General features: G+C 50.9%; 2 protein-coding genes across 2 annotated transcripts; both read left to right on the top strand.

Moving 5' to 3' along the window:
- Positions 1–22765: 22765 nt before the first annotated feature.
- Positions 22766–37207, top strand: LOC114709884 (poliovirus receptor homolog). The gene is made up of 8 exons (XM_028893879.2): positions 22766–22969; positions 24156–24512; positions 25402–25698; positions 27790–27907; positions 31836–31990; positions 33186–33311; positions 35632–35669; positions 36641–37207. Exons 1-8 carry the CDS (start codon positions 22891–22893, stop codon positions 36701–36703), a joined length of 1233 nt encoding a protein of 410 aa, XP_028749712.1. The 5' UTR covers positions 22766–22890; the 3' UTR covers positions 36704–37207.
- Positions 37208–49261: 12054 nt separating this feature from the next.
- On the top strand, positions 49262–58980 carry Ceacam19 (CEA cell adhesion molecule 19). The gene is made up of 7 exons (XM_037201657.1): positions 49262–49498; positions 50281–50649; positions 54342–54492; positions 54656–54702; positions 55370–55455; positions 57224–57277; positions 57944–58980. The coding sequence occupies exons 1-7, from the start codon at positions 49444–49446 to the stop codon at positions 57995–57997; spliced, it is 816 nt and encodes a 271-aa protein (XP_037057552.1). The 5' UTR covers positions 49262–49443; the 3' UTR covers positions 57998–58980.
- Positions 58981–70656: the final 11676 nt, after the last annotated feature.

Consider the following 70656-nt stretch of genomic DNA (forward strand, 5'->3'; position numbering starts at 1 on the left):
GCTGTTAAGAGCACTTACTGTTCTTGAAGAGGACCAGAGTTCACTTCCCACCACCCACATCTAGCAGCTCACAACCCCGTAACTCCAGTGTCAGGGAATTCCACTCCCTTTGCTCAGGTCTGTTGCAGGGATATTTGATCACACTGTGACACTCTGAGAGTCTTAATAAAGTTAACCTTGAATCAGGGGCCAGAGTCAGCGACTAGCAGACAGGAATTAGCTATAGAGATTTTGGAGGACCAGGAAGGAGGAGCAAGGGGCTTAGAAAGATTCACAGGCTCTCCCATCTGGGAAGCATGGCGAGAGGGTCCGCTGTTCATTCCTCCGCTGCTTTCTTGATCTATCAGGTTTTTAGCCCAATATCTGACTCTCAAGTTTTTATTGATAATAAAACAATTTAGATAAATGCATGACAGATCCGCAGACACCCACATATGTGGCATATACTCAGACACATAAGTAAAAAACTGAAAAATAAAAACAAACCTCTAATTAAGTAAATTTGAGTACACACACAAAAACAAACAAACAAACAACTTAAACCATTCAAAAGTAACATGCAGGAAAAGGTGGGTGTAGCCAGTTTCTGCCTCCTCACAGCTCAGTAAGTTCTGAGTAGCTCAGAAGAGGACAGTGACATAGAGAGTTCCAGACCACCCAGGGCTACCTAGTGAGACCCTGTCTCTAAATAAATAAAAGCAAACACAGCCGGGTAGTGGTGGTGCACACCCTTAACCCCAGAGGCAGGCAGAGCTCTGTGAGTTCCAGGACAGCCGCTACATAGAGAGGCCCTGTCCCCAAAATAAATTAATTAGTATTTATTTAAATCCCGACACAATCGGCACTTCCCTGGCCTGCAGTCCTCATTTGTACCCACCTCAAGACCCCTTCTTCCATATCTCTCAAAAGCACTGTTCTTTGAGTGACAGCTCCATGATGTCCATCCTGTCTAGTTGCTTCTGAGTCCCCAGGACAGAAGTGGGGAGATCTGAATGGGAGGCGGTCTGGAGGGAGGACTCTTAGGACAAAGGGAAGTGAAACATAGGATGTTCTCAGGGAGATGAGACCGTCCATCCTGCGGGAAAACCTGACTGAGCAAGCTAGGGAAGTGAGCAAAGGCTTTGGGAATCCCCCAAAACTGGCGGTTACGTGAGGCCTCTCCTCCCTGGGAGAATATAGGCATTCAGGACCCGAGAGTCACTCTCAGACCCGCTGGGCCTGGGATAGGACACTCCCCACCCTGCTGAACCACCAGCAGGCTGTGCCCGGTGTGGCAGGTTCCCAGCTCTGCGAGCTGTCACTCATGCTGGGGTGGACTTTAGTGATGAGCTGCCTTTGAGTCATTTCTGCTGCTGTAAGTGACCCCTCACCAGGACTCCCATAACTAACCCCAATAAAGCCCATTGGTTCACCAAGTTGGACTCCATGGCGTGGTCGTTTGAATGTACCTGACGCCCATAATCTCATAGGGAGTGGCACTATTAGGAGGTGTGGCTTTGTTGGAGGAAGTGTGTCGCTGTGGGGGCGGGATTTGAGGTTTCCTATGCTCAGGATACAGCCCAGTGTGTCAGTCGACTTCCTGTTCCCTGCAAGATGTAGCACTTCAACACCAGCACCACCTCTGCCCGCACACTGCCATGCTCCCCAGCATGATGGTAATGGACTGAACCTCTGAAACTATAAGCAAGCCACGACAATTAAATGCTTTCTTTATAAGAGTTGCTGTGGAGCCGGGCATGGCGGCGCACGCTTTTAATCCCAGCACTCAGGAGGCAGAAGCAGGAGGATCTCTGTTCGAGGCCAGCCTGGTCTACAGAGGGAGTTCCAGGAAAGGCGCAAAGCTACACAGAGAAACCCTGTCTCGGGGGAGAGGATTGCTGTGGTCATGATGTCTCTTCACAGCAATAAAACCCCTAAGACAGATGGTATCCTTACTTTTTTCTGTCATTGGTTCCCTAACGGGTGAGTAGACGTTTGTTTATGTCTCCATGGGAAACAGGTCTCACAGCAGAGGTCTGAGAGATGAGAGAATGCAGGAGCCAAGTCTGCCAGGCCAGTCCTGCTGTAACTCTGGCCCACAGTCTCTCTCTTCAATCTTATTTTTCATATCTACTTTGTGCTAGGCGAGACAGATATATTTTTAAAAGTTTTGTTGTTGTTGTTGTTGTTGGTTTTGAGACAGAGTTTCTCTGAGTAGCCCTGGCTTTCCTGGAACTCACTCTGTAGACCAGGCTGGCCTTGAACTCACAGAGATCCTCCTGCCTCTGCTTACTAGTTGCTGGGATTAAAGGCATGCTCCACCACTACCTGGCTGATTTATTTTATTTTTAATTTGTGTGTGTGTCGGATCCCTTGCAGCTGGAGTTACTGGCAGTTGTGAGCCATGTGATAGGGTACTGGGAAACAAACTTGAGTCCTCTGTAAGAGCAGCACATTCTCTCACCAGCCCCCCATCCGTCTCTCCAACCCCCAGCTACGGTTTTTAATAGACCTGTCGCAACTGCTTAAGAGTACTTAATATATTAAGTATTCTGGGAACTCATCTATGTGTCCTGGGAGTGCTGGCATCAGGAAGTGTGAGATCTGCCAATGTGAATGCCAAAAAGGAGTGATTGCGTTGACTACTGATGTCTGCCACTGTGACCACCAAAGGAGCACTTGTATTGATTAATGATGTCTGCTGGAAGCTCCAGCTAGAAGGTGGGGGCTCCATAACTCTGCCTGTGTTTCCTAATCTGCACCAGTGGCAAAGGTGGTGGAGCACAGGTTGAGTGGCAGAGCCAGTCGTTGTTAGGATTCTGCGGCTCCTCCAGCTGCGGCTCCTCCAGCTGTGTGACCGCGCTTGCGCAGTTCAGTAGCTAAGCAAGGGGCCTTATGTCATCCCTGCACTGGTGGTCACGCAATCTGCACATGCACACCATAGCTCTGCAAGCCCACATGCGCATGTGCAGGGGAATCCTTAAAAAGCCGGTCACAGGCTCCTCCCCTCTCTTCTGCTCTCTCCTCCTCCCCACCCCATGTCTTTCACAGGCCTGGTCACTCTCTTCTGCCCCCCACCTCATACTGGGTTTTCTCGTGTCTCCTGACCTTTCCTCACAGAGTAAAAGTGCCGCATTTAAAACCAACATTTGGTGCCATGCAAAGCAGACTTTCCTAGCACTCTGTGTCCGGGACCCTGTACCGAGGTTTCTTGGATCTCCAACTGTAGATGTATCCAACCGTCTTATTAAATAAGAAACACAGAACCAATGTAAAAGAGAAAGCCGAGGGGTCAGAGCTCAGAGCTAAAATCTCACCCTTCCTCCTGCGGTGGTCCTAGCTCTCTGAAAGAGACCTACTTCCTGTGTGTATGTCTTTAAATAGTCTTTCTGTTCTGCCTTCTCATTGGTTGTAAACCCAAACACGTGACTGCCTCGTCATTGTCTGTATGTACAGCCCTCTAGGTCTTAAAGGCGTATGTCTCCAATGCTGGCTGTATCCCTGAACACACAGAGATCTATGGGATTAAAGGCATGCGCCACCACCACCACACTCTGTCTATGGCTCTAATAGCTCTGACCCCCGGGCAACTTTATTAATTAACATACAATTAAAATCACATTTCAGTACAATTAGAATACCACCACATCCAACTGCCCACTTTTTTCATTTGTCCAGCTGCCGGGACTGCTACGCATAACATACCAGCTGCCCAGATTGGTGAGTTTTCCCTTTCCAATCCCTCACCATTTCCCACGACTGGAGCCTGAGATATATTTCTCGAGTCAGTCCCCAGGGGGGTCCTTGGGCTGAGTATCACAACTTGTTCTCTCTTCCCGAAGCATTGAATGCTGTTGGACTCCTGGGGGGTCCTCTGGTTCGTGTGCTCCCAGCCCTTGCCCCTCCCTTGATGAAGGGTGGGGTACCTGGTGCTGATAATTTATGCCGGTCCACAGATTACCTACTCTCGGGGACACCGGAGATGGGAGTCTTGGATCCCGTTTGTTATTTTAATTTTTTTTCTCTTGGCTACAGTCATGAGGACCTAAGGTTCCTCCTCTTAGTCCGGCTCCCCCTCTGAGAAACGCCTTAAATATCCCTATTTTATGTAAATATGGCCAGGTTACGGCTGCTTGTGCAGGGGAATCCTTAAAAAGCTGGTCACAGGCTCCCCTTGCACCCCAATATTTCACGAGAATTATCTAACCTGCCAGCAAACAGGCAAATGAAAAGATTCACCTTTCCCCCCACGCTTTTACCTAAGCTCTGAACCCTCCCTTTCTGATTCTCTCTCCCCTGCCCACGTGCATTCCTGAACCTGAGGAATCTCTGACTCCAAAGAACCTCCGCCTATCTGACCTCTGCTCTGCTCCTACCCAACTCTGGCTCCCACTTTTGCTCTTACTGTCACCTGTCACCCGTTCTCAGCCGCCCTCAGAAGCACAGACAGGTCTGGAAGCAGCTAGGGTGAATGTAAATAAGTTTATGATCAGGACCCACACTGGGATGATAATAATCCAGATGGTTCTCTAGCCAGAGATTAGTTTACAGCCTGCCTCCTGGCAGGTCTTCCTAAAGCTGCCCTCACACCAGTAAACTATCAAAAAAAAAAAAATTAATTCAAGATACAGAATAAAATTCGTCTCTTGTCTCCCAGAGCTCCCCGACATCAGAGCTACTTAAGCATCTGGAGAGAGGGCCCCCTGACCCCACAGATGCAAGTTTCAGCTGTGGCATTTAAGGTCCCATGGGAGAGATGAGAAAGCCATGAACAGAACTGCCAAATGCTGGCACACAGCATCCAAGCGGCTTCCAGGTCCCTGTTTTAAATGTGTGCCAGAAAAAGCCATTCAGGCTAGTGCACACCCTGCCCCTCGGGCCATCAATTGAGCCTTGTTCAAAGTGCCACCCAGAGCAATAACTGGTCAGCTGACTGCCCTTGTGCACCTTGTGGCATGGGGACATCAAACAAAGACCTCCAGCAGACCTCCGAGGCTTGGCCACGGGCTCAGAGGGAACCCGGGATGCAGCATGGAGCGATCCACTTCCTCCTGTTAGACACCGAGCCTCTTACTCAGTCCTGAGGGAGTTTTGGGGTCCCACCTCTCCTTGTTTCTCCTCCTCATACACAGTGACACAGACAGGGCCCTGCTCTCTCTTGAGTCCCAGAGGACACCAGGATCCACTGCCCTGTCACCAATTCCAGAAGAATGAGGTCTCACCCCACAAGCTTTTCCCTTCCTGGTTCCCTCTTCTAATCAACTACTCAGCTAATTGTTACAGGATCACCACAGAGCTGGAGTCCAAGGACCATCAGATATACCTAGGTGGTAAGGAACAGTAACAGTCCAAAGGTATTTACACCCCCTGACCAAAAGGGTCTGGGCTCTGCAAAAACAGACTTTAATATAACCATCTATTACTGTTAAATGCTCTCAGCAATTGATCACCTGTGTCTCCTGAATGCTAAACTAATAAAGGAAACAGGTTCCTTAAAATAATCTGTCTGATAAAGCTCAGGAAAAATTAAAAACATGTTCCAATCTCTCTCTCTCTCTCTCTCTCTCTCTCTCTCTCTCTCTCTCTCTCTCTCTCTCTCTCATTAACACTAACCAATATAAGCAGGGTACCAAACGCTACAATGGTCACCAGCCCAAGACTTTAATTTTCTCATGGCTGCTTCTTAATATGTTTAAATATTTTCTAAGCTCCAGAAACCAGCTTGAATCCATCTGGACAGGTTGGATCTGCTTCAGATAAGTGCAACCCAAACTTTCCTGGTCCCAGGACCCCCTCCTTGACCCTGGGACCCCCCCCAAGGAAAAAATTAAAATAATAATAGCTCTTTTTGCTAAGCTTTTCTCTGTCCCACCAACACCCTCTCAGACTCAAGCAGCCAGAGTCCCAGGCCGAGAGGGGTGATGGACAGGTCCAAGGCAACAGATGACAATCCACCATCCCAGGATGCCTAACTACCTCAGAAGCCCCCTTCCCTACCCCACCCCAAGAGTTAGCCAGCACCCACCAAGTCAGCTGGAAGCAGTTTTTCAGGAGAAACATCGCCCCTATTTCTGTTCACCTGCCTTTTTTTTTTATAATAAGCAAAAAGTCTGAAATGTTAGAATTCTGCCACTCCGCCAGGTGGTGGTGGCACACGCCTTTAATCTCAGCACTCGGGAGGCAGAGGCAGCCCGGTCTCCAAAGTGAGTTCCAGGAAAGGCGCAAAGCTACACAGAGAAACCCTGTCTCGAAAAACCAAAAAAAAAAAAAAAAAAAATTCTGTCACTCCAGCTGTATGACCACACATGCGCAGTTCAGTAGCCAAGCAAGGGGTCTTATGTCTTACATCATTTCGTGCACTGTGTGCTCAAGCGATCTGCGCATGCATGGCACAGCTCTGCAAGCCCATATGCGCATGTTCAAGGTAATCCTTAAAAAGCTGGTCAGAGGCTCCTCCCTCTCTCTGCTCTCTCCTCTTCCCTGTCTCTCCCCCTCTCCCTGCACATGTCTTTCACAGGCCTGGTCTCCCTCTTCTGTCGTCCCCCCGCCCCCAATAATGCTCTGATACTGGGTTTTCTCATGCCTCCTGACCTTTCCTCAGAGTAAAAGCGCCGCATTTAAAACCAACAGTAGTGAAGCAGGGCACCTAAGTGAGTGTGGGATCAGAGCTGGGAGCCCGATCCCCCCAAACCCCACCACACACCGCCCCACCTCCCACCCCCATGCTCCAGCTTGCCCCGGGCTGGTGTTTGACATGGGCCCCCAGCTCCATGTCCAGACTGCCACTTTACCATTCTCTGGTGAGGCTGAGATTCCAGCCTCCGCCCCCCACCTCCCCAGGCTAGAGCCGGCCGGCCAGTCAGAAAAGGGCAGATCCGGCAAGCCCTGACATGTCCAAAGGTGCCAAGGCCAACCCAGTGTAAACTGATGTCACCGTCGCTTGTTCAGCCAATCGTGTTTGCTGGAGACGACCCAACTGTCCCGGAGTTCCTCTGGCAGTGTATAAAAGGAGCCTGCGGGCTTCTCTCAGGGTGGCTGCCACTTTGTTGTGTGCTGGAATTCGCTCTTGCAGATTGCATGTGTGAGCGGCGGTCTTTGCGGCGTGATCTGATGACCCTACCATCCCCCGAGGGAGATCAGAACTCTGTGACAAGTTCAGGGCCTGCTGGGATGGGAGGACACAGAAGGAATTCCGGCCCGATTTCACAATCTGGATTCATTCCAGCAGTGACTCACTGGGTGCCCAGGTGCCGGGATCCGTGGTCCACATCAGTTACTGAGACGGGCATGGCCTCTGCCCACACAAGGTTTTCACACAGGACTCTCGGAGCCCAGCCCTGTCCTAGGGTGGTGGTTCTCCCAGCCCCTCCCCTACCTACACTCTCCGCCTACCTTCTCACCAACCAACCTCTCTTCCTCAAGTGTCTCCCCACCCCCCCCCCCGCCTCTCTCTCCATCATGAGAACATTTTCTTTAAATTCTAGTCTTTAAAAAAATTTTCAGCCAGGCAGTGGTGGCACACGCCTTTAATCCCAGCACTTGGGAGGCAGAGGCAGGCAGATCTCTGTGTGTTCGAGTTAGCCTGGTCTACAGAGAGAGTGCCAGGACCAGGGCTACACAGAGAAACCCTGTCTCAAAAAACCAAAACAAAAGAAAATTAAATCTTATTTTAAATTATGTGGTGGATGTGTGTCTGCATGGGTATGTGCACTCGAGTGCCTTGTCTCAGGCTGAAGTTGGGGTTACAGGGGGCTGTGAGTCACCTGACCTGGGTGCTGGGAACTGAACTCATGACCTTTGGAAGAGGGGAGTGCTGTGACATGAGTCACTGCCTCTTTTGGGGGGATGGAAAGGAGGGCTTCCTGCAGGCTAGGCAAGCGCTCTACAGCAGAGCCACATCCTCAGCCTCTGCGTGGAACTATTTATAGCTCCCTTCTGCTCTGAAGGTGCCTCAGATGGAATTACAGTCCATTAAGGTAAACACAGAGTCACTCGGGTGTCCAAAGGTTTACCATAACGGAGTTTCCTGTAAATGGAGTTTCTGGAGAGATCCTGAGAACCTCACAGGTGTCCTTTGGCCCCTCAACCTTTCTGCCTTTCCAGGAAGAGCTGGAACGAGGAAGCCCAGCAGCTGTTGATTCCACAGCCAAGGGTCTCGGAGGGCTTCCCAGAGGAAGAGCTGCGACCACCACAACCAATGCCTACCGAGCCAGAGCAGAAGGGGAGATTCCCAGCAGCCACACAGGAGCACCAGCAAAAGGGGGTGGGGTGGGGTGGGGCTGTCGTCCCCTCACAGTCAGTAAGAAGGAAGGGGGACAGCCAGCAGCTGGGAGCCCCCACCCCTCCCGGAAGTCATCAAGGGCAAAGTCCCTAGAGTTTCATTTCCCTCTTGCCTTTCAAAGGAAGGCATTATAAAGGTCACTGGAAAGGAACGTGGAGGGAGTTCCTGGGCTCTTCGGAGCTGGCCTCTTTTGGGGAGGATGGGCAGAAGGAGCTGTGGGTTTGAACTCTAGAACTTTTCTCCTCAGCTGCAGAAAAGAAAACAAAAGCTTTCACCCGGTTCTCCACCTACCCTCTCAAGGACGACAGTGCCGAGGAGAGGGGCCGGGCATTGTTACAGCTGTGTCTACACTGGAGACAATGAGAGTTGGCAGCAAGAAGGTGCCTTGCGTTGGCTGGATCTCGCCTTCCTTCCTTCCTTCCTTCCTTCATTTTATTTTGTGACTGGTTCTCCTGTAGGCCAGACCAAAAATAGCCTGGAACTCCTGATTCCCCTGCCTCCACTTCCCAAGCGCTGGATTTCCTCACCAAATGCAGGAGGTGCTGGGGATGGAGCCCCGGGCTTTGGCCACACTTGGCAAGTACTCTGCAATGGAGCCACCTCCCTGGCCTCCTCGGAACTCTCTGTAGAGCCTACCAGAGCTGATCCTAACCAGGAGTGTCCAGCGAGGTGAGACAGGGTGAGGGCCAGTGGGCAGGACACAGGCTTTACCCTGCTAACAACCCAGCCTGAGGAGTTCCGTCAGACTTCCACTAAAGAGGAGCCAGGAGTTGGTTTATTTTGTTTTGGGTTTTTTTTTTTCCATTTGTTTTTTGTTTTTTTGAGACAGGTCTGGTGTAGCCCAGGCTAGCCTTAACTCCCTTGGTAGCCTGTGTGACCACACCCAAGTACTAGAGCTGGATTTATTTATTTATTTATTTATTTATTTATTTATTTATTTATTTATATTTTCTTTTCTTTTCTTTTTTTATTTTTTGAGACAGGGTTTCTCTGTGTAGCCCTAGCTGTCCTGGAACTCACTCTGTAGACCAGGTGAGTCTCGAACTCAGAGATCCACCTGCCTCTGCCTCCCAAGTGAGCGCTGGGATTAAAAAAGCGTGTGTCTCCACTGCCCAGCTGATCTTTTTTTATGCATGTGGAGGTTCATCGTTGACACTGAGAGTCTTCCATGCTCTCCCCCCATCTTTGTGTTTCGAGCAAGGTCTCTCACTTGAACTCTGAACTCAGCAGCCCTGCTGGACTCTATAGCTGGCTTTCTCCAGGTTTGTTTCTCTCAAGCCCTCTGCACGCTGAGATTCCAGGCCAGCTCCCTCGGGTAGGTTCTGGGGCTCCAAACTCCCCGTGCTATCTTGCTGGCTCTAGAAAAGATTCCTAACAGATTGAACATGGGCATTGAGAGAGCCACTTAGGGAAAAGATAGAACACACCCTGCTCACACTCTGAGCAGGCTCAAAGATAGAAGGTTGAGGTCTCAACCATGATTTATACAACTTCTAAAACACTTTTATTTTTATCATGTGTTTGTGCACATGTGTGCCGGTGCCTGGAGAGGCCAGAGGTGTCAGATCCTCTGGAGCTGGAGGTACAGGCAGTTGGGGGTCACCTGACATGGGTGCTGGGGGCCCAACTGGGGTCCCGTGGAAGAACAGGAGGTTGTTAACTCCTGGGCCATTGTGCCAGCCCCCAAATACATGGTGAAGGTGGCTTCTGAAATTACAGGGTTTAAAAGGCATTTGGAAGCCGAGTGGTGGTGGCACACGCCTTTAATCCCAGCACTCAGGAGGCAGAGGCAGGCGGATCTCTGTGAGTTCGAGGCCAGCCTGGGCTACCAAGTGAGTTCCAGGAAAGGCGCAAAGCTACACAGAGAAACCCTGTCTCGAAAAACCAAAAAAAAAAAAAAAAGGCATTTGGTTTGGGTTTTTTCAATTATAGTGTGTGTGTGAGTGTGTGTGTGTGTGTGTGTGTGTGTGTGTACATGTGGAGGTCAGAGGACAGTTTGTTTTTTTTTTTTGGTTTTTCGAGACAGGGTTTCTCTGTGTAGCTTTGCGCCTTTTCCTGGAGCTCACTTGGTAGCCCAGGCTGGCCTCGAACTCACAGAGATCCGCCTGCCTCTGCCTCCCAAGTGCTGGGATTAAAGGCGTGCGCCACCACCGCCCGGCCCAGAGGACAGTTTTTAAGGGTCATTCCTCTCCTTCCATCAGGTGGGCCTCGGGGATCAAGCTCAGACTGTCAGCCTTGGCGACAATGCCCTCACCCACTTAGTTATCTCACTGGCCTTGATTCTGGCTTTTGAGTGGAGGCCTCATGTAGGTCAGGCTGGCTTAGAACTGACTGAGAGGGCGGGGGTGAGTGAGAATGCCTCCCATAGATGGGCTCCTCCTACGTTTGAATGCTTGGCTCCCAGCTGATGAACTGCTTGGGAAGTGGTGTGGACCACGTGTCCACCACTGCATTTCAACATTGAGATCGCAACCCTCCACCCACCTTTTAACTTTCATTTTTAATGCTTCTCACTGGGTGTTGTGGGGAGTTCCCTTACGCCTTTTCCACTGGGAAATCGGTGCAAGCTTTGGTGAGGGATGAAAATGGACACCATGGCAGTCTCTTTAAACAAAATGATTCTTTAGAAAAAAAATCCCGCCACTATGGAACTACACAGCATGATAACTCTGCCTGCTCCCCACACAGGACTCCCCATTACACCAGGAACAGAGAAATTAAAATTTTCCCAACCGGGGCTGGAGAGATGGCTCAGTGGCTAAGAGCACTGGCTGCTCTACCAGAGGACTCGGGTTCAATTCCCAGCACCCACACAGCAGCTCATAACTGTCTCTAACTCCAGGACCTGACATCCTCACCCAGGCATACATGCAGGCAAAATACCAGTGCAAATTAAATTAAAGTAAATAAATTATTTAAAAAAGAAATATTTACTAACTGGGCATGCCTGGTCCCAGGAATGAAAAGCACACACAATCCAGAGAAATAATGGGCCAGAACCATAGGCTGAGGCCCTAGAGAGCAAGAGTTCAGTTAGTAAGTGTAGAATAGAGCCCTGGATTGGTGGCTTACTGGATGAATGATAAGATCTGGTCTTTGGCCGGGCGGTGGTGGCGCATGCCTTTAATCCCAGCACTCAGGAGGCAGAGCCAGGTGGATTTCTGTGAGTTCGAGGCCAGCCTGGGCTACCAAGTGAGCTCCAGGAAAGGCGCAAAGCTACACAGAGAAACCCTGTCTCGAAAAAACAAACAAAAAAAAAAGATCTGGTCTGCCCCACAGCGAGCAGATTCCGTTAAGAGTTAGATCCCCTCTGCCATGTACAGGAGCAAACAACTGAAGGAATCGGAATGGAAAGAGTAAGTCGGGACCTTCCCCTTGGGGGGCAAGTAAGGAGAACGGGCCCATATTATAGACTAAGGCGCAAAGGAATGCAGTTTGGAAAGCACAAAGCTGGTGTTACTCGGTACAAACCGTGCGTCACGCCCCTTGAAGGAGGAAAATGGCTCTTATGGTTTGTTTCTCAGGAGTCACATCTGACACCTCCTGAGCACAAAGGCTAAGATCGTGCGGGAGGAAGTGTAGGCGGGCACCCGACGGGGTGACTGAACCGCAGAGGACAAGAGGCATTTAGAACCTTGCTAAACTTTGTTTTTGCTTCAAGAAAACTGCTGTTAATGACATTGATGACCACTTTCACCCCAGAATCATTAAGTCCGCTTTCACTATTGCTTGTGGTTCAACAATGATGCAGTTATAGAGTATATGAAGTGTAGCCTATTTTCAATAAATGGACAGGCATCCTGATTCAACCTCGGATGGTATCAGTCTCCTTTCCTCGGCACCGACTCCACACCTCCTCTTTGGGACCCGAACCCCTCTGGAGCTGGACTCCTGGCAGGGAAGGACTAGGAGGTGTGACCTTGTTGGAGGAGGTGTGTCACTCAGGGTGGGCTTTGAGGTTTCAAAAGGCCAGGCCAGGCCCAGCCCCCTGCCTGCTGCCTGAGGATCAAGAGGTGAGGCTCTCAGCTCCTGCTCTAGCACCGTGCCTGCCCTCTCCCACGATGATTGTGGACTAACCCTCTAAAAACTGCAAGCAAGCGGGCCTCGAACTCACAGAGATCCACCTGTCTCGCCTCCCAAGTACCCCAGCTCTTAGCTTGCTGTTTTAACATTCTTGTTTGAAATATGGGCAAGTCCTTTCTTTACTCAGGAATTCCGCACCATTTATTGTTTTAGTTCAGTCAAAGATTTCAACTCTCAGGTGTTCAGACTTCAACCACACTCTGGGGTGAGGGGCTCCTTTCCCGTCACAGCCTTCACATCTCTGTCCTTCCTGCCCCAGGAAACCATCAGCGCTCAGTATTACTGCTTGGTAAGCAACTATGTAAAGGAAACTTTTTACACATTAAAGTGTGTCTGTGTGAGTTTGTGTGTCTGCGTGTGTGAGTGTGTTCCTGTGTGTATGTGTAGGAGAGTATATGTGTGTGTGTATTTCTATGTGTATGTGTGTGTGAGAGTGTACATGTGTGTCTGTGTGTGAAAGTGTGTGTTTCTGTGTGTGTGTGTATGTGTGAGTGTATTGTGTCTGTGTGTATGACTGTATGTTTATATGATGTGTTTGTGAGTGTATGTATGTGTGAGTGTATGTATGTGTGTGTAAGTATGTGTGGGTGTGTGGGTGTCTGTGTGTCTGTCTGTCTATCTGTCTCTGTGTGTATAGAGATCACTTGAGGCAGTCTCCTGTTTGTGTTTGCTCTCTATTCCAACCTTGCTGATTCACGAGCCCCTGAGGTCTACCCTGTCTCCACCATCTCCCCTCAGTAGTGCTGGGACCACAGACGCACACACCCATGTCCAGTGAATACTTTACCCCCTGAGCCACCTCCCCAGCCTTCCTTTTCTAAATAACATCAGCACAGGACGTGACCATCCTCTAGTTTATGGATGGAGGTGGGTGGTAAGAAATCCGGGTTGCTTAGGACTGGCGGCCATTAAAGGGTGGAGGCAGAATTGGAACAGAGAGAATCACACCCTATTTCTCTTCCTCCCCCTCCTTCTTCCTCTCTCCTCTCTCCCTCCCTCCCTCCCTGGAAAAAGGTTCCGCTGACCCTGTAGCCCAGGAATGTCAATGTTCTGAGAAACAGAGTCACTCCAGATTGTAATCCAGGCTCTGAAGCAGCTGAGAGGTTCAGTCTCAATGAACTCGAATGGCCAGCCGGGCAGAAGTGTATTTATTGATTGTTGCACAAAAGTTGTTTGTTTTGTTTTTGGTACAAGTTCCTCATACCAAAACTCTAAACTAACCATTGTCTACAAGAAAACATCACACACACACACACACACACACACACACACACACACACACACACACGCAGCCTCAATCTTTAGTGTGCACTGTTTACAGTACTCAGTAACACAAGACATTCCAGTGTGTGCCAGGACCGTCTTGTGACTGAAGCCATGCCAAGGCAGCTCCTTCGGAAAAACAGCTCTATAAATCACAGAGAACAATCAGCGTTTTCCACCATGATTTCTTCAAGGTCTAGGTACTTCTAGAAAACAACTGTTTTATTCTAATGTTTATCCTAGACTCAATGACTCTACTGGAATTCCCACTGCACAGGAATCTCCTGGCTCAGACCGAGTGCTAGGATCACAGCAATGAGTCATCTCTCATAGCTTCTCTCGTTCTTTTCTCCTGTCTTTCCCCCTCCCTCTCTCCCACCCTCCTTTTCTCCCCATGCCTTCCTCTGTTTCCCTTTCCTGTGTCCCTAGACCCCTGCACCTTTCTGGGAAAAGATCAGCATCTGAAACCTTAAAAATAAAATTTTTTTAAAAATTGACATTTATTATTTACTTTATGATGTGTGTGTGTGTGTGTGTGTGTGTGTGTGTGTGTGTGTGTGTGTGCGCATGTGGCGGTCAGAGGACAACTTGCAGGAATCTGTCCTTCCCTTCTCCTATGTGGGTCCCCAGGTATCAAACTCAGGTTGTCAGGCCTGACTCAGACACCTTGACCTGCTGGGCCGACTCGCTGGCCCGGGCATCTGAATTTTGTGCCAGCTCTGAGCACCTGAGTAGAAACCAGGGCCTCACCTGTGGCTTTGCCGACACAGGCTGCTCCTGTCAGCAATTCGGCAACATCTTCTAAAACCACAAACTCGCATGCCCTTTCACCCACTCAGGAAGCCACGGGGCGGACACCATCACATCGGTAGGAGACAGGCATACTGTCTCTCAGGCCAGCAGACTTTACCGCTCTGCTTGGTTTTTATCTGGGTGCTGGGGAGCAAACCCGGGCCCTCATGTCTGCACACACAGCAACCACGTTACCGTCTGAATCATGTCCCTAGCCCCAAACACAGAGTCTCGAGGAGGCACAGAAGCAAGCATGCATACCTGTACGGGCCAGCATTAAAGGACTGTAACAAAATACCCGAGGCCACTCACCCACCGTGCATCACACACAGAAAAGGTTTCTGTGCTTCACAGTGTAGTGATTTTTTTGTTTTGAGACAGGGTCTCTCTACCTAGCTCTGGCTGTCCTGGAACTCACTCTGCAAACCAGGCTGGCCTCAAACACCTAGAGATCCTCCCACCTCTGCCTCCCGAGTGCTGGAATTAAAGATGCGCACCGCCACACCCAGCCTTGTACTTGTTTTTCAAATCCAAGTTCAAGACAGGGGAACCCCCTTGTTGGGCCGGTCGGTGGTGAGAGTGGTCGATGGGGCGTGACATGAGTGACATTCTCACTGTGTGGAAGAGCTCATGTCACAGAAGAGCCAGCCACAGTCCCCAGGGAGGCACAGAACTCTTGGACAGGAACGGCTCAGTGCACCCAGGGGCTTGCCTCTAACCTGCGGACCCGAGGGTGATGCCTAGAGCCCACGTGGCCAAAGGCGAGGACTGTCTCCCACAGATCGTCCTCTGACCCTCACGTGTGCTCCATCGCTCAGGCTCACTGATGAATACTAACACTTTTTGTTATGACAGGTATGGGACAGGGAACGTGAGTCTGTGGAGAGTGCTTAACCAGCGTGCAGGAAGTCCTGGGTTCCAACCCCCAGCAGAGTAGAAACCAGGTCTGATCATGACGCCTGCCTGCTGTCTCAGCACTGAGGAGGAGGTATCAAAGGTTCAAGGTTATCCTCAGCTACATAAGGAGTCTAGGACCAGTCTGGGAGACAAAAGAATAAAACCAAAAACATTCTTCTCCATCTTCTGAAATGGACATTGAGAGCCAGCCACCAAATCATATATATGGCTACCGTGGAGACATTCAAACACGGCTCCTTGGGAACCCACATCCAAACTCCCAGGAATACTTTATTCTTACCCCTAGCATTGCCCCTACACACACACACACACACACACACACACACACACACACACACACACACACAAAACAATTTTAAGGGCAAGAGAGATGGCTCAGAGGTTAAGAGCTCTGGTTGCTCTTCCTGGGAACCCAGGTTCAATCCCCAGCACCCACATGGCAGCTCACAATCATCTGTAACTCCAGTTCCAGGGGAACTCGCTTTGGAGTCCAGGCTGGCCTTGAACTCACAGAGATCTGCTGGCCTCTGCCTCCCAAGTACTGAGATTAAAGGCGTGTGCTACCACCGCCTTCCCATCATTTTTAATAAACATGGACTCTGCTCCACACTGGCTGGTCCTGAAAGTGTTTTCTTCAGGGAAGTCACGGTGAAGGGACTTCCTCGAGCTGGTGGCGTCAGTCCTGTGCTGTGTCTGTGCCGTACCACCACCGACAAGCCCACATCAAAGTCACAGGAGTGCCACAAACCCCATCTGTTCCTCCCGAAATTGCTCTGGGGACTGAAGTTCCCCAACACTAAAAAGCCACACCCGTGTAAAGATTCTACAATTATGACTAATTTCATGATTGAGAGTTAGAATGTTGCAGATCCAGTGCCAAATCACCACAAGCTACCGTTAGCCCCTTAATAGCCGCCATTCCTTGTCCAAGTCTGTGTCAGATCTAATTTCCTTTTGACCATCACACGGAACCTCTGGGAACACATCATCTTTACAAATCACCCGTTCCCACCTGAGAGCTATGGAGGAGCGACCCCTGTTTTTCCGTCCTTGTTGGTTTCATGTTGCTGGGATGGTAAACACCATGGTTGAAAGCAGCCAATCAGCCTGGGAAGAAAAGGGTTTATTTCAGCTTACCGGTGACAGTCCATTATCGAGGGAAACCAAGGCAGGAACTCAAGACAAGAGCTTGAAGCTGAAACCATGGAGAAATGCTGCTTACTGGCTTATTCCCTGGCTCATGTTCCTGCCTGGGGATAGTACCGCCCACAGGGGACTGGGTCCTCCTACACCCATTAGTGCTGTGGGATGTTCTGTATGTTAAATGTGTTGCTCTGATTGGTTAATAAATAAAACACTGATTGGCCAGTAGTCAGGCAGGAAGGATAGGTGGGACAAGCAGAGAAGACAATGCTGGGAACAGGAAGGCTGAGGCAGAGAGACACTGCCAGCCGCCACCATGACAAGCAAGATGTAAGGTACTGGCAAGTCACAAGCCACATAGCAACTTATAGATTAATAGAAATGGGTTAATTTAAGATATAAGAACAAGCCGGGCAGTGGTGGCACATGCCTTTAATCCCAGCACTCAGGAGGCAGAGGCAGGCAGATCTCTGTGAGTTCAAGGACAGCCTGATCTACAGAGCGAGTTCCAGGAAAGGCGCAAAGCTACACAGAGAAACCCTGTCTCGAAAAAACCAAAACAAACAAACAAACAAAAAAAAAAAGATATAAGAACAGTTAGCAAGAAGCCTGCCACAGCCATACAGTTTGTAAGCAATATAAGTGTCTGCGTTTACTTGGTTGGGTCTGAGCGGCTGCGGGACTGGCCGGTGAGAGAGATTTGTCCTGACTGTGGGCAAGGCAGGAAAGCTCTAGCTACACATTAGCAATCAAGATCATGCCTCCTAGACATGGCTCTAGGCCAATCTAATGTTTTCCACTATCATGTAGCCCTGGTTAGCCTGGAATTCACTACTTAGACCAGGCTGGCCTGGAACTCACAGGGATCCTTCTGCCTCTGCCACCCAAGTGCTGGGATTAAAGGCGTGCGCCGCCATGCCTGGCATGAAACCCATTTGCTGGATCCATGTTTCCCAAGCCAAAGTCACTCATATTTGACTTCAGAACCAACTCTCAGGGCTGGAGAGATGGCTCAGTGGTTAAGAGCACTGGCTGCTCTTCCAAAGGTTCTGAGTTCAATTCCCAGCAACCACATGGTGGCTCCCAACCATCTGTAATGAGGTCTGATGCCCTCTTCTGGTCTGCAGGCAGACATGCAGGCAGAACACTGTATACATAATTTAAAAAAAAAAAAAAAAAACTCTCTCCATTCTCTATGAGGTGAGAGCTCTGTTTATTTTTTTTGCAGATGGCATTGATGCCCAATGTCAGGGCCCTAGAATGATCCATTTTCAGTGAAGGAATCCCGGGAGCTGGTGCCGGTACCAGCTTGTGCCCCTTGTGCCCCAGAAAACTCAAAATTGTCTTCGTGGGTGATATACTTCTGAGGACCAGACCCACCTTGGTTCGGTGGACAGTCCTTCTATGCTCTAAGCTATTTGCCTGTTCTTTCTTTTTTTTTTATCTTTAATTTATGTCTGTATATCTGTGTGTATGGCTGCAGGTAGTGTACATGTGCCCGAGAAGGTATTGAATCCCCAAGAACTGGAGTTATAAGAAGGTTTTTTTGTTTGTTTGTTTGTTTGTTTGTTTTGGGGGAGGTGGTTTTTGGTTTGGAGACAGGGTTTCTCTGTGTAACAGCTCTGGCTGTCCTGGAATTCACTTTATAGACTCACGCTGGCCTCTGCGTCCCATGGGCTGGGATTAAATACCTTTAGTTATAAGCAGTTTTGAGCTGGCCAGTGTGAACGCTGGGATCTGGAGTCCTCTGGGAAAGCAAGAGGCTCTCTTTACCACCTCGTCACCTCTTCAGCCCCGGGCTTCCTAGTTCGTTCAAAAATACTTACATACTCGCTACTATGTGGCCTTTTCCTCCTCCGGGATCTAACTCTGTTTCTCCTCCACCTCCCCTGTTTATTGAGACCTCCATTCCAGCCACAGAGGCATTTTCTGGCTGGAGAGATGACTGGCGGAGGGGGGGGGCGGTGTAAAGACGCTTACAACCAAACTTGATGACCTGGGTTCAATCCCCAGAACCCACATGAGGAAGGAAAGGACCAACTCTGGCAAATTAACTGTCAGTCCAAAGAAATTCCCTTTCCCAAATTCTGTCAGACAAAAGCCGGCATTCCCTCGGGGACTTGGAAAGCCGGGTTCCCACTTGTCAATAGGAGTCATCCTCCCTATCTCTAGAAAAAGGGGCATATGGCTCTTCTATTACACCTGTGGTGAGTATCGGCACACACACGGAGGCTCATGCTAGTAGCCTCCAGGCTCTCTCAGTCCCTACTCACAAGTGCTTGTTATACACTTCGAAGCTCCTGCTCCAGCCCCCAGGCTCCCTTCCTCCCAGGTACCCACTCCCTTAGAACCCAGGAGAATCCCCCCCTCAAACCCCCCACTCCCCTCCACCCCCACCCTTTCACCTCTCTCTGCCCCCCCCCCCACAGCTTTGGCGGTTTGGACAAACCCCCCACTCCCCTCCACCCCCACCCTTTCACTTCTCTCTTCCCCCCCAGCTTTGGTGGTTTGGACAAACCCCCACTCCCCTCCACCCCCACCCTTTCACCTCTCTCTGCCCCCCCCCACAGCTTTGGCGGTTTGGACAAACCCCCCACTCCCCTCCACCCCCACCCTTTCACTTCTCTCTGCCCCTCCCCAAGACAGCTTTGGCGGTTTGGACAAACCCCCCACTCCCCTCCACCCCCACCCTTTCACTTCTCTCTGCCCCCCCCAGCTTTGGCGGTTTGGACAAACCCCCCACTCCCCTCCACCCCCACCCTTTCACCTCTCTCTGCCCCCCCCAGCTTTGGCGGTTTGGAATAAACTTTTCCCTTTTCACCCACGGAGCGACTGTTTTGGTTTCTTTTGCTGCTATTCACGTTCATTGACCTCTGACCTCCAGTCATTCATCATATCCACACTCAAATCGGACATACACACAATAGATAAAATGCAATATATATTTAATTAATTTATTTATTTTCGAGAAGCACTTTCATCCACCCCAGCAGGTGGATGAGCAGGTATTCTCAGGGAGAATACCGTGTGACTGGCAATAGGCTTCTAAGGAAGTTCCAGAAATAAGGTTGGATGGACCTGATTAGCTCAGCTGGGAAAACACAGGGAAACTGGTCCCTCACCCTCCTGATGTCTCTCACACACTGGGAAAAGCCAACCTCCGAGTGACAACAGCCCAGATCAGTGGCAGACACCTAACCAAAGCCCAGACTCTCACTAGCTTAGGAAGAAAGGCTGGCAAGAAGGGCGACTGAAGAAACTATAGATTCACCAGAGGAAGTGGGAGGGAAAAAAAATCATTTGTTACTTCAGACCGTTGTAGGTTTCGCAGTGACATTAATTTGATTTAGAAGTATTTGAGGAAAACGGAGAAATCAAAGATACCCTGGCTTTGTGTTAATCTCCCTGGAAAACAGCGAACATTGCCAAGTTGGTTTTATTCATTCATATGTGCATTAGCGGGTACGCCCCGACCCTGGGACCTGCTCCCACCCCCAATTCTGCCAGCTCGCTTGGCCAAACCCACCCAGACCTCGGCAGGCAACCGAAAAGATACCGGCACTGGAGGTGTCCAATGGAAGGGTAGTGCAGGAAGGAAATGGTGGAGTTAGTCATTTAGAAAATAACAATAGGAATTAGGGAACCAGCGGCATTGTGGCGCCCCAGGCACTTCCCTCACAAGCTTCATGACTGGATTCTCAGAGCCCACAGCGAGGAGGGGGGAACGGACTAAGGCGTGTCCTCAGACCTTCATACATGTACCAAGGCATGCATGTGTGCCTGTGCATATGCGCACGCACGCACGCATGCACTCACGCACACATACACACACACACACACACGCACACACGTACGAGTGTGTGCACAAACACACACAAGCACTCTACACATACATACTCACACACACTCCATGCACGCATACACACTGTTAGGTCCAAGGGCACAAAAAAAAATCAGGGATAGACTACCAAAGTCTATGAAACCAGAAGCAAACTTTATTCCAGAAAAAAAAATCACTGCAGGGGCACAAAATCCTTATCAGCTAGCCGAGTGAACAACCAGAGTTCAGGATTCTGAAACGTGGTAAATTGGGGAGGGTTTAAAGCCCCCCTTTTATAGTAAGAAGTAAGCATGAGGCGGGAACAAACGAATTTTTACAATTTCAAAGTTAAACTTTTAGAGACATACTGCATTTGAGGATTCACAGTTTTGCTAACAAGGTTTTGGAGGGTGCCAGCTAATTAATGTTTGTAAAAGTCCGTTGTCTTCCCTGACACAGCTAAGTGATGTTTACCCCAAACCTGCAACTTTTCCCATCGCTGAGTTCCCATAGCAGGGGGAATACGAAACAATGTAACTCATCAAAGGTTACCTTTGGTCTACTCAGTTGTCAGTGGCAGAGAGAATAGCTAACCCCAGGCTGCAAAGAGCGGTCGTTAAAACAAACAAACAAACAACAAACAAAACCCTAACGTTTGGATTGCTGACAGATGCCCATCATAAAACAAAGAAAGGCCCCGTTAAAGGTTAATCCCTATTTGCTGGCAGATGATGGCTGGCAGCTTCCATCTCTTAAGCTTATAAATTTTACTCCTATATCTTTATCTTATTTTTATATTCCTATCTTTTTCCTATATTACTATCTTATGTGTACATTCCTGTCTTCCTATTTCTGGACCCTTCACACACACTCACACTTCATTCATATATACTACTCATACATACGCACTCACACAAGACATACATACATACACACACTCATGCACACTTACACACTTCATTCATACACACTATACCTATATACACACACTACATACATAAACACACACTAAGGAACACACACACAGTGCATACTTCTTTGAAAAGCAGTTTTAGAATCTATCAAACTTGGAAACAGATGCTAACAAACAGCAACAAATAGGAGGAGGAGGAGGAAGAAGAAGAAGAAAAATGTAAAGGTTGGTGTGAGCTTCCCCAGGAATCTGACTTTTCTCTTTTCTTTCAACTTCAGTAAGCTCAAAAAGCTGTGTGTGAGGTTGGCCAGAAAGAAAGACGCAGGGCCAGAGACGCAATCACAGAGCAGCCTTTGTGTGGGAAAGGACCAGATGCTGATGTCTACGTCTACTTACGGGATGGGGTAGTGGGGAACTGACAGAACTTTTTCCTTTGGAGGGGGCGGTTTCTAGCCAGGGTTTCTTTGTGTAGCCCTGGCTGTCCTGGAACTCACTAGGTAGACCAAGCTGGCCTCCAGCTCACTAAGATCTGCGGTCTCTGCCACAGCAATGGGGAGACCCAAGGGAAGGGAAACCCCCATGTTCGGAGGAGGAACACAGTGGCCACAGGCTCTCAGTGTGGAAATGCCACAGAAAAAATCCAGAGATTTCCAGGAGACCTGCCCCTCTGATCCCATTCAGAAAAAAACGTGGGCTGACCTTGTGGGCACATATCTATCATTCCTGCACTTGCGGGTGATGGCAGGAAGATCCAAGGTTCAAGGTTAGCCTAGACCAGCGGTGGGTTCTCAATCTGTGGGTTGCGACCCCTTGGGGGTCACCTATCAGATATTTATATTATGATTCATAACAGTGGCAAAATTACAGTTATGAAGTAGCAACACAAATAATTTTATGGCTGGGGGTCAGCACAACATTAAGGGAGTCGCAGCATTAGGAAGGTTGAGAACTACTGGCCTAGAATGCAGTTTGAGGCCAGCCTGCGCTATATGACACCCTACATATTCTTTTTGACACCAAGTTTCACAATGTAGTCCTGGCTGGCCTGGAACCCTATGTGAACCAGGCTGACAGATCTACCTGCCCCTGCCTCCAGAGCTCTGGGATTTTAGAGGCTTTTTTCACCCATTAATCTATTTTTATTTAAATTTATTTTATTACTTTTTTAAATAAAATTAATTTATCCTATTTAATTTTTTAAAAAATCCAGGATGATCTCATATGGCTCAGGCTGGTCTCAAACTCGCTGTGTAGTTCAAAATGACTCTGAACTTCTCATCCTCCTGCCTCCGGTCTCGCAAGCGCTGAGATTTATAATACACTAGGTTTAACTAGTCTGACACAGGCTTGTCCCGAGCCCTGGCTTCCTTTTGGTTTCCCCCGCCCTCCCCGCCGCCGCTCTTTCTTCTGTTTTTGTTTTGTTTTGTTTTTATTGATGGTTGAAACAAGGTCTCACTTTAGCCCAGACCCACCAGAGACCCTCCAGTGGCCGCTTGCTGGGCGCTGGAATTCCAGACCCGCCTCCCGGCTCCACCCCGGAGCGGGGCGGGGACCCGGATGCGCCTGCGCGCCCGCGGCCCTAACTGGGCAGTGCCAGTCGCCGCTCGCGTCCTCTAGCTTCAGCGCGGCTACGTGGGGGTCCCAGGGCCTCCGCGGTCCGTGTGAACCGAGGAGGAGCTGAATCGGCTCCCGAACCGCATGGATCGCCGCACTCTTCCCGCAGGGTTGTGCCTACTGCGGCTGCTGCTGCTGCTGTGCTGCGCGCTCGGGAGAGCCGGTGAGTAATCCCACCCGTGAGCACCGGGGGGACCCCACCCCACCCCGGGCCATCTGATCCCTTCTTCCTGGCCCAGAGTCCGATGTCTGGATTCCGGGACACAGATTCCAGAAAAATCGGGCACGCTGGCCATCCTAGTACCGGGGAGGATGAGGCAGAAGGCTTACCGGGAGTTTCAGGCGAGCCTAGGCGCCAGAATAAAAACCTTGATGTCCCTCTCCATCCCCAACAGGAGAAATCAGTGACTCATGTCCGCTAAATTTTCTGGTGCCACACCCGGCACCGTGAGGAATAGCCTCTCCCCCTCACCCCCGGCCCCTGTGACTCATTCATTCCTTGTGCTGGATTGGACACCGAAACCAGCCCCTCACTCGGGAATTCTGGTGCCGGGCTCTACCACTGAGCAAGTCCAGGCGCTGCCCACGAGCAAGCAGGAGCTCTGGCCCCATTGTTTGAGAGGGTGGCACCTCAGGGAGCTCGGGGTGAGGCGAACTGCTGGCCCAGGGCTGCAACTTCAAGAAAGTATTGACGGAGGTGGTGGCTCACGGCTCATCAAGGCAGTGTTTGGATTCCCAGAACTTAACTCTGAAGTCATTATCCTTGCCATCGGGGATACCTGACACTGTATTCAACTAGTGTGGAGGGCCTAGTGGAGTGACTATGGATGGCCCAGGTTCAAATCCACTTTGTCGTCATAAGCCTGTGTGATCCCCTAGCAAAACCTTCTGTGCCTCCATTTACCCATTTATAGGTGGTGCCTCTAGCCCAGGGTGGTGGCACACGCCTTTAATCCCAGCACTTAGGAGGCAGAGATAGGCAGGTCTCTGTGAGTTCCAGGCCAGCCGGTCTATATACTGAGGCCCTCTCTCTAATAATAATAATAATAATAATAATAATAATAATAATAATAGTAATAATAATAATAATATAAAATAAGGAGCTGAAGAGATGGCTCAGCAGTTAAGAGCACTGACTGCTCTTGCAGAGGACCTGGGTTCAGTTCTCAGCACCTACATGGAGACTCACAACCCTCTGTAACTTAAGTTGGGGAGGGGAGGAATCTGATGCCCCCTTCTGGCCTTCATGGGCACTGCACACATGTGGTGCACATACATACATGCTAGCAAATTAACACACAAATAAATCTTTAAGATAAAGGATTGAACTAATAACACTGATTTCACAGTTTCCAGTGTATCCGTGCATGCGCTCACCAATGTGACTGGCATCTTGGACGAGTCTACCACCTTGGTCTGTAGTCTAACGCCTACGGAGAATGAGATTACAGTCACCCAAGTAACCTGGATGAAAAAGAATCAAGATGGCTCCCGCTCTACCGTGGCTGTCTTCCATCCCAAGAAGGGGCCCAGCATCACGGACCCAGAGAGGGTGAAGTTCTTGGCTTCCACGCTGGACAGAGATTCATGGAACGCATCTCTGGCCATGTCCCACTTACGTGCTGAAGATGAAGGTGTCTATGAATGTCAGTTTGCCACGTTCCCCTCAGGCAGCAAGAGTGCCAGCATCAGCCTGCAGGTGCTTGGTAAGTGTTGGGGTGAGGAGATGGAATCCCCGGGCCAGAGGAGCAGGGAGCTAGCCAAAAGCAAGAAGGCTTGGGTAACACCCTTGGGACGTGACATATCCTCCAAGTCAAAAGATCCAGGCAGGATCCATGCAGCCCAGACTAGCCTCCAAGTTGCGATGTAGCTGAGGATGACTGTGACCTCCTGATCTCCCAGTTTCTGCTCCCGAGTACTGGGATTGCAGACCCTGCACCCCAGAGGCCCAAACCTTTGTTGAGATGTGGTCTCGATATGTAGCCCTGGCTGACCTGAAACTCTGTATGTAGATCAGGCTGGCCTCAAATTCACAGAGATCTGCCAGCCTCCCAAGTGCTGGGGTTAAAGGCGTGCGCCACCACCGCCCGGCTCGACCTGTGTATTCTTATTACCTCCCTTTGATGTGGACTTGTCTACATCTCTCTGGCTCTTCAGGAACAGAGTTAAGATTTTTTTTTCTTCATTATATTTGATTTGTGTGCCTGTACACATGTGTCATGATGTACATGAGGCAGTCAGAGGACAAGCTACAGCAATTGTTCGTCTATCCTGTGAGTCCTGGGGATTGAACTCAGGCTCTCAGGCTTGGTGGCAAGTACCACTATCCATTGAACCATCTTGCCGGCCCAGAGCTAGGATTTCAAATTGACCATCCCATGCCTTAAAATTGCCCCTTCAACACCAAGCGTAATGTCAGGAACCTGTATTCCCACTGCCACAGAGCCTGAAACTAGAGGCTCATGAGCTCAAGGCCAGCCTGGGCTACACAGTGAGCTCTTGTCTAAAAAAAAAAAAAAAACCGAGGGTAAAGGGCCCTCTTCCTCCTGCTGCTGAACGGCCTGTGAAATGATGTGTCTTCAATGGTTCTTATAGCCCGACCGACAACCACTGCAGAGGCCCTGAAGCCCGCTCCCACCCTGAAGCTGCAGGAAGTAGCTAAATGCAGCTCCACTGGTGGCCGCCCTGCGCCGCGGATCCACTGGCTCTCAAACCTGAATGGAAGCATCCATGAAACTCAGGAGCCGGGGCCCCAGAAGGGCACCTACACAGTCACCAGCGTCTTCTCCTTGGTGCCCTCGAGCCAGGCGGATGGCAAGAGCATCACCTGCCGGGTGGATCACGAAAGCCTCTCGGGGCCGGACCTGCAAACTGTGACTCTTTCCTTGCCCTGTAAGTGTCTGCACATGCGCACGAAACGCCGGCTGCCTCTCTCTCCCCGCTGTCTATACTAAACTCATCACCGGCTGCACCCGCTCCCCAGACCACCGGCTTGGGGAGCTGTCATTGCTTCTGCTTCATGGCCCCCCTTACTTTTTCTACCCTGGTCATCTAAGACACCCACTGTTTGCCCAGCATGGTCCCCTTCCCCCAGACGCCAGTCTGCGCGTTCACATTCCACTGCCCCAACCGTGGGCTGGCTATGTTGACTCCCCGCCCCTCCCCACCGTGTAACACTGAACCCCGTCAGTGTTCACATGGTCCTCCACGGTAGTCTACACCGCCGGGCAGTCTACACAGGCTCGTCTCTGGACTGTCTGCTCTGTCTCCACACGTCCTTAGCTGTGTTCTGTGGGTGGGGCCTCACACTTTGTGGGCCCAGGGTCACCTCCCCTAGCTGCCTAGCCTGGTCGACATGGACAGAGCCAGGGAGTCGGTTTCAGATTTCCTGATGACCATCTTATTTCAGCGCCTTAGACGAGGGCTAGGGATCTAGCCCAGCTGGCAGAGTGCTGAGCTAACGTGCACAAAGCCGTAGGTTTGAACCCCGGCACCTCATAAGCCCGCTGTGGTAGCACACACTTACAATCCCAGCACTCAGGACGTGGAGGCCACAAGTTCAAAGTCATCCTAGGACTTGATAGGAACACCTTCAACTCCAGCCCGGGCTACATGAGACCGTGTAAGTCTGGTGTGGTGGTGCACACTCGGAACCCAGCACTCAGGAGGCTAAGGTCAGAGGATCATTTGAGGCTGGGCTATGACATGCTCAGAAACAGACCCAAACCCAATTAACACTCGTAATGGATTTTACCCAATCCAAAATGTCCAGAAGGTTAATGTTTTTAAAATTTGTATTACGTTTATGTATGTGTATGTATGTTATGTATTTATGTGTCGAGGGTAGACATGCGGTGCATGTGTGGAACTCAGTCCCTCAATTCCCACCTTCCACTGTGTAAGAATCGAGGCTTGAGCCGGGAGGTGGTGCACGCCTTTAATCCCAACACTCAGGAGGCAGGATCTCTGTGAGTTCGAGGCCAGCCTGATCGACAGAGTGAGATCCAGGACAGGCACCAAAGCTACACAGAGAATCCCTGTCTCAGAAAAACCAAAAAAAGAAAAAAGAAAAGAAAAAAAAAAAAAAGAATTGAGGCTTGACCTCAGGTCATTGGCCAGGTGACAGGCACCCACTAAACCATCTCGCTGGCCCAAGATTGTCATTTTGACACATGAATGATTTCTCAGACAGTCTCGGTGAGACCTTTTACATTTTTTCTTGCCGGACTAAATCTTCAGAATTGTGTGTCTCAGACCAGCCGCCTCTGAAGCCCTGAGAGTCTGTGTGGCTGTAACCAATATGGTGGTTACCATGTAGGACTGTAGGGATTTAAGCTCCTGCATGTACACACACACACACACACACACACACACACACACACACACCTGTCTTACTACCTTTATCTTAATATTACCCCCTAATGTCTTTGGCTCTGACTCCCCTAGGAATGAGCTACCCTCCTACTCAATATCATCTGCTTCACTGTCCTGTACTCTGTCTCTACCAAGCCCATCAACAATATCAACTCGAGATCACTTTTCAGGGAACGAGTTGAAATAGGATCTCCCAATGTAGCCCAGGCTGCCCTTAAACTCATGATCCTCCTGCCTCAGTCCTCCAAGTGCTGTGATTAATACCTGGCTCCTATACACGTTCTTGAGAGAGTCTACACACCTTCCTTCCCATCGTTGCCTACCCTGGGCTCTCTCCTCCAGGACTTCCCAGAGCCTTGAATGTGCTCCTCCGTATTTGGAATGTCCAAAAAGGTCTGCTCACATGACACCAAAGACAAACCAGGGCCTGTTCCAGGAGAACACAGTTAAAGGAAGGATCTGGGCGGGAAGTCCCCATTGTGTCCCCGACTGAGGCTGCCCAGCCCTGTCCATCATGGGCTGATCTCCAAGGCTGCCTGAGCCTGCTGCTCAGGAGAGGGGCCCCTCAGACACTGTCCAGATCTCAGCCTCCGTGTCCATTCTCTCCAGACCCACCTGAGGTGTCCATCTCTGGCTATGACAACAACTGGTATGTCGGTCGCACTGATGTGGCCCTGACCTGTGATGCTCGCAGCAAACCAGAGCCCACCGACTACAAATGGAGCACGTAAGTGACGGGGACCGGGGATTGGCCGTGTGGGAGGAGGGCTGGGGTCAGAACCCACAGTCCGAGAGAGGGGAGAATATAGGAACAATGAAGAGCTGGGCATGGTGGCGCACACCTTTAATCCCAGCACTCGGGAGGCAGAGGCAGGCGGATCTGTGAGTTGGAGCCCAGCCTGGTCTGCATAGTAAGTTCCAGGACAGCCAGGGCTACACAGTGAGGTTCAAAAATAAATAAATAGGGGCTGGAGAGATGGTTCAGAGGTTAAGAGCACTGGCTTCTTTTCCAGAGGTCCTGAGTTCAATTCCCAGCACCCACATGGCAACTCACGACTGTCTGTATAACTCCAGTTCCAGGGGATCTGATATCCTCACATAGACATACGTGCAGTATGAACATAAAATAAAAACAAAACAGGTAGAATCATTCTATATTCCCAGTAAAAATTTCATCTTGTGATGGGGATTTTTGAGGTGAACTGCTCCAGACCATGGCTCCTAGCTCTCCTGGGATTTTTTTATACCATACCCCTCGGGATTCCCCTTCCCTGTGCAGGTTAAAGGTCACACGGTGCTAGGACAATAGCTTAATACTGGCAAGTCCCTGGGTGAGTCCCCAAAGGACAGAAGCAAATCAAAAATGCCTGCCTTCATCCCCAGCCATTTGGCTCCAGATGGCCCGCCCCTTCCGCCCCTGGAAGCCTGAGTCATCCCAGCTGCCCCGCCCCTTCCTCCCCTGAAGCCTGAGTCATCCCAGCTGCCCCTGAAGCCAACCAGTTACTCCAGTGCACAGATGAAGACGTTAGCTATTAGAAGCTCCAAATTCACGTGGAGGCTGAGGGTGTAAGAAGAGGGAAGGGGTGTTGGGAAAGTGCTAGCGGTACGAGCGTGAGGACCTGAGACTGATCCCCAGCACCCACATAAATAAAGACCTCATCTTTGTTTACGATACCCTCACATGGACGTACCTGCAGGAAAAACACAATGAAAAAATAAAAAGAAAAGGGTGATTTTTTTTTCATTGCAGGTTGGAATCCAGGGTCTCATACACACTAGAAAAACTTTACTACCGAGCCACGCGCCCAGCCCCTTCACTGGGATTTTCTAGGCAAGCTCCCTGCCACCTGCCCAAATGTATAAATAACATAGTTTTTATTAGGCTTCTTTCTTTTTTTTTTCAAAAATAATTTGGCTCAACTGTAGCTAGAGTTTTCCTGCCTGGCCCACAGTCAGGACAAATCTCTGTCACCCGCCAGTCCCACAGCCGCTCAGACCCAGCCAAGTAAACACAGAGACTTATATTGCTTACAAACTGTATGACCGTGGCAGGCTTCTTGCTAACTGCTCTTATAGCTTAAATTAATCCATTTCCATAAATCTATACCTTGCCACGTGTCTCGTGGCTTACCAGCATCTTCACATGCTGCTTGTCCTGGCGGCAGCTAGCAGTGACTCCTTCTGCCTTCCTGTTCTTTCTTTTCTCCTCTCTGTTAGTCCCGCCTATACTTCCTGCCTGGCCACTGGCCAATCAGTGTTTTATTTATTGACCAATCAGAGCAATTTAACATAGAGACCATCCCACAGCACTCAACCTTTCTAGAACGTTCAAACAGTTCCATTAGAAGCAAAAACAGTGTGTGTGCTGGGGTATAGCCACCCACCTCCCAAAGCAGCTACTGTGTCTTTGGTTAATCACACACACACACACACACACACACACACACACACACACACACACACACCCCTGCCTTTTTCTCTGGTCCCCGACAACTATAATCTTGCCCCAGGAGCAGTTTCCACAACTTGCGCTCCATCTTAACAACATTTTAAAAAGTACATAGTTTCACAACCCTGTTTTCTCCACCATCTTGGTAGAGAAAATTTTCAAATACACAGTCATAGGAATTTTCCAAATGAATGCTCAAAAAAAATCCCAAATCCAACCCAAGGGTTCTCCCAGTAATATGTCACTGCACCTAATTCGGTGTTTTGAAAAGTTATTTATTGCACTTATTTACTTATTTTGTGGAGAGTAGGCCCCCACTGCCACAGTGTACATGTGGAGGTCCGAGGACAACTTGCAGGAGTTGGTTGTCTCTTTCCAGCAAGTGTGTCCTGGGTAGAAGTCTGGTCATCAGGCCCCATTTATTGCTTTTTGAGACAGTCTCATCATGGCTGGCCTAGAACACACTGCCATCCTGCTGCTTCAGGTTCCCAAGTTCTGGGACTGGAGGTGTGGTGGAGGAATTGATGATCCATTTACCTCAGCCTCCGGCTTGCTGGGATTCCTGGGGTCGCCACCAGACCCTGCCCATATTTTAATGCAATTATTTAACCTGTCCTTAGGGCCAGGTGTGGTGGCACACACCTTTAACCACAGCACTCCACAGGCAGAGGTGAGTGGGTCTCGAGTTCAAGGCCAGCCTGATCTACATGGTGAAAGCCTTTCTAAAAATACAACAGACTGTTTTTATATTATTTTTAACTATGTGATCCTGCCATGGTGGTTGGTGACCAGACCACATTAGCCAGTCTGTTTAACACATTTACCAGTTTTCAGTGGAAGGAACTGACGTCACAGATTTGATCTGTAGAACTGGGAGCCTGACTGAATGGTAGCACCCCTGCCTAGAATCCCCCAGTGAGGGGCTGGGGGTGTGGCTCAGTGGTAGAGCCCCTGCCTAGAATCCCCCAGTGAGGGGCTGGGGTGTGGTCCAGTGGTAGAGCCCCTGCCTAGAATCCCCCAGTGAGGGGCTGGGGTGTGGCTCAGTGGTGGAGCCCCTGCCTAGAATCCCCCAGTGAGGGGCTGGGGGTGTGGCTCAGTGGTAGAGCCCCTGCCTAGAATCCCCCAGTGAGGGGCTGGGGTGTGACTCAGTGGTAGAGCCCCTGCCTAGAATCCCCCAGTGAGGGGCTGGGGTGTGGCTCAGTGGTAGAGCCCCTGCCTAGAATCCCCCAGTGAGGGGCTGGGAGTTTGGCTTCTTGGTCAGTGATTATTTAGCATGGGTTCTAGCCTCAAGGCAAGAAAAGCAGGGGAGGGGGACAGGACACACAGAGCATGGTGGTGCATGTCTGTCATCTCCATACTGAGTGGCTGAGGCAGGAGGATTGCTGGTTCCATGCCACCCTTGGCTACACAGCCAGACCCTCCCTGTCTCAAAAACAACACTAAGCAAACATAAAAGCATCCACTCTTAGACTGTGCCAACTACCCAAGGGAGGCTGTCAAGTTGGATGGATGGCTAATGCTTCCACCTTATCTCAGTCAAGTACTCAGAACTCCACACTTCCATTGCCCCCACACACACCTCCCTGCTCGAGTGTTTTCTCAGGGCCCATCCTCCAACCCTGCGTGGTGCATAGGGTTGACCAGAGTCCCAGTGGTTCTGAGCACTGCCTCACCAAGCAAAATAAACCCATAAAGAATGTCTGGGAAATGTCTGGGGTAGGTAAAACATCGGTGGGGGGTAGGAATAGGGGTTTCCTTTGCGGGAGAAACAGTGGGGCGGGACCACAGGAGTGAAGGAGGCCAGACAGAGCTCTTCCCGAGGAGAAAGGTCATGGTGGGTAAAGGGAACAACATTTGCAAATGTATTTCTGTCCATCAGCCGTTGCTTCTGCAAAGGCCTAACTGGGGTGTTGGCGTGTGGAGCGGGAGGTTCCTGTGAATGTGCACCAGGGAGAGTAGCAGGTGCTGAAAAAGAGGGGCGCATCACATGGAACATGGGGGTTCGCAGAGAGTGAGGCCCGGGTCTGGGAGCCCTGGAAGTGGAATTGGGTTCGGCGCGCCCTCTGGTGGCCGTATGGAAGAGAGCCTGGAAGCATGACTACTGCTGTCTGCTGGCCTGTATGTGGCCAGCGCGGGTCTACGTCCCTACCACGCCGCGGATGCCCCATCAGCAGAGGCCGCCTGCTCACCATTTTGTCTCCCCCAGGTCCACAGGTCCTCTGCCCAATACCACCGAGGCCCAGGACAATCAGCTCCTAATCGCCACCGTGGACATGAACACTATGCATAATGTGACCTTCATTTGCAATGCCACCAACCCCCTAGGGTCCGGGCAGAATCAAATAACCGTCCGAGTTACAGGTGAGATGTCCTCAGACCAGGAGGGGAGGGTAGAGCAGGATGGCCCCCAGGGGTGGATCTGGGGGTGTCGGGTCATAGGTCACAGATTTCATCAGCCCAGGCTGCGGCAGGTGTGGGATAGCTCTGACCTAAAGACCCAGAAAGCCCTCTCCAAGCGTACTGGACGTAACTCTACCAGCTACAACTGGGCCAAGTGAGACTGAAAGGGAAGGGCGGGTCTCACGGCGATGACTCAGTGGATAAAGGCGCTGGCTGCCAAGCCTGACGACCTGAGTTCAATCCCTGGCCCACTCAGTGGAAGGAGAGACCCGCCTTCCACAAGCTGTCTTCTGACCTCCACTTAGCCACCACGGCAGGCGCGTGTGCACACGTACGCAAACACACACACATCAACAACTGTCAGTTTTCCTGGGAAAGATAATGTGCTGAAAGCGTGCAGCTTCAGTTATGGATAGATCCAGGTGCTAGACCCACGCCACCCAGGAGTTCTCTTGACATCTCTTATCTCCGAGGCCCGGTGTGGGCGTGCACAGCTGTAATCTCAGTACTCGGAAGGCTAAAGCAGTAGTGACGACCGTTTGGGTCAGCCTGGGCTATGGAGTGAGACCTTGTCTCAAGTAATAGTCAGAATTTTTCTTTAAAAAGTCAACCCACATTACCTAACCCTGCCTTCCTTATGCTGGGTTAAATATCAGGCAGGATCTTCCCTCGGAGGGAAGATGTTGCGTGCAGTAGCTTTACCCCAAGTCCCAAGCTGGTGCTCATTGGTCCATGTTAGTCCCATCTGACATCTGGACCAGGTAACAGCAGCCAGGGAGACTGGGACGTTCCGATTGACCAGGCTAGACCGGGTGTGTGTGTGATGAAAACCTCAGCCGCTTGCTTAGCATGCAGGAGGCCCTGGGTTCGAGCTGCAGCACCCCATCTACCAGGTGCTGGGAGAGAGGGAGGGGGGAGAAATGGGCAAATGGGGTTCTCCTTGGCCACGGAGCAAGTCTGAGCCCAGCCTGTGCTACAGGAGCTCCCATCTCAAAACAGACACCCCACTGGAGGACTCATAAAATGTGGTCAACACCCGAGCACTGGAGCCTGAGGGAGATGGGATTCCCCACAGGACACGTGGGGCATTGTTTCAGAGATGCCGGGGTGACGTGAAAGCTGGATAACTTGTCTCACCCACTCTCTCATTTTCCAGAGGACCCTGTGCGGCAGGATTCAGGCTCAGGCACAGGCGCCATCGTCGGCATCTGCATCTGCGTCGGCATCATCATCATCGGCATCATCGGCATAGCTGTCTTCAAATACCTGAGGCGCAAGTCTGGTGAGTGTCGTCTCCTCCCCCCCCCCCCGCCCCCATACATTCCCCCGCCCGCCCGCCCACTTGCCAGTGCCAGGGCCACTGCAAAGAAGTCCCTGCTATGTACAGTCTTGGTCCCGAGCATCCACAGACAGACACATGTCCCCAACATCGTGGAGTTCCTCCACAGTACAGCTGGGAAGTCTTAGTGTTTTGCTTTTGATTTTGAAGTACTGGAGATGGGATCCGGGCTTTGTGTGTGTTAAACAGGTGCTCTACCACTGAGCCACACCCCAGCCCCTCACTGGGGGATTCTAGGCAGGGGCTCTACCACTGAGCCACACCCCAGCCCCTCACTGGGGGATTCTAGGCAGGGGCTCTACCACTGAGCCACACCCCAGCCCCTCACTGGGGGATTCTAGGCAGGGGCTCTACCACTGAGCCACACCCCCAGACCCTCACTGGGGGATTCTAGGCAGGGGCTCTACCACTGAGCCACACCCCCGTAGCCCCTCACTTTTCACAGACCACACTTTTCTCTAAGCGCTAGCTCTGAAGGCCACTGTGGTCTGCACAGGGGCCTGTGCTGTGTGTAGGAAGGACGCATGCTGTACGTGGCCAGCCTGCCTGTGGCAGGCACACAGCCGCAGAGTGACTGTCAGTCATAGAAGGCCCTGCTTCGTGACTGACTTTTCCCCTCGAGCATGAAACAAAGCGGCCCCGCCCGTCACACTGGTTCTGCCTCCCTCCCCCTCTACAGCACCCTCTCTGACCGCTCACAGAACGCCCGCCACCTTCAATCTCACCCAGGCCAGCCTCGTGGTCATCGTGTGGGGACATGAGTGTCTCTTCCAGGGGACAGTGGGCACAGAGGACTTGGCGGGAACTGTCAGGGTCAGCAGGATCCTCTGCTACATAGGTCAGCCTGTGCTACAGGAGAACTTGCCTCAAAAATCCAAAACATGTATACAAACCAACGCAACCACAACAAAAAAAAGAGGCCGTGAGGGAGAGAATGAATATATCAGGGTCCCAATAATTCCTTCAAGGTCACACTCCAGTGACCTACCTTCCTTCCACTAGGCTCTGCCTCCTACAGTTCCACAAAGCTCGCATTGAATCTAGACCTTTAGCACATGGGCCTTTTGGGGTGACGTGCAAAAGCCATACTCTAAGATGGGCACCGTGCCGTGGGCCTCTGTCATCCCAGCGCTTGGGAGGTGGAGGCAGGAGGATTGTAAGTGGGAAGCCAGCCTGGGCTACATGGCAGAGCCCACTCCTCCGCCCAGATAAACCTAAACGATAGCCCCTGTTTTAGTGATTATGTCGGGGGTAAGGGGGGTGGGCGCGTGCAAGTGACTTCATCTCTGTGACTCAGTTTCCTCATCTGTCAGAAGGGTGGGATGACATGGTCAGCGCGGCACTTGCTGTCTGGGAGCTGCACACTGGGAATGCATTAGCTGCCGTGATTATCGCCGTCATCATCGTTATCAATGCTCCCGAAGGGGGGGGGCTGTCCGCGTCCTTCTCAGCCACGTCCCCAGTGTCTACAGCTCCCTTCTCACAAAGGAGGTAGTTTCCACTTAACCCAGCTAGGTAGTTGAGGGAACTGAGACAGAGAGGTTAAGTCGCTGGGCCCAAGGTCACACCGGCGCTGAAGGACAGAGATGGAATTTGGGCCCTTGAGCAAATAATTTTGTTTTTGAGACAGGGTCTCACTCTGTAGCCCAAGCTGACCTGGAATCCAGTATGTAGATCAGGGTGCCCTGAACTCACAGAGATCCGCCTGCCTCTGCCCCCGCCCCCAGTGCTGGGATTGAAGGTGTGCGCCACCACGCCTGGCTTTATGTTTTGTTTTGTTAACACGCGTGGACGTCACTAGTCTGCGTGTGTGTGTGTGTGTGTGTGTGTGTGTGTGTGTGTGTGTGTGTGTATGCACCACATTCACACAGTTCCCCCAGCAGCCAGAAGAGGGCGTCAGATCCCGTGGAGCTGGAGTTACAGATGGGTGTGAGCTGCCATGTGGGTGCTGGGAATTGAATCCAGGTCTCTGGAAGAGCAGCCAGTGTGCTTAACCACTGAGCCATCTTTCTGGCCTCTTTTTTTTTTTTTTTTTTTTGAGAATGGGTTTCATGTAAATCTAGGTTGGCCTCAAAATCTGTATGTAACCAGAGATGACCTTGAATTACTGGTCTACCTCTAAAGTATGCCTCACCATACCTGGCTCTTCCCTGCCCTGCATCAATGCAGAGGCCGAAGAGGACTGACCACCTTCAGACACTCTCTTCCCATGATTCCCGGAGCCCTTCTCTTTTTCTTTCTGACGTTTCTCTTGTTTCTCCAGGTCGATCTCTCCGGTCCAGAACCTCCGGGAATAATGAGGTGCGTACAGAGGCGCAAGGGAGGAAGCCGAGGGGTCTGGGTGGAGCACGGACCTGTTTTCTGGGATTTTCTCAGGGAGGGGGCAGCATGGCATCGGGAGCCGGGGCTTCCCAGGTCCCCAGCTCGTGCACCACTGGGAGGGAGTGGAGACTTCAGGAATGGGATCTGGTGGGGATCTGGTGGGGATCTGGGGGGAGGAGGCTGGGCCACGCCGAGTGTGTCTCTAGAGGGGATATCGGGACCGTGCACACATGGTTTCCCCACTTTGGTTTTCATTGTTATTTTCTGCTCTTTTTAGTTTTTTGATTTTTGAGAAAAGAATTTCTCTGTGTAGCCCTGGCTACCCTGGAACTTGCTCTGTAAACCAGGCTGGCCTCAAACTCACAGAGATTCCTGCCTCCTGGGTGCTGGGATTTTTTTTTTTTTTTTAAGATTTATTTATTTATTATGTATACAGTGTTCTGTCTGCATGTATCCCTGCACACCAAAAGAGGGCACCAGATCTCATTACAGGTGGTTGTGAGCCACCATGTGGTTGAACTCAGGACCTCTGGAAGAGCAGCCAGTGCTCTTAATCTCCGAGCCATCTCTCCAGTCCTGTTCTTTTTTTTTTTTGAGATCAGGCTCTCCTTTGAACTCACTGTCTGGCCAAGGCTGGCCTTGAACTTGGTCTACCTGCCTCTATCTTCCCCAGTGTTGGGATTACAGGTGTGTGCCGTTGCACCCAGCTCTCTCCCAGGTTTTTGAGACAACGGCTCTCTGTGCCTCCTAGGCTGACCTCTAACTCCTGATCCTCCTGCCTCAGACTGCAGAGGGCTGAGGTCATGAGGCAGGCCTGTCTCCTAAGCCCTGCCCGTGTGCCTGTGGCCACTGCTTAGGGGCAAGTGGGCCTGCTCTTTGAACCCTTCACCGGGAAGACTGTTTATTGAAGAGGCCCTGACTGAGGTTGGATGTTTGGTGTCCCCATCCAGTATTCCTCGGTGAGCAACGGCAACTGTACCGCGGACATAGAGATGAATCATGTTACGAGGTAGCGGTGCGGAACTGAGGAATGTGACGCCTCAACAGCCGGACCCCACGCAGGTGAATGAAGGAGCCTCCAGAGAGACTGGCCACCCAGTGTGGGGAGCGTCACATGTCTGGGGGTCTCCCAGGACCCTAGTAGATTCCACGTTGTCAGAAAGCGCTCCTGGAGCCCAGTGTGGTGGCCCACGCCTGTCACCCCAGCAAGCGGGAGGGCGAATGGAAGTTTGAGTCTAACCTGGGCTACAGAGTGAAGCCCTGTGTGCACACATACCAGCAGACACACAAGTTTTAGAGACTGGGACAAAAGCTGGAGTCTTTCCGTAGGTAAGATAAATCCTCTACCTCATGTTGGACCGTATAGAATGTTCTAGGAGATGAAAGACTTCAGCCACTGAGATTCAACTTCAGAATCTCTTTTCATCAGGGTTCTCCCCTCTCTTGACAAGGTCTCACTGTGTAGCCAAGGCTAGGCTCAAAGTCATAGAGATCGATCTGTCTCTACCTCCCATGTGCTAGGGTAAAAGGTGTGTGCTGCCACACCCTTCTCGATCTCCTTTTTGATAAAATAAAGAAAAATATATATTTATAAAAGCTGTATAAATTTTATATATGTATTTTTGAGATAGCGTTTCATATAGCCCAAGCTAGCATCAAATTTTCTATGTAACCAAGAATGATCTAATTTATTTTAACTTATTTGTTTTAAACATACCCTGCCCCCTGTTCCCTTCCCTCTCTTCTCAAGACACCATTCTGATTTATGTCTTAACTACTGACATTGTTTTATTTAACCTTTAAAAGAAAAATCTGTAAACCACAATGCATTTGTCTTTCTGAGACTGACTCAATTTATTTAATGCGATTCTTTCCTGTTGTATCCATTTTCTTGCAAATGGTGTAACTTTGTTTTTCTTTGTGACTGAAGAATCCCATTGTGTGCGCGTACCATCTTTTCTTTACCTGTTCCTCTGTGGGTGAGGATGGTTCCATTTGGGAGTTATTGTATGCAGGCTGCAATAAGCGCCAGCCACGTATCACTGCCTGGAGGCTGGTCCTCCCGGCAGCACGGGCTCAAAGGGAAATAATCCACAGCGTTGGTGTGAACTAGACTTTTATCTAAGGGGCTTAGGGAAAAAGACACTCACTCTCTTGATGGTTTCCTTCTTTGTTTCCAGTCTCTCCTTGTTCTTCCGTTCTCTTCTCTCCCTCTACAGCTTATATTCCCCAACAAACTCATTCAGGCAATACAGAAGTCACAAAGGGCTACATCCCATCCTTAAGTGAATGATTATAGAACCACGACTATGTGAACATTTTAAACTAACACCCTTTAATCGGAAGTCATAAATCCCGGATTCCCGTGGGACAGGGCCAAGTCTCGGGACATGGAAATACCTGGAATGTCATAAATCCTCTAGTTCAGGCTCAAGTCAACATTTCTGAGATACCATAAATCTCTTAGCATCAGCTCCAGGCGGCACTCCCAAAATACTGTGGCACCACGATGCTTTAAATCTCAAAATGTGCTTTGTGATAAAGGAAACCTGTAGCCCCTTTTGGGGGAGCTATAGAGTCAAATTATTCTCTGTAGCCCTGACTGGTCAGAATTTTTTCTTTTCTGCGGTGTTTGTGAATAAAAGTTGCTTCTGTCCCTAGATTTTTGGTGTTCTACTCCCTGTTGTTTGTGCAATACCAGGACCCAACACAACGTGAGCAGATAGGGTACATGCGTCGTCTTTAGGGTGGTCTTGGTCATACAGATAGCACAGAGGTCATCTAGGCTATTTATTAGCTCCCTCTGGTCCTGGTTGTGGGAGCTTCGGGGAGCCTCTGACCATACAGAAAGGAAGGATAAGTAGTTGATGAGGAAGTAGAGGATTAATTCCATGAGCTGCTGCTTCAGCAGTGCATTATTTACTAAGCGAATAACCTGCTTCAGGTATTAGATTTCTTGTAGAGCTTAACGGAGAGTCTCCGGAAAGCGACTTAGAGAATGGAGCCAGTGTTATTTATTAAGTGGTGCTGTTTACCATGCAGGAAAAGCCACGAGGCACAACAAAGCCCACTTTAAGAGTTTATTAGGGCTGGGCAGTGGTGGCATAACCCTTCAATCCTAGCACTCTGGAAGCAGAGCCAGGCGGATCTCTGTGAGTTCGAGGCCAGCCTGGTCTACCGAGTGAGTTCCAGGAAAGGCGCAAAGCTACACAGAGAAACCCTGTCTTGAAAAACAACAACAACAACAAAAAGAGTTCACTAGGGGAAGGGGAACAGAAGGGGGTGCTTAGGCCTATGGAAAGATCATGCAGGGAGCGAGGGGAGGGATAGATGAACCCACTTTTTATAGGTTCCCCCTGCACGTGTGCATATGGGCTTACGTAGCTACGCTACGCATGAGCATAGATCGCGTGATCACACTGTGCGCCCCCGGATTACGTAGGATGTAAGGCCTTGGAATGACTAAGCGTCTTGCCAGCACAGGCACGGTCCTGGGAGGGTGGCTAGGAGTTCTAACAGCTAAATCCTCAGTAGTGATAGGTGGTCTAAGCTTGCCCCATTGACATGGCCCGGAATTTTAAATTTTGCTCTTATAGTTGATTTCTCACGAAAGGGAAGCACTCACTTAAGTATTGATTAGGTGAGCAGAAGACGATGCCAACCATGTACTGGATGACCAGCACCTCAAGAAAGTTAATCGGTTAATGAAGAAAGCACTCAGGTGTCATTGATCCTGTACTAGAAGTTGGTTTGGGCCTGTGCTCATCTTTCCCCCACGAGGGGACCATTGAGCAGTCCATATTGTGTGGTTTCCACTGTGAGGGTGTCAGGTGTTGCTCGGAAGAGGGTCACTCCAAGATGCCACTCAGGCTCAGTGGCAGCAGGGAGGAGCTGCTTCTGGGACCTGAACCTTGAACAGCCCATGCAAAGGCGTATTTGTTGATTGTTACGCCCAAGTTGTTTTTTACGTGAAAACAAATTCTTCACCCCAAAGCTCCTGATCTATATGTTTTCTGAAAAAAAAAAAAAAAAAAAAATCCCAGTCCAAAAACCTTAGTCCTTATTGTGTACTGTTCGCAGTACCCGACAATTCAAGATGTCCAGGTGTGCCACGGTTGTGTTGTGGCCAAGGCTGCAAAGCTCCTTCAGAAAGAGAACTCTATAGATAACAGACCACAATCACTCTTTTCTACAATGATTTCTTCAAGGTCTAAATAATTCTAGAAAACAGCTATTCATTCCGATGTTTGTTGTGGAATGATCTTCTGGTGTTAGTGAAGATGTGTTAGTCTGATGAGTTTAATAAAAAAAAAAAACTGAATGGACATCAGCTTGGCAGGATTTCCAGGCACAGAGGACGCCATGAAGAAGAAAGGCGGAGTCACCAGCCTGATAGAGAAAAGGCAAGATATGCAGGAGGAGATGGTACAGTCACGAGCCATGTGGCAGCATGTAAATTAAAGAAATGGGTTAAGTTATAAGAGCTAGTTAGAAACAAGCCTAAGCTATCCACTGCGCTTTCATAATTAGTAAGTCTCCCTGTCATTGTTGGGGAGCCCACAGATGTTGACCCTAGATACAGTGAAAACAACTTCTGATGTTGACCCTAGATACAGTGATTCTACTAGAACTCCAATTCAGAGGGAAAACAAGCAAACAAAACCTAAGCCCTAAGGCAGCGGAGCCCTAGCTGATGCTGAGGCAGCTGAGCCGTGCCAGCCCTTCCTTGGAACTCGGATGTAGCATCTGATGTATTTGTCTGCATTCTGCAGACCCCAGGTGGAGGAAAGGGCAGCGGGGTCTCATGCATCAGGACGGCTCTGAGTTCCACTCAGCACAAATGGAAGGGCGAGCCCTGAACTCCAGTGGCTGAGTGACCGCTAAGGTCTGAGAGCCTGTCACATAGGTGACATGTGTTATCTTAAGGGCCTAGGGGGAGGATCTGTTGTCCTCCTGTCATACAGATAGGGCGGAGGTTATCTAGACTATTAGCCAGCTCCAGTTCTGCTTGGGGAAGCCCCTGGCCATATGGATGGTGCAAAGGTCACCTAGGCTATTAACCACCTCCATTCCCAGCCTTCTGGGCAGAAGACAGACTATCCGCCTCTGCTTTTGAGGCGACAACCCAGCACGTTTAACATTCCTGGTTTCCCCAGAGCTTATCTGTGAGCACAGGGCCTTTGGGCTCCCTACACTCCCACGCAAACAAAAGGCCTTTGGGAGACGAGGCAGGAAGCTCGGGGTAGAGCACTTGCTTAGCGGGCGTGAAGGACTGGGTTCCATTCCCAACACCAGGAAACATTTCGTTAGATTTAGTTAATGCTATGTTTTGCCTGCATGAATGTATGTGCGCCACATGTATGCCTGGTGCCCATGGCGGTCAGAAGAAGGCATTGGATCCTCTAAAATTGGGATTAAATATGGTGCTGAGCTGCCACGTGGGTGCTGGGAACCAAACTCCTCTGGAAGAAGAGCTGAGCCATCTCCCTAGCCCCAGCCCCCGTGAGCTCTCACTTCCTGGAGAGAGCTGAGAGCACAAAACAGCAAGGTTAGCTGGGCGGTGGTGGCGCACACCTTTAATCCCAGCACTCGGCAGACAGAGACAGGCGGATCTTTGTGAGTTCAAGGCCAGCCTGGGCTACAGAGCAAGATCCAGGACAGGCACCAAAACTACACTGAGAAATCCTGTCTCGAAAACCCCTCAAAAAACCAAAAAAACAGCAAGGGGTTTGGGAGGATGGGAAGGGTGGGGGAGAGTGGATGGGAGGAGGAGGGGTGGGGAGCAGAGGGGATGGGAGGGTGGCAAAGCTGGAGGGACTCCACAGTGTGGGAGAAGGGGGCACTCAGAGCTCTGGTGAGTGAATGGCTCCCAGCACTTTATCAAACTGCTGTAACTTAAAAGGTTGTATGCAAGCCAGGGGGTGGTGGTGCACACCCTTAACCCAGCACCTGAGAGGCAGAGACAGGTGGATCTCTGAGTTCCAGGATAGCCAGGGCTGTCTCAAAAAAGAAAGAAAAAAAGAAAAGAAAAAGAAAAATCAAATCAAACAAAAAGGAAAGGAGGGAAGGAAGGAAGAAAGGAAGGAAGGAAGGGAGAGAGAGAGAGAGAGAGAGAGAGAGAGAGAAAGAAAGAGCGAGTAGAGACTCCCACCTCGGAAAGGTGGGCAGGCCAAGTGAATCCCTCATAGAGACTGCACAGGCAGGCAGGGGCAGAAGCGGGGAATTCTGGGAAGAAAAGCTACATCCCAGGAGCAGTTCCGATAGCCGGTCCCCAAACTGCCGTTCTAGATTAAGGGTGGGCAGAGTTCAGGGCACATCTCCACCTGAAGGTAGATTCCGTTCTTTACACCTGTCTCAAAAATAAGGGTCAAACTTAAAAAGGAATTGTGGTTTTAAAAGGAAAAGCCTCGGTAGAGAAATCCTCTTCGCAGCTGTTTGCTTACTGGTTCAAGATTCTGGGAAGCGGTTCAAAGTGGGAAGTGAAAGACCCTTTTGTTTGGTTGGTTTGGGGTGTGTGTGTGTGTGTGTGTGTGTGTGTGTGTGTGTGTGTGTGTTTGCTTTTTCTTTTTTTTTTTTTTTTTTTTTTTTTTTTGGTTTTTTTCGAGACAGGGTTTCTCTGTGTAGCTTTGCGCCTTTCCTGGAGCTCACTCGGTAGCCCAGGCTGGCCTCGAACTCACAGAGATCCACCCGCCTCTGCCTCCCAAGCACTCGGATTAAAGGCGTGTGCCACCACCGCCCATCTTGAAAGATCACTTTATATAAGATATCATGTTGGGGCCAGCAAGATGGCACATTGGGTAAAGGTACTTGCCACCCAGCATGAGGACTTGAGTTCAATTCCTGGGACCCAAATGATGAAAAGAGAGAAACGTGACTCCCACAAGTTGTCTTCTGACCGCCACACACGCAGTATGGCAAGTGTGGGCACACACAAAATAAATAAATGTTTTTGTTTTTGAAGTAATGTAGTTTTCAAGTACCTCAACCACCCAGAGCCGAAAGCCCAGCGGCCCGCAGACTGGGTGTAAGGGTATACTGTGGCACTCATTGGTGGCCATGGCTACCGTGGAAAGGTCAGTCACAACAGGACCCAGTGGTACCTTTTAGAGCTTTATTAAGAGAAGAAGAGACAGAGACAGAGACAGAGAGACCTCTCGGAGGGAGAGTACAGAGAGAGCGTGGGAGTGCACGTCGGGCCTTTTAGGCTGGGACGCAGTTGCAAGCTGATGATGTAACATTGCGCCGAGCTGCGCATACACAGAATCCTTACATCCCAGATTTTTGCTTATTATAACAAAACAAAACAAAACAACTCAGGTAGACGGGACTAGGGGCGTTGTTCCTCTCAAAAACTTCTTCCAGCTGACGGGTGGACGTTGGTTGGCTCTTGGGGGAATAGGGAAGGGGGGTCTTCCGAGGTGGACAGGCGTTGTGGGATGATGGGCTGTCTGCTGTCCGTCCGTTGCTCTGGAGACGTGCATCCCTCTTGGCTGTGGCTGGGAACCTTTTGTCTGACAAGATGCTGGTGACACAGAAAAAGCTTAGAGAGAGCCGGGCGGTGGTGGCGCACACCTTTAATCCCAGCACTCGGGAGGCAGAGCCAGGTGGATCTCTGTGAGTTCGAGGCCAGCCTGGTCTACAGAGTGAGTTCCAGGACAGCCAGGGCTACACAGAGAAACCCTGTCTTGAGAAAAACAAAAACAAAAAAAAAACAAAACCTTAGAGAGAAAAGAATCATTATTATTATTATTTTTTTTTTTTTTGGAGTGTTCCCAGACCAGGGGAGTTAGCACTTATCTGAGGTAGATCTGGCCTGTCCAGATGGATTTAAGCTGGTTTCTGGAGTTTGGGAAACATTTTGAAACATGTTAAGAAGTGGCTGTGAGAAAATTTGTAGCTAGAGTTTTCCTGCCTTGCCCACAGTCAGGACAAATCTCTCTCACCCGCCAGTCCCACAGCCGCTCAGACCCAACCAAGTAAACACAGAGACTTCTATTGCTTACAAACTGTATGGCCGTGGCAGGCTTCTTGCTAATTATTCTTATAGCTTAAATTAATCCATTTCCATAAATCTATACCTTGCCACATGGCTGGTGGCTTACCAGTGTCTTCACATGCTGCTGGTGATGGTGGCAGCTGGCAGTGTCTCTCTGCCTCAGCCCTCCACTTCTCCGAATTCTCCTCTCTCCTTGTCCCACCTACTTTCTGCCTGGCCACTGGCCAATCAGTGTTTTATTTATTGACCAATCAGAGCAATTTGACATACAGACCATCCTAGCAAGACAAGGCAGAGATCAGGGCTCTGTCTGTGTGCAGATGAGAAACACAGGCAGTAGGTCTGGTGAGAGGCACATGGAAGGAGGCATGAAATGAAAGCTCCTATCTTAGCTGGAAATCTTTTCCCATTAAGTAACCCTGAAAGTGCAATTAAATCTGGTGAGGTGGGTAAGACTGTCCTCCCTACCCCAACAATAGGGAAACGAGGAGAGGTGACATCCCAAAACTCCCAGGACCAAGTCAGTGGCTCTGGTGTCCAGAAGGAAAGAAACAGATCGTTTCCCTGCTGTGTTCTGGGTTCCCTGTGAGCCTGTGGCCAAGCCTAGATCTGCTGGGGGTCTTAGTTTGATGTATCCATGCATCTTGGAGCCTGGGGGCAGTCAGCTGACTCTTTGTCTTTCTAGGTGGCACTTTTAACAAGGTTATTGATGGCCTGGCAGGGCACTCACTAGCCCATGTGGCCTTTTTCCTCAGTTAAAACAGGGATCCAACAGCTTTTGGAAGTCAGCGAGTGCCAGCATTTGGCAATTTTGTTTTCAGGCTTTTATCTCTTCCCTGGCACACCTTAAATGCCACAGATGACTCTTTTGCCTGTGGGGTCAGGAGTCTTGCTCTCCAGATGCTTAAGTTTTGTTTGGGAAGGTCTGGAGAACACGATTTTACTCCGTGTCCTGGTGTTATTTTTTTTTCCTGATGATTGCTGGCTTAAGGACAGCTTTTTGGAAGATCTGCCAGGAGGCAGACTATAAACCGATCCTTTTCGAAGACTTGCCTGAGGCTACAAGTTGATTTCTGGCTTAGGAGCCATCCTGATTACTGTAAACTTACTTGCATGGATCTTAGCTGCTTCCAGACCTGTCTGTGCCTCTCATGGAAGCTTGAGAATGAGTGGAAGGAGCGTTAAAGTGAGAGTCAGCAGTAGCAGCCCAAGCCCACCCATTTGAGCCCACCCACTGCCAGCGGAAGTCAGACAGAAAAGGTTGCAGGTGGCAGAGAAAAGAAAACATCAGAAATGCGGAGGGAGAAGGGTTCAGAGCTTTAGCAGAAAGCTTGGGGGTAAACTAACTCTTTTATTTGCCCATTCACTGGCAGAAGTTCCTGCGAAGCTGTTATGTGGCCAGATTTACCAGCACCCACCAATTTAAGTGGTATCCGCCCCTTTGTCCCATGGCTGCAGCCGAGAGAAAAATAAAAAATTAAAGTAACAAACTGGGATCAGACTCCAATCCTAGGCATGCCTGAGGAGAGAAGAAAGATCTATGAATGAGCTCAGGTTAACACTCCACTTCATCAAGGGAGACCTAAGGGCTGAGGCGTATGCCACAGGTGGACCAAGACAGCATTGACCCCCTCGTCGGGAGTGAAAATGTGCGGTTGCCAGCTCAGCCTGAGGACAACCCCCGGGGTGTCTGTCACAAAGAATATAGGTCAGACCGCAGCGGCGAGAACGGGGGAGCACTCACTGTGGTGAAGAAACTTGACGGTAGCAGCAGTGGGAGTGGTGTGGGGGTCCACGGAGGCGAGGGACGTGCTCCAAGTCTATCAGTCTCGCTGGCGGGAGGAGGCAGCGGTGGCTGCGGCGGCGGTGGCAGTTGCAGCTGGCAGGTCCTCGGTGATCTCGCGGAGTCTGAACGGCACCAATGTAAGGGTATACAGTGGCGCTTGTGGCTGGCCGTGGCTACCTCGTGGAAAGGTCAGTCCAACAGGACCCAGTGATACCTTTTAGAGCTTTATTAAGAGAAGGAGAGAGAGAGACAGAGACTGTGTGGAGGGAGAGTACAGAGAGAGCGTGGGAGTGCACGTCCAGCCTTTTAGGCTGGGACGCAGTTGTAAGCTGATGACGTAGTAAGGCACCGAGCTGCGCATACACAGAATCCTTACACGCGGCGGACAGGAGCTGGGCTCTCTGGTTCCACTAAGGCACCCTATGTGGTTCAGCCCTTCTGTTCCTCATCCAGTCTCCCTCCACACACTGGTATCCACCTCAGGTGGTGCCAAGATGGTTGCTGCGCTCCAGCCTTCGTTTCAAGATTCAGACCCGGGGAAGAAGTCACACCTCCTCCCATCAGCCTCCTGCGGCATTTGTCCTCTGATCTCATTGTTTGCCTCTTATTCCGTTTTCATCATCAAAATGTTTATAATAAACATTGACTTCTTCCTCCTCCTCCTCCTTAATCAATTAGTTAATTAATTGGGACAAGGTCTCCCTACATACCCCTGGTTGTCCTGTAACTCAGAGGTCAGCCTGCCTCTGCATCCAGAGTGTGGGATTAAAGGTGTGTGTATGCCTGGCTATCTGCCTTTATTGTTTATACTGTTTTACAGGGCCCCTTACAGGCCTGGAGCTCACAATTCAGCTAGACTGATGAGCCATCCAGCCCAGGGATCCTCCTGTCCTCACCTCCCCGGTGCAGAGATTACAAAGTGCACAGCACAGCACATGGCTTTTTTATGTGGGTACTGGGACTCGAACTCAGGTCCTGAAGCTTGCAAAGGAAGCACTTTACCCTTCCCCAGCCTGACTCTGTTCACAAGTGTGTGCAAGTCCATTCAGGTGAGTGTAGTTTCCATGGAGGCCTCAAGAGGGCGCCAGATCCTCCGGAAATGGAGTTAGGGAGTATGGTGAGGGGCATGTTGTTGCTGGCGGGGGTCCTCTGGACCGAAGCCAGGTCCTCTCGAAGGGCAGCCGGGGCTCTTAGGTGCTGAGCCATCTTTCCAGCCCCCTCTGGAAACAGCCTCTAGATGATCGGTCATGACCCATGACCTTTCACAGTGGTTGCATATCAGATACCCCGCATATTAGATACTGACTGTAGCGGTAACGCCCACATTACCGATACCCATTCACCATGTCCGAGCGAAGGGCTGCGGATTAAAAATAGAGACTAGAGACAGCGAGTCATTCACCACGACTGAATGCCGAATGCCGTTTATTGAAAGAGGGAAGAAACCTTAAATACAGGCTTACAACACAAATGGAGGATCCCCGGAGGGCAGAAGTTCGCTACCAATGGTCTACATTCTAGACCCAATGTTCTGCATTCTTGCATCTAAGTTGTTTACACCAAATACAGGATGCACCTAAGTTGTTTACACCATAAGCAGGATGTAGGAACAAAGAACCTCTGGAAAGCTCTCCGGTGATCCTTAGGTGAGAAGGACACCGGCAGGGAATCTGAATAGGGAGGACATCTGGTCAGCAAGCGAGGCTGCAGCCACTCACAGTCGGGGGGCCAGGGCCCATGGCGCCCACAACTGACATCATGGTTCATTACGGTTATGTAGTGGCAAGGAAAAGAATTTTATGGCTGAGGGTCACCACCACATGACAAACTGTATTAAAGGGTCGCAGCATTAGGAAGGTTGAGAACCACTGCTCTAGATTTACAATAAAAAATGCTACATTGTCTACACCCACTCCATGGCAGACAGAAACAGGATGGGACTGCAGCAAGCAGGATCGAGTGGGGGTGCCATCCTGTGGACACCAGGTGTAGGGAAGGTGGGGGTCTGCTGCTCGTCTGAAACTCTGGGGCATGGGCGGTGGGCGGGCCCAAAGACAAAGTTAAAAATCAGTGACTGCCGGCCCTGAACAGCAGGGGGCGATGTGGAGCCATGTTTCTCAGGATGGAGAATGAGACGCCGCTTGCAACGAGTGCCAGCAGCCAGGTGGGTAAACAGAGGTGCTGAGGGCTCCTGGCAGGGCTGCCCACCTGGCCCGGTGGGGTGTGGGGACTCCCACCTGTAATCCAGGCACAAAAATAGTCACAATTCCTGATTGTCCCAACGTAGGGACTGAAAGATGCCATCCATCATCTCCCGCCCACCTCACAACAGGCTTCCAGGAGACTCACAAGCACACTGCCCCCACCCCTACCCCCACCCCCACACCTGAAGGTGCTCTCTTCCTACAGGACCAGAAGTTCCACTAGAGCAGAAACGCCTAGCGCTGCCTGCCTCTCATCTCTAGATCGTCTCTCTTCGACAGAACCTTCTGGAAACATTGTGTTTGCATTGTCCAGTGTGGTCCTCATTAAATGCATGCGGCTGGCTGGAGGAACTAAATCTAATTTTTCTTCTCTCACAACAGGGTCTCTCTATGTAGTCCTGGCTGTTCCGGAACTCACTCTGTAGACCAGGCTGGCCTCAGAGATCCTCTCGTCTTCTCCACCCACAGCACGGATATGGAAGTCAGGGGACAACTCGTGTGACTTGATCCTCTTCTTCCACCGCGTGCGTCCTGAGGACAGCATTCAGGTCCTCAGGCGAGGTGGCAAGGCCCCAGCATTCATTTTGATCACATGGACCCTCATTCCTCCTGTCCTCTTTCTCCTACCATTTAAGCATTTTTAGTTAATTCTAGTTTTTTCTTCTATTTTTCTATAAACAGCCAATTCGGCTTACTATTTCAGTATTGAGACAGCCCCAAGCCTCCACCCCAAGCTCAGTCCAGGCAGACTCAAGACCAAGCCGAAGTGGAGAACCGGCCTCGCCCACCTGCTGGCCTCAGCGCCTCACGCAGCCCTTCCCAGTGCCTCGCTGACCCAGATTTCACAGTTCCCATGATGCACCTGGCTGGCCAGCTCAGCCTCAGTCGCTTTGCATGAGCTGGACAGCCTGGGGCACCTCGCCCGCCCGCCCAACATTTCTCCCTGATTCCCGATCACCTCCTTCAGGCTAGGCGGAGCCATCCCCCGGGGCTCTCCCAGCCCCTCCCCCGGGGTTTTCATCTCTCCTGATTACCGCCTTATCTGGGGATGGCTCTGCAGGGGTAGGGTGGTGACACACTGAAGACTGAAGGCAAGGGGGACCCTTCTCTAGGCCACATTAGGTCTGGATTGAGAGGATGAATACTTTTGGGAAACACAAACAAAACTATGCACGGGCTGACAAGATGGCTCAGAGGTTGAAGGGACTTCGGGCCAGCCTGATGACCTGAGTTCGATCCCTGAGACCCACAGGGCGGAGGGAGGAACCCACCTCCCCACACACACCATAAATAAGTGTTAAAAGAAAAAGTCAATAGAGTGAACCCACCATGGATAAAACATCTCTGCTCCTCACTGACTCCCCCGGGTTCCTGAACTTCAGTCTCCCCCATCCTGGCTTCTGGGGGAGGGATTGGAGGAAGGGATTGTTCAACCAGAGGCCGCCTTGCTGTTTCCGGTAGCCAGCCGGGCTGAGTGGGAAGAGAATGGGGGCCAGGGAGGCGGCCTGGGAAGTCCTGGGTTACCCTGGAAGACTGGTCCAACCAGAGTGAGCCCTTCATCTCCGGGCATGGGTGGAGACTCATGGAAGGAGTCATCACAGCTCAAGGAGGCTGGGAGACTCAGAGAGGGGAGTCTGAGGCTCCAGGGCCTCACAGCCTGGTGTGTCCTGAGGCACCCACCTGGATGCCTCACTGAACTTCACTCTCCAGAGAGCCAGACCCCAACTCTGTGGTTCTCGTGACTTTGACATCTGTACAGGAAACAAGATGGAGATTCCTACCCAGACGCAGGGCTGGTTGTCAAAGGGCCTCCTGTTCTCAGGTAAGGAGGAAAAAACTCGGAGGGGCGAGGGGCAAGAATGGGCAGGACAGTAGCATCACATCTCCATCCATATTTCATCTATGGAATTTTCTAGAATGTCAGAACTATGAGGGTAGGAATTTGTGTTTGCTTCCCTGCTGTGTTCTGGGGAGGGAGGTGCGGGACTAGAGACAGAGCCGGACCCAACTGGTGAGTCAGTCACGCCCAGAATCCCAGCGTTTGGAAGGTAGAAGGACATCCTGAACTACATAGTCAGTTCAAGGCTAGCCTGGTCTACTTGAGACCTTGTCTCCAATAAAAATCTAGGGAAGAGCCAGGAGTGATGGTGTATATCTGGCACTTTGGAGGCTGAGACCGGAGGATCACAAGTTGGAGCTGGAACTACATAGTGAGTTCCAGGCTATTCTGGACTATATAGTGCAATCTTGACCCCAAAATATAAAAAAACAAAACACACACACCCAATGGAATTTTAGGCTTATGATGTAACTAGCATGATAACTAATAAAATAGATATGCCTTTAAATATTGGTTAAATGAGTGAATTCAGAGGGTCTAAGTGTTTACAATCAGAACACAAAGCATCTGGGGTGCGGGTGGGGACCTGGTTCTGTTACATCTGTGCCTTTATTCCTATTCCTGCACCCAGGGCAGACATCACTAATCAATCTCATTGATTCCAATGTGCACTCTTCAGAGTCCTTGCTCCCAGTTGAGAGTCTGTAGAAAGGAGGTTTTGTTTTCTCCCTCCGGACTCAGGCCTTCTCCATATCTTCCCACAGCCTTGATCCTGGCTCTCCGGCTGCCCCAAGGTTCCCAGGCAGCCCTCCGCATCCAGAAGATCCCAGAGCAGCCTCAAAAGAACCAGGACCTTCTCCTGTCCCTTCATGGTGTTCCCAGCACCGTCCAGGACTTCATCTGGTACCTGGGGGAGGAGACTAATGGAGGCACAAGGCTGTTCTCCTACATCCCTGGGGAACTGCGGCCCCAGAGGGATGGCAGCGCCATGGGACGGCGAGACATCGTTGGCTTCCCCAATGGTTCAATGCTGCTCCGAGGTGCCCAACCTTCAGACAGTGGCACCTACCAAGTGGCCGTCACCATCAACCCTGCCTGGACAATGAAGGCCAAGACTGAGGTCCAGGTGGCTGGTGAGTTGGGGGCAGGGGTGGCTAAGGATGGAAGGAAGGCCATGCATGTACAAACACATTTCATTTGGCCTCCTCATTCATATGCACAATGTGCATTGAGTGAGCACCTACTGTGTACCAAACTGTGGATTTCCCCGACCCTAAGGAACACCCCATTTCATTAGTTCTTCCCATATATTAATTATTCCCATATTTATATGAGCACCTTTTTTTTTTCAAGACAAGGTTTCTCCGTATAACTTTGGAGCCTGTCCTGGAACTCACTCTGTAATCCAGACTGGCCTCGAACTCACAGAGATTCATCTGCCTCAGCCTCCCGAGTGCTGGGATTAAAGGTGTGCGCCACCACCGTCTGGTGAGCATCTTTTTTTTTTTTTTTAACCTGACCCTGATGAATTGCTCAATTTTCAAAACAAGACAAGTGCTTATCGATGTTGCTGCTCCAGGTGAAGGACTAGGGGACAGGGTGGGGACAACAGTGAGATCTGACACTTCTTGGGAACCTTAGGAACCAAGTATGATACTAAATATCTTCCCTAAATCAGGCTGACCATTAGGACTGACTGATAGCTTGGGGTAGATGGCTGGGCATCTCAGAGAAGTCATACAGCCTCTCTGGTCTCACCAGACATTACTAGTGCTTGCTGCTCACAAGGACCACAGATGGTGCCAGATTTTGCCAAATGCCCCCCCAGAGCCAGGGCCACTCCTGCATAAGGACCACTATAACACAGTAACTACTTTGTCACTTAAAGAAGCTTCCTGGACAGTCACTCTTGTCTCCATTTTACAGATGGAGGAACTGAGGCACAATGGGGTTATGATTGGCCGGGCTCGGAGAATTAAATAGGCTAACATAACACAGGAAGGGAGGTCATCAGGGAGGTCTCGATGAAGAAGGTGACCCTTAGTTAGGTGTGGTGGAGTGTACATGTCACCCAGCCCTGGGGAGGCTGAGGTGGGGGCAGGGTGGGGGATCTGAGCCGGTCTGGGCTACATAAGGAATCCCAGCACTCAGACTGGGCAACTTAGCAGGACCTTGTCTCAAACATGTCAACAGGGTCAGTAAGATGGCTCAGGGGGTAAAGGCACTTGCTGCCATGCATGGGAAAAGGAGAGAGCCAACTCCCAAAAGTTCTCCTTTCTCCTCCATTTGCAGATGCACAGAGAAGCATGAATGAATAAATAAACTAATGAAAACAAGAAAAAACAAAGATCAGCATGCTTGGGTCTGATGGTTCACTCTAGCCCCTCACTGGGGGATTCTAGGCAGGGGCTCTACCACTGAGCCACACCCCAGCCCCTCACTGGAGGATTCTAGGCAGGGGCTCTACCACTGAGCCACACTCCCAGCCCCTCACTGGGGGATTCTAGGCAGGGGCTCTACCACTGAGCCACACCCCAGCCCCTCACTGGGGGATTCTAAGCAGGGGCTCTACCACTGAGCCACACCCCAGCCCCTCACTGGGGGATTCTAGGCAGGGGCTCTACCACTGAGCCACACCCCAGCCCCTCACTGGAGGACTCTAGGCAGGGGCTCTACCACTGAGCCACACCCCAGCCCCTCACTGGGGGATTCTAGGCAGGGGCTCTACCACTGAGCCACGCCCCCAGCTCCCTCAGATGCTGCTAACTCTATCCTTGTATACATGCAGTGTCACTCATGTGGCATTCTTTTGATTACAAGCCAGTTAGTGTTCCACATTCAAAGAAGAGTGCTAAACCAGGCAGTGGTGGCTCACTTTAATCCCAGCACTCTGGAATCAGAGGCAGGTGGATCTTTGAGTGCGAGGCCAGCCTGGTCTACAGAGCAAGTTCCAGGACAGCCAGGGCTACACAGAGAAACCCTGTCTCAGAAATAAACAAAGTGGGCTTAGACCCTGCCGCTTGTCAGAATAGCTAGTCATAGTTAGAAAAGCAGGGAGTGGGGGATACTGTTTCCATCTGGGCTTTAGAAATTAAAATGTTTCACAGGCTCAGTTGATAAACTCACTGTGATCAAGAAAAGCAGCATGTTGCCAGAGGAAGACAGTTCACCTTGAGGAGGAAACAGCTCCTATCTGATGGAGAGTGAAGAGGAAGAGATAGGGACTCAGAGCACCTTAGAGAGCAGCCTCCAGCCTCAACCCCTGCCTGGTTGAGATGTAAGGGCAGCCTGATGATCGAGGCAGGAGGATGGAAAGTCCAAAGACAGTCTGGGCAATTTATTGAAATCCTGCCTCAAATTTGCAGAAAATGGGTAGGAAAGGAAGAGAAAGTAGGGAAGAAAGAAATAATGATTGATTATTTTTGTTTTTTTCAAGGCAGGATTTCTCTGTATAGCCCTGGCTGTCCTGGAACTCACTTTGTAGCCCAGGCTGGCCTTGAACTCAGACATCCTGCTGCCTCTGCCTCCTGAGTGCTGGGATGAAAGGCATGCGCCACCACGCCCAGCAAAGTGATTGATTTAAAAAAAAAAAAGACTTACAGGGTTCTTGGAGAGAAGGCTCACAGACAAGAGCACTCACTGCTCTTCCAGAGGATCTGGGTTTGGTTCCCAGCACCCACATGGCACCTCACAATCAGCTAGAGCTCCAGTTCCAGGGCATCCAATGTCTCCTCTTGCCTCTGCAGGCACGTGGCATGCACATGATATGCAGACATACATGCAGGCAAAACCCTCACACACTTACAGAATTTTCCCAAGTTTCAGCCCTGAGAAAATTCCTCCCAGAGTCCTGGGGAAGACTCTACATCAGGCGTGGGGTATCTGAGGGAAAGGAATCTACGTACACTACGCTCCTTTGTCCGTTTACTTTATTCCTCTATGACAAAACTCTGTCTATACAGCTTCAGTTCTGTCCTGAGTCTCAGTTTCTCTCTGTACCTAGTTTTTCTGTCCCCTCATAGCCCTGGTAGTAACCAAGCCCTTATACTTTTCGTCTCATCTTCATCCTCTGTTCCTTCGTCCTCCAATCTTTCCTTTCTGGCTCCTTACCCTTGGCTGATAAACTCTACCAGAGATCTGCCTTACCCTCTGTCTTCCTCTTCTCTCTGGCCACATGGTTCTGTGACTGCCACTGGAATTTCCTTCCAGTACTTACTGCACCTGGTTATGCAAAGACCTCTTTTGTTCTCAGTCAATTGCTCTGGAAAGCCACTAGGCCTGAAGGCAAGGGATGGTCTGAGCTTCATTTGCACAAGAAGCAAAGCTACACATCTACAGCCTGCTTGTCTCCTAGGCTGGTAGAGGGGGGCGGGGTTAGTTACCTGGAGGTTCAGCAGGTCTGAGAAGCTGAACTGTAGAACACACCTGCCTAGAATCCCCCAGTGAGGGGCTGGCATGGCTCAGTGGTAGAGCCCCTGCCTAGAATCCCCCAGTGAGGGGCTGGGGTGTGGCTCAGTGGTAGAGCCCCTGCCTAGAATCCCCCAGTGAGGGGCTGGGGTGTGGCTCAGTGGTAGAGCCCCTGCCTAGAATCCCCCAGTGAGGGGCTGGGGGTGTGGCTCAGTGGTAGAGCCCCTGCCTAGAATCCCCCAGTGAGGGGCTGGGGTGTGGCTCAGTGGTGGAGCCCCTGCCTAGAATCCCCCAGTGAGGGGCTGGGGGTGTGGCTCAGTATAGAGTAGGTTGCCTAGAGTGCATAACATGGCACTGTAAAGTAGATAATCAGGTGAGGACAGACAAAAGTCATCACTGATACCATCCTCACTCCCAGGTATGAGCGAATACTCAGTCGGGGCACCTCTGCCTGTCAATGCTGGGATCATGGCTGCTACCATCACTGGGAGTCTTGCTGTGGGGTCACTGCTTGTAGGTGGCATTGCCTACCTCCTGGTCACTCGGAGGCGGAAGGGCCGGAGCCCCAGGTACAGGCCACCGATCCACCTCTATGTCCTCCATCCCCTCTCCTTCCCCTCTAGACGCCTTGTTTTCCCCAGGCGAGGTGAGGGTGGGAGTCAGGAAATCTCCAGGTTCTCGGGGTCCCCTTCCCCCACCCAAGCATCTCAGAAGTCTTTTATGTACCCCCAGGATTCCAGCTACAGAGCAGCCGGAACTGAGCACTAGTCCTGAATCTGGTAAGCCAGGAGTGAGTGTCTCTCTACCCAGCCTTTGTGTGTCTCCCACTCCAGTCCTACACGCAGTCAGAGCCCACTGGGACCCTTGGACTCACTGAGGGGGTTGGAGAGGGGTAAGGCCCTCCTGAACCTCCAGGGTCCCTGCTCCTAACAGGTGCCCTGCTCATAAACCTTCCACAGCTCCCCCAGTGCCTGGGACAAACCTCGTCTCCCCAGTACGGCTCCCAGGTCCCTCCCGATCTGCAGACAGTGGGCTCTCTTTCCAGGCTCCTGCAAGCATCCCTCCAGCCTCTGTCCAGTTTTTACATCCTACTGTCTCAGATGACCCCTCCTCCGGGTAGTCCTCCCTGACGCCCAGGCTGGTCTGGCACCTGCTTCTATGTTCCTAAGGCTCCCCCACCTCCCCGCTGCTCCCAGCCTTAGACGCTCTGGGTCATCCCTCTCTGGAGATGGATCTCTCTTCCCCCAGGGGACTGCAAGTACTAGGAGGGCACTGCCTGGATTGTCTGGGCCACCACTGTGTCCCCGGCACACAGCTGGCAGGAGGAGCGGTTTGCATGAAATGTTTGTTGAGTGACTGAGTGAATGAAGTGGATAAAGTGGACAGACAGGCAGAACGGGCCGACAGAGCCTTCTGTCACCGAGGTCCCTCCCTCCTCTCCTTCAGGGGACAGCAACGTCTACGAAGTGATGCCATCTCCAACCTTCCTGGTGTCCCCCATCAGTGACACAGAGCCAGGGAACCCAGCCACGGTGAGTCCTGTCCCCTTAGAGCTTGCTTCTCACAAGGCCTCTTCCCTGAGCGCCTGGGCACCTAGAAACCACAGCTCTGTTTTCCTCTCTCCAGTCAATTCCTTCTTTCTTCCTTTCCTTCCTGTGTCGGGGGTGGGGGTAGGGGTTGGGGGGGCACACGTACATGACACGCACATGGAAGTTCAAGGACAACTTGTGGGACTCGGTTATCTCCATCCACCATGTGGGTGCTGGGAATCGAACTCAGATCATCAGGATTAGTGGCAAGCACCTCGCCCCACTGAGCCCTCTTGCCAGCCCCTCTTTCCAATTCTTGTGTGTCTCTTCAACCCAGATGGGGCCCAAGAACAGCCAGGGCAAGGATTCCATCCAAGTCCAGCTGGTGAAACAGTTTCTGGGGTTACTTACAGGGTGTGGGTGACTCTGGAAGCCACACCCTAGCGCAGGTGACGGCTCAAGAAAGCCGTACAACTTGCAGGCAGAGCCACCGAAGAATCATGTTTCCTTGGCAACGGTCATCCCAGCACTTGGGTGCTGGAGGCAGGAGAATCGAGAGTTCAAGGTCAGCCTCCAAGCTGGAGGTCAGCCTGGGCTAGACTGAGACCCGGTCTCAAAAACCAACAGAAGTGGGGAGAGCTGGCTGGAGAGATGGCTCAGCACTTGCTTGCTACTTTTGAGGACCCAAGTTCGGTTCCCAGCACCCACATCCAGCAGCTCACAACCAGCTACAACCGCAGCTCCATTGGACCTGATGCCCTGTACTGGCCTTCAGTGGGCAACCACATGCACATGGTGCATACATACACACACACACACGGACACGGACACACGGACACGGACACACCACACACACACACACACACACACACACCCCACATATACATACACATACAAATACCACACACACAGAGGCACTGACACATACACACACACACACACACACACACACACCCCACATATACATACACATACAAATACCACACACAGAGGCACACACGCAGAGACACTGACATGTACACAGACACATACACATATATACACCACATGCACAGAGACACATACATACACCACACACACACATAAATACAGACACACAAATACACACAGAGACACACAGAAACACACACACACAGAGACAAACATATGACAAAAACACACAGACACACACACATAGACACAGACACACACACATACACCAATAAAAACTGAAATCTTTAACCGCACTGACCTGATGGCCTGAGTCCCTCCCTGGAAACCACATAAAAGCCAGAGGAAATTGATTCCACAAATTCACCCTCAGACCTCTCTATGTGCGCCTACACACTCCTACATACAATAACATATATTCTTTCTCTTTTTCTTTTTGTCAAGACAGGGTTTCTGTGTAGCCCTGGCTGTCCTGGAACTCACTCTGTAGACTAGGCTGGCCTTGAACTCACAGAGATTCCCCGCCTCTGCCTCCTGAATGCTGGGATTAAAGGGGTGCGCCACCACCACCTGGCAATAATATTTTTAAAAGGCAGACAGAGAGAATGTAAAGAGCTAATTATTTAAACTAAGCTAAGCACTAATGGTGAAGCTGGCCAGCACCTGGGCACCCCAAAAGCCTTCATATGAGGCCCACTACCTAAGGTGTGTTGACCTACAAGGGGTGAGTTCCCTGCTCTTAGGGGCTTCATAATCAGAGGACCAGGCATGCACGTCATGACGTCAGGGTCAAAGGTTGGAGGGCATGGGGCACCCCCTCACCTGTACCCCTCCCTTGCAGAGCTGGCCTCCACTCCCATCCCAGCAAGCACAGCCCCAGAACCAGCACTACCAGGTATGGACTGGGGAGCGGCAAGAACCCCACGGGGGGGGGGGGGAGCCTGGAGCAGGCAGGGTCAGAGGGCCAGGGATAGGGGCTCCTCCCTCCCCCAAGAAAGCTCTCCCGAGGAACCTGTTTCAGCTTCCTTGAGACTGACCCCCTGAACAAGGCCTTTGCCTTCCTGGGCCCGGGCCTCTTCCTCTGCAATAATCACCCAAGGCTTCAAATCTGTACGGGAGGAACAAGGCCCAGGGTGGGAAAGGAGATTGCTCAGGGTCACACAGCAGAACATGTCAGGCCGCAATGGAACCCCACTGCTTGAAGGAACCAGTTCTGGATTGGCTCTCAAGTCTCTCCAGTTCCCTCCTGGGCACCCCTAAAGGTGCCCTGTCTGTCTCCTCAGAGTCTGTCTGCATCCACGGGTGTTTCTCCGCTCTTCTGGGCTTCCTCTCCCTCCCTCCCTCCTCCTCTATGTCGGCTCCCTTTTCCTGTGCGGCCCTGACCCTGCCTCTTATTTTGTGTCCATCTCTCCTGCTCCCACTAGCACCCCCTCACCCTGGGGCTCACCCCCTTTCCGTCTCCTGGTTCCATTCTCTGCCTGTCATAGTCTGCCAGCCCCCCCACTCCCGCCCCATCTCCACCTTTCCTGCCCCTCACAGTTCCTCGCCCCCCCCTCTTTAGGACCTACTAAACCCCGACCCGGCCCCGTACTGCCAGCTGGTGCCAACTTCCTGACGGGCTCGGGGCCAGGCCTGCCCGGAAGACAGAACCTCTGCCTTCTTCCCCTGACCCTGACCCTCAGGGCCTCACACCTGCAGAAAAGACCCGTGACGCCCACAGGCCAAAGCCGTGGGAGCTGGCAAGACGGGCTCGCCATAGACCCAGCATGGCAGGGGGCAGGTGCCCCAGGCACGGGAGCCTGACCCCAACAGCCTTCAGTCTGTGCCTCGTCCACACCTGCCTAAGAAAGCAGGCCCCTGCTTCCCGAGGGTCCCCATCCACGGGAGAAAGCCTTAGGTCTGTCTGCACCGAAGGCACCCCGCCATGAAATCCCATCGTGGCTCAACCAGTTATCGGGAAACCCCTTCCTTGGGGAGAAAGCATTACCAGGAAGACGCCGAAGCAATGGTTCTCAACTTGTGGGTCGCGAGGGGTCACCAGGGCAAAAGCAGCTGACCTAAGAAGACAGCCCTGGGCAAGAGGACCTCAGAATCAGCCACCCATAGGACTGGGACTGCCTAGAACCCACCCGTGAGGGCTGGGGGCGTGGCTTAATATAAGAGCCCTTGCCTAAAATCCACCAGTGAAGGGTGTGGGCCTGGCTCAGCTTGCTAAATATGGGAGAGGCCTGGGTTCAATCCTCTGAACCACACGTTAGAAAAAAAAAAAATCAGAAATCATCAACCACTGGGAAGAGATGAAACGGGAGAAATCTCTAGATGCTTGGAAGCTCAAGAAACTGCCCTGCCCTTCTTCCCCTACACACACACACACTCACACAAACGCACATGCGCGCGCGCGCGCGCGCGCGCACACACACACACACACACGCACACACACGCGCGCGCGCGCGCACACACACACACACACACACACACACACACGCCCTGACTGCAGAAGCACCCGGCCCTGTGGACTCTGGAACCACAGCTCAGTGACATCCACTTTATACTCTTGATATCCACAATTGTAAGCTAATAAACTCTTGTTGTTTTAAGCCACTGTTTGGTAGCAGTTTCCTCCAGCGAACAGGAAAAGAGGATGCTGGAGGATCCCAGGGAGGGGAAGTTACAGCCCCAGCTGATTGGCAGTATGCAAATGAGCTCCTTGAGGGACTTTCCCCAGGCCTAGCTCTCACACAACCAGTGCCTGGTTAAGATAGCCACCCAGATCAACCAAGTGGCTTTGGGGCTAGAGGAGTTAGCGAATGATTACATGAATCAGGGCTTAATTATTTCTTTAAAAAAAGAAAATCGGGCTGGAGAGAGGGCTCAGCGGTTAAGAGCACTGGCTGCTCTTCCAAAGGACCTGAGTTCAATTCCCAGCACCCACATGGTGGCTCACAGTCATCTGTAATGAGATCTAGATACCCTCTTCTGGCCTGCAGTCATACATGCCCGCAGAATACTATATGCATAAAAAAAAAATCTTATTTTTTTGAGACAAGGTCTCTCTGTGTAGCTCTGGCTTGCCTGGAACTCACAGAGATCCACCTGCCTCTGCCTGTGGAGTGCTGGGTGAAAGGTGTATGCCACCACACCCGACCAAATTTATAATTAAATAAAAGATTTGAGGAGGGATTTCCAGCAAATGATGTTCGAACTGTGCTCTTGCTCCTTCTTCTGGCCACAGGTGGAATTGCACTTCCTCAGCCCCTAATTAGGATGCAACAATGATGCTTTGGTTGATGAAATGCGGGCGGAAGCGTGCTATGACTTTCCTCCCTATCCCTGTCGCAGTGACTGGTCCTGTCAGTGGTTCCTGGGTGAGCACACACAATTCTGACCCTTGTCACACCTGTCTCAGGTAGACAGGTGTGTGGCAGGCTCAAGAAATAAACCCTTAATGAGCCTGTGGGTAAAACCAGACAGCTTATCACTGCAGCATAACCCAGATCACCCCGACCTCAGATGAGGACACTCAGTCTCCTCATCATAAAAACTACATTTCCCAGATGCCCTTGCAACTAGATCTGGTCATGTGGTTAAGTTCGAGGACAATCAAATACAGATAGGGACGGAAGTTTTATAAGCAGTTCATAGAGAGGTCTTCTTCCTTGACAAGAAGCAGAGAAAGTGAGGAAGTTGGGCTTCTGGGGTGCTGTATACAGCGTCACCATGCCAGTTAGATAGTAATCTAAACAACAACAACAACAACAAAACTTCCTTGCTCAAGCCATTTCTTTAAGGAATCCATTATTCCCAGCTTGCTTGCTTCCCCCCCCCCACACACACACACACGGTGTTTCTCAGTGTAGCCCTGGCTGTCCTGGAACTCACTCTGTAGACCAGACTGGCCTTGAACTCACAGAGATCCACCTGCCTCTGTCTCTTGAGTACTAGGATTAAAGCCATGTGCCGCCACCACCTAGCATCCCAGCTCTTTTGAATACACATCCAACCCCACCTCCAAGCAGCATTTTTCTAGATAAGGTCTTGAGCCTAACCATTCCGCTTCCAGGGCGCGGTCTGGAAAATGAACTACAGTAGCCATATTTTCCTCTTTGAATGAGTAAGTTTATTAAGTATATATCAAGGCAAAGTAATTGAATAAATAGCAAGCTACGTGTAGCTGGTAGAACATCATCAAATCAGATGCTCACACTGTCCCACAGGGGACACCAGGCACCAGGCAGGCAGCTGGGACTCACCTTCTCTCCACGGCTGAGCTCCTGGCTTCTCTTTCCCCACTGCAGACACTTTTATATCAGGAGATAAGGCATAGCGCCCTGGGGCTGGAGAGATGGCTCAGAACTGAAGAGCACACACTTCTTTTCCAGAGGATCTGAGTTGGATTCCCAGCATCTAAGTCAGGCAACTCACACCTGCCTGTAACTCGTGAAGTCACAGGCACATTCAGACAATAAAAAAATAAATAAATAAGAATGTTAACGCCTTGGAAACAGTTTACCTTCTCGCTGTTCTCAAGGACATGATATTTTTACTCTTAGGCTATTTTTGCTGTTCTTTTTCCTCTCTGTCACAGAGTTGTGAGGGGTAGCCCTTCCCCTAGACAAGTCGCCTTGGGGAGACACTTGGAGACAACATGCTTGGTGGGTCTGAAATGTGAGGCAGGACCGCCAGCCTCCAGCCGTAGTTCCTCAGCGAGCTCAAAAAGCACGTGATGACTTACCAATATAATGTGCACTACACCTGGTCATCTCATAGTCCCCTCCCCTGATTTGAGACAGGGCTTTATGTAGCCCAGGCTGGCCTTAATACATACCTGAGAATGACCTTAAACTCGGGACCCTCCTGTCCCCACTTCCCCAATGCTAATATAACAGACTTGTACCAACACACACCTCTCTGGCCTCATTACTGACAGAGTTATAATCTCCCCATTCATATGCAAAAGTCCCATACCAAATATGACAAAATTTGAAGCTCCCTGGGACTGGAGGGATGGTTCGGTAGTTAAGTATGTTTGCTACTCTTTTTTTTTTCCTATTTATTTATTTATTTATTTATTTATTTATTGGTTTTTCGAGACAGGGTTTCTCTGTGTAGCTTTGCGCCTTTTCCTGGAACTCACTTGGTAGCCCAGGCTGGCCTCGAACTCACAGAGATCCACCTGCCTCTGCCTCTCGAGTGCTGGGATTAAAGGCGTGTGCCACCACCGCCCAGCATGTTTGCTACTCTTGCAGAGGAACAGAGTTCAATTCTCAGCACCTACACTGGGCAGCTCACAACTGCCTGTGACTCCAGCTCCAGGGGATACAGCGCCCTCTTCTGGCCTCCTCAGCTCCTACACCCATGTGCGCAAACCCTCACAGAGGAACACACCTACGCATAAAAATCAGTCTTTAAAATCAATTTAAAAATCAACAGAACCAGTGACAAAATCCTGCATCTATATTTTGGGGGTGGGGTGTGACCTCTGACCTCAGATTTTCAGAAATCTTAGGAGGCCGGGTCTATTACCATTGCCACATTGTGACCGGAGACACTGAGGCTTGAGAGGTGATGTGACTGTCTCAAGACAGCATTCGGTTGATAGAAAAGGGAAGGGTGATGTTGGGGACAGGATGAGCTGGATTTTGCCGCGGTAACAATTGACCTGCTGCTGTCCCCAGCTTGAAAAGCTTGTAAGCTTTATTATTTTCCCTTCCCACAAGTTTGTCTCAAGTAGACAGGTGTGACAAGGGTCAGGAGAACTTGGCTTCATGTGGACAACTTCAGAAACCAGGCTGACAGTGTTAGTCATTGCAACAGGAAAAAGTAAGGAGCGTGCACACGCACACAGTGACTTAGAAACTCTGAGCTGGAAGTGTGGCTTCCACTCACTTTTCATTGGCTGAAGCAAGTCACATGGTACAGAGTCCAGTCCTGGGTGCAGACTGGGCAGAAGAAGATGGAGCCCAGGAGCACGGTATAAAGAGATCATCTTGGATTGCCAGGCGGTGGTGGCGCATGCCTTTAGTCCCAGCACTCGGGAGGCAGAGGCAGGCGGATCTCTGTGAGTTCGAGGCCAGCCTGGTCTACCAAGTGAGATCCAGGAAAGATACAAAACTGCACAGAGAAACCCTGTCTCGAAAAACAAAAACAAAAAAGAGAGAGAGAGAGATCATCTTGGGAATCGAACCCTGATCTAGACCTTCTGACGGAAATGTCTAAGCATTTTTTTTTTTTGCTTGATTTATTTTTCCCAGACTTCATTCATTTGAGCAGCCACTAGACCAGAGCGAGGAGGAGGCTAGGGGCCAGCCACGAGATTCGACAGGCATGCAGAGGGCAGCCTGGGCAGGGGCTGGTTGTGGATTGAATAAGGAGGGTTAGAGAGAAGGAGGAGGAAGCAACCATGCATTAATTCCACAAGTGTTTATTAAGCACCTACTGGATACATCACTGTTTTAGGTCTCAGGAGATGTCTATAATCAAAACAGAGACCTATCCCTTGAGGAACTGACCTCCCAGAGACTCCTGGACGATCGATCCATGGGGACAATACCACAGAGGGGACAATGCCGGGAGGGGAAGCAGTGAAACAAATATTCTGACCACTAAGATATTTGTGCTTAAATATTCGTAGGCCGGCAAGATGGCTCAGTGGGTAGGGGGCTTGCTGCCAACCAAGTGAGTTTCGATCCCCGGTACCCACACATTGGAAGGAGGGGACTGACTCCCACCAGCCACCCTCTGAGCTTCGACATACACACAATAATAAATATGCGTAATCTTTTTTTTTTTTTTTTTTTTTTTTTTTTTTGGTTTGGTTTTTCGAGACAGGGTTTCTCTGTGTAGCTTTGCGCCTTTCCTGGAGCTCACTTGGTAGCCCAGGCTGGCCTCGAACTCACAGAGATCCGCCTGGCTCTGCCTCCCGAGTGCTGGGATTAAAGGCGTGCGCCACCACCGCCGGCTGCGTAATCTTTTAAAGAAAGGGAGGAGTGTGAAAAGCAGCCGGTCTTGGAGCCCGGAACCTCGGAACTCCCACGCAGTTCCAGGCTGAGCCAGCAGGCGGCAGCAGAGGCCAACAAACAAGCCTCCAGGCACAAGCCCACCCAGCCCCACCCCCACCCCACCCAGCCCCACCCCCACCCCACCCCTGATTCGTCCCCTTCTGGACCCTCAGAGCCCTCTCTGCTGCCTCGGGCCAAAACACCCGACCTTGGCCGGCCTCTGCCTGCAGCAGGCACGCCTGTGGCCTCCTAAACTTAAGCTTCCGTGTTCCTACAGCCCAGCCTGGCCAGGCAGCTCCGCTCCTGTCCACCTCCGCCTCTCCACCGTCTGTCCTCCCCTCCCTGCCTAGGACCAGGCCTAGCCCCCAGCGCCTTTAAATACAAACTTCTCAGGCCAGGCATCAGAGGACACCCCCTTAATCCCAGCACTCGGGAGGCAGAAGCAGGTGGATCTCTATGAGTCCAAGGCTAGCCTGGTCTACAGAGGGAGTTCCAGGCCCGCAAAGAATACTTAAGAGAGACCCTGTCTCAAAACAAACAAGCAAAGAACAAAAAGAAAAAACAACAAAAAAAAAAACCAAAATAAAAGTAAAAATAAGTGACTATAAACTTCCCACAGCCTTCAGGTTTGAATCCTGGGGGATCTTTGGTCTCCTCTTCTAGTTATTCTTTACCCTTTAACCCCACTTTGTGATCTTCTTCCTGCACCCCAAAACGCAACCGAGGGTTCTCCTCTCCCTCTGCCTGGAAGAATGTAAACGAATACAAAGGAAAAGGACACAAAATGCGACCGTTCTTGGCTCAAAGCAAGTGTCAATGAGGATGGGATTCCACGCATGAAGCTCAGCCCGGTAGCTTTGGCTGGAACTGGGCAGAGTCCGCCAGGCATCAGGATCTTCCACCAGGGGTCCCTGTCGCCCGCCTCGCCACTCCGGGGACACCCCCAGCTTCTGAGAGATAGGGGCTCCTTGTTGGACAAATGAGGAAGCGGCCCCGGGGAAGGAAGTGGGCTGGGCTCTGACCCAGAGTCGTTATGATTCATGGGGAAAACCTGTTCCAAAGCCACCTCCTCTGTGGGAGAAAGGGCCAGTGCCCGCTCAGCAGGGTCACGGGATCACCCGGTGTGGACGCCCCGAATCAGCAGACCTCCATGAACTCCCGAGGGCGCCAGGGTCTGTGTCCAGGCTTCACTGGGGACCCAGGGGGGACTCCATCCCGCCCCTGTGGAAGGTGACGAGCTGAGGTGCAGGTGGCCCTGGGCTGGAGGAAGGAAGCAGCTCCTCCACAGAGCGCCTGCCCTCGCCCCTTCACTGGGATGTTCTAGTTTCCTCCCTAGTTGCTTTGAGGGAAAAAAACACCCTGAGAAAAAGCAAGTTTGGGGAGAAAGTGCTTATCGGCTCACGGCTCGAAAGTCTGGGGTACAGGCTGCTGTGGCAGGGAAGTAAAGGCAGGAACTGAAAACAGCTGATCGCATCCCATTACAGCAGGGAGGGAGAAATAAATAAATGCACGGCTAATGCTCAGGGGCTCTCTCTCTCTCTCTCTCTCTCTCTCTCTCTCTCTCTCTCTCTCTCTCTGTGTGTGTGTGTGTGTGAGTGTGTGTGTGTGTGTGTGTGTGTTTCTCTGTCTCTCTGTCTCCCTCTGTCTCTGTGTCTCTGTGTCTGTGTCTGTTTCTGTCTCTGTCTCTCTCTGTGTGTGTCTTTCTCTGTCTCTCTGTCTCTGTCTCTCTCTGTCTCTGTCTCTCTCTGTCTCTCTGTCTTTCTCTGTCTCTCTGTCTCTGTCTCTGTCTCTGTCTCTCTGTCTCTGTCTCTGTCTCTCTCTCTCTGACAGCATCTCACTACGCAGCCCTGGCTGTAGACTATGCTGCCCTTGAACTCACAGAGATCCTCCTGCCTCAAAGGCTAGGGTCTGCTTTCTTTACTGAGGCCAGCCTACAGCTCCAGCCTTCCTCCTTTGAAGTGAGTCCCTAACATGTAGAGACCCTAAAATGATACTGTGGTTAGAATTTGCCTTCAAACACCCCCACCCCCGTTCCCAGGTCCCGAGTCATGGGTTCCACCAACTATAGCCAATATATGCAAGAGGGGCTGGGAGACGGTTGATAAGTTCGAATCTCCACGCCCAGTTAAAAGCTGGGCTTGGCCCTCTGCACCTGTAACCCCAGGGCAGTGGGAGGCAGAGACAGGAGGATTGCTGGGACTCACTGGCTGCTATCCTGGCTCTAGATTCAGTGAGAGACCCTGTCTGGAGGGAATGTGACACCCTATATCTCCCTCTGAGGGAGGCATTGAAGTGTACATGTGCACCTGTACGAAACGCAGAATAAAAATAAAATAAAATAAATGTAGGGAATAGCGCAGTGGAGAGAGTGCTTGCTTTCCGAGGCATGAGGACCAGAGTTCGGATGTCTGGTATCAAGGTTAAAAAAAAAAAAAAAAAAAACCACGTGTGGCAGCATGTACCTGTAACCCCAGCACTGAGGCAGACAAGGGGATCCCTGGAGCTCACAGGCCAGCCAGCCTCATGGACGTGGTAGGCTCCAGATTCAGTGAAAGAAAAAGAAAATAAAAGAAGTGGGCCGGGTGTGGTGGTGCATACCAGACCTCCAGAAACAGAGGCAGGGGGATCTCTGTGAGTGTGGGGCCAGCCTGATCTACATAGGGAGTTCCAGGACAGCCAGGGCTGCATAGTGAGACCCTGTCTCAAAAAAAAGGAAGAAGAAAAAATTTGGATGGCAGAGAGCTTTACCAAGTGTTCAGGAGTCCCTGGTTCAAAGGTTCAAGCCCTGGTGTCACAAAATTAACAACAGCCATGGGAGGCTGGGGAGATGGATCAGGCTCCGTTTCCGTCACCCACAGGGCGACTCACAACCATCTGTTAACTCCTGTCCCAGAGGATCTAGTGTTGACTCTTTCAAGCACTACACACATGTAGTGCACACACATGCACACAACCACCATGCACGTACAATAACAATAATGGCTAATAACAATAATAATGTGTTGCTCATTTGTGGGGGATACCTGATATTCACACACACACACACACACACACACACACACACACACACACACACACACGGAATGCTGTGTCTCTGATGAATATGTGCATTTTTTGCTGTGTTTTTTTCTTTTTCTTGCTGTGGTTCCCCTACAGCAGCAGGGTCACGTGACAGCTGTGCCCACATGACAACCTTTGGTATGCTGAGTGAGTTCTTCGGACAGTTGAAAGCACCCAGGAGGCTGCGGTGGGTCTTGGGCCAACACTGCCATTTATCGACATCGGTAGCACCTCAGGCTTTGGGTAGCCATGAAGTTGTTTCCACATCCAGTCCCAGAGGGACACTCAGGGCCCTCTGCTAGCAGACAGAGTAGTGGATGGGGACGAGACATATGATTGGCTGTGAGCTGTGACGGGCACAGGAGGAGGAGGGATGATGATACCTTGTACTCTGACACCACCTTCTCTTTTAGTTAAACACATTTATTTCCATAATAAGGTACTTTTTAAGATTTATTTTACTTATGTGTGTGTGTGCCACATGTGTTTGGATGCCCTTGGAGGCCAGAAGAGGGCATCGGATCCCCTGGAGCTGGAGTTACAGATGGCTGTGAACCTCCTGATGTCTGTGCTGGGAACTGAACTCAGGTCCTCTGGCAGAGCAGCCAGTGCTCTTGACGGCTGAGCCCTCTCTCCAGCCCCAGAATGAAGCCTTCTTAAGTTCAGGTGGTGGCACGCAGCTGTAACCCCAACAATGGAGGAATCAGGGCTGAGGAAGGAGTTTGAATTTGAAGCTAGCCTGGGTTATAGAGCAAGACTCTGAAAAACAAACAAACAAACAAAATCCCTACAAACACTAGCCTGCCTCAGGACCTTTGCATATACTGTACCGTGCATTGGAAAACGTGCTTCCCCTATACCCACAGGCTCCCTGTGCCCTCAGTTAGGTCTCAGCCTCCTTCCTCGGGCATCTGCTGACCTCCGTGGCTAGAGGAATGACTGTGTCCTCCCTCTCCTCCAGACCCATCTTAACCTTCCATCTTATGGTACTTTGACTAATCTTTCTCCGATAATATAGACTAAATAGAGGACTTAAAAAACTATTGCTCACGTCCCTCCAATAAGATTTAGCCACATAAGAGAACAGCTCTGTCCGCCGTCCACGTCCCCGGCAGTTCGGCACGGAGTCAGCACACAGTAAATATTTGCTAGGTGATTAAATGACATGGAAACCCCCGAGCAAGGAGAGCAGTAGAGAGGTGCCAAGGGGTGGGAAGGAGAGGCCCGATTCTCCAACCCACCTGCCTGGCTGGCTGAGAACAGGGGTGTATGTGTGTGTGTGTGCCTGTGTGTGTGCGCGCATGCCTGTGTGTGCCTGAGTGTGTGTGTTTTACTGTAGACCAAATTTAAAGTTTTGTATCTGCTAAACAAGTGATCTACCACTGTCTCACACCCCCAGCCCGTCACTGGGGGATTCTAGGCAGGGGCTCTACCACTGAGCCACACCCCAGCCCCTCACTGGGGATTCTAGGCAGGGGCTCTACCACTGAGCCACACCCTCAGTCCCTCACTGGGGGATTCTAGGCAGGGGCTCTACCACTGAGCCACACCCCCAGCCCCTCACTGGGGATTCTAGGCAGGGGCTCTACCACTGAGCCACACCCTCAGTCCCTCACTGGGGGATTCTAGGCAGGGGCTCTACCACTGAGCCACACCCCAGCCCCTCACTGGGGGATTCTAGGCAGGGGCTCTACCACTGAGCCACACCCCAGCCCCTCACTGGGGGATTCTAGGCAGGGGCTCTACCACTGAGTTATTTTCCCATATCTCTTTTGACTTTTCATTTTGAGAAAGGGTTTCATTTCATTGTTCAGGCTGGCCTGGAATATGCAATCTTTCTACCCCAGTCTCCCAAATAACTGGGATGACAGGGCTGTGCCATCAGGGCTGACTGCTGGATGCTGTTTGCGGGGTGAGGAATGAAGGGGACTTGGGGTCCTTTGAGCAATCTAAAAGCCTCCCTGGCCCAGCTGGAACCTGTGGGATCTTACCTTCCAGCCCTTCTTGGGGAGACACACCCCCAGGTCAGGTTTAGAAAATTCTGCCCTGACCTGTGTCCTCAGCTCCCCTACATGACAAGGGGGAGGGGGAAGAGACTCTTCACCTGCTTCTGTGGGGTCCCCACCTAGAACCTCCCCAACACACTCCAGGTTTACAGAAGTATTGACAAGTCAGAAGCAGGCGGAGTCTTAACTAGGAGGGAGATGGCTGGGCCACTTCCAGCCTTGAACTCCCCAGGGAACTGGCGAGGTGGCAGATGAGACAGGCCTTGGGAGGGGAGCCCCACAAAACAAGGTCACAGAACTGTGTCCTCAAATGGCCCCAAAGGCAAAGGATTGTTCCGTGTGTGTGTGTGTGTGTGTGTGTGTGTGTGTGTGTTTGTGTGTGTGTGTGCTGTTTTTATTTTTATTTGGGTTTGAAGAATTATTTTTCTGTTGGTTTTGTTGTTGATGATTTTGTTTTTAGACTTCTGTTACACTTTTATCTCTTGGAGGAGGGCATGTGCCCATGGCTTGGCACAGGTGTGGAGGTCAAAGGGCAGATCGTGTCAGCCAGTTCTCTCCTCTCTCCAACGGCAGAGCTGAGGGCATCGGGGTCGGCAGCCAGTGCCTCTACCCGACAAGCCAGCTCACTGGCCCTCTTTCTGGGTTGTTGTTTTTAAAACAGACTTGCGGTGTAGCTCAGGCTGACTTTGAACTGGCAGCTATCCTCCTGCTTCAGCCTCCCTAGTGTTGAGATCATGGGTGTGTGCTTCTGCACCAGGCTGCTCCAGCAGCTCAAGGCTGTGGTCCTAGGCTTCCTTCGCCTCGCGGGATTTAGGAGGTGGGACCAGTGGGCTGGGTAAAAGGACAGTAAAACTGCCACCATCATTGGCCCCCGCTGTACCTGTCTGCCATTTCAGCTCCTTTGGAAACTGAGGCAGGAAGGTGGCCCCATATCAAGGCTAGCCTGGGCTATGTAGCAAGATCCTGCCTCAAAAAGAGAAAGGGCCAGGCGTGGTGGCACAAATCTTTTGTGTTTGACCCCAGCCCTCCAGAGGCAGAGGCAGGTGGATCTCTGAGTTCCAGGCTTGCCTGGTCTGCAGAGCCTGGCTGCATGGTGAGACCTGTAGTGATATATTGTGTACTCTAATAAACTTGCCTGGAGATCAGAGGACAGAGCCAGCCACTGGATTAGACACAGAGCCAGGCAGTGGTATCACACACCTTTAATCCCAGCACTTGAGATCTCATGCCTTTGCTTGGGAAGCACACAGGCCTTTAATCCCAGGAAGTAATATGGCAGGGCAGAGAAAGGTATATAAGACGTGAGGGAACAGGAACTCACTCTCTTTAGGCTGAGGGTTTCGTAGAGGTAAGAACTAGTGGCTGGCTGCTCTGCTTCTCTGATCTTTCAGCTTTCACCCTGATATCTGGTTCTGGGTTTTCTATTATAAGACCATCTTAGATTAGAACAACAAAGACCCTGTCTAAAGAAGAGAAAAATAGCCCGGTGGTGGTGGCGGCGGCGGCGGCGGCGGCGGCGGCGGCGGCGGTGGTGACACACTCCTTTAATCCCAGCACTCGGGAGGCAGAGCCAGGCAGATCTCTGTGAGTTCGAGGCCAGCCTGGGCTACCAAGTGAGTTCCAGGAAAGGCGCAAAGCTACACAGAGAAACCCTGTCTCGAAAAAAAAAAAAAAAAAAAAAAAGAGAGAGAGAGAAAAATAAAACTGAAAAATAAGGGCCAGGAGCTTCGATCAGTTTGATACAGTGTTGTCCAGCACAGAGCCTGAGTTTGAGCCTCAGCTCCAGGGAAACCAGGTGTGGGGTGATGTGCGCCTGCCATTTCATCGTTCAAGAGGTGGATGCTAGAGGCAGTTCAAGGTCACCCTGCAGTACACAGTGGGTTCTAGGCTACCTGAGTTCCAGGAGACTTTATTTCAAAAACAAAAACAAAATTTAAAAAAAAAAATCTCCTTCTAATGTAACATTCTAGTGCGTCTGTTTCTGTTGACTCCTCAGGCAGAAGTTGTCCGCTCTGTTTGAGGCTGGGACCCCAAGTGCCCCTCTACCCCCTGCACCTTACTGCTCAGCCTGAAGCAGCCCAGATGCCCCAGCTCTAACCTCAGAAGAGTCAGAGGGAGTCCAGGTCACGGCCACCCACAGCTCTGGCCACAGAGCAGCAGCCTGAGGCCTGGACATAGCCCTGGGCCATGTGCACAGCAAAACAGCAGCA

Source organism: Peromyscus leucopus, chromosome 1, assembly GCF_004664715.2.
Source record: "Peromyscus leucopus breed LL Stock chromosome 1, UCI_PerLeu_2.1, whole genome shotgun sequence".
NCBI classification, from domain to species: domain Eukaryota; kingdom Metazoa; phylum Chordata; class Mammalia; order Rodentia; family Cricetidae; genus Peromyscus; species Peromyscus leucopus.

Coding starts and splice junctions, on each gene's coding strand:
- LOC114709884 (XM_028893879.2), top strand. CDS start 22,891: ATGGATCGCCGCACTCTTCCCGCAGGGTTGTGCCTACTGCGGCTGCTG. Junction 25,699..27,789: donor TGTGACTCTTTCCTTGCCCT/GTAAGTGTCTGC, acceptor CATTCTCTCCAG/ACCCACCTGAGGTGTCCATC. Junction 27,908..31,835: donor ACCGACTACAAATGGAGCAC/GTAAGTGACGGG, acceptor TGTCTCCCCCAG/GTCCACAGGTCCTCTGCCCA.
- Ceacam19 (XM_037201657.1), top strand. CDS start 49,444: ATGGAGATTCCTACCCAGACGCAGGGCTGGTTGTCAAAGGGCCTCCTG. Junction 50,650..54,341: donor GACTGAGGTCCAGGTGGCTG/GTGAGTTGGGGG, acceptor CCTCACTCCCAG/GTATGAGCGAATACTCAGTC. Junction 55,456..57,223: donor AGCCAGGGAACCCAGCCACG/GTGAGTCCTGTC, acceptor CCTCCCTTGCAG/AGCTGGCCTCCACTCCCATC.